Source organism: Anolis carolinensis, chromosome 2, assembly GCF_035594765.1.
Source record: "Anolis carolinensis isolate JA03-04 chromosome 2, rAnoCar3.1.pri, whole genome shotgun sequence".
NCBI classification, from domain to species: Eukaryota; Metazoa; Chordata; class Lepidosauria; order Squamata; family Dactyloidae; genus Anolis; species Anolis carolinensis.
Window position 1 is genome coordinate 162,667,672 of NC_085842.1, and position 72,089 is coordinate 162,739,760.

At 40.3% G+C, this 72,089-nt stretch overlaps 1 long non-coding RNA gene across 1 annotated transcript; it reads left to right on the forward strand.

Moving 5' to 3' along the window:
* Positions 1-25,022: 25,022 nt before the first annotated feature.
* On the forward strand, positions 25,023-54,753 carry LOC134296329 (uncharacterized). The gene is made up of 3 exons (XR_010003033.1): positions 25,023-25,524; positions 26,126-26,226; positions 54,450-54,753. It is a non-coding gene; the product is annotated as an uncharacterized LOC134296329 (long non-coding RNA).
* Positions 54,754-72,089: the final 17,336 nt, after the last annotated feature.

The following is a 72,089-nucleotide window of genomic DNA, read 5'->3' on the forward strand; positions in this document are numbered from 1 at the left end:
ATCTCGGGCAATTTTAGTTTAGAGGAAGAAGCAAAAGAAGCATGAAATCGAGTGACTGAGAGGGAAGAGATTGGCTTAGCCAGCAGAGACACTTTCCCATTTTATGTATGTATGTCTGGGGGCACAGTATATACATCTAGAGCTACTGAATATGTTATTACGTGCAGTCCATGTTTGAAAGCTGCTGAATGCTTGTCAACATGAGCAAATTCTTCTAGAATTGATACATAGTGCAAAGTATACCAAAAGTCGGTATCCAATGCCTAACAACACAATAAAATTCACCACTGCTGGAAAAGGTTGAAAATGTGACAATATCTGCAAAATGATTGAAAAACATATTTTTAGTATGTAGAGAAATCTGATGAAGTGACCTGAATCTACGCAGCTTGGGATGTATTTGGTGCAAAATTCACATGTGGTTGTTTGTGGGGTGCAAAAGAGACATTTCTGCACAAAATACAGCTTTCTCTACACTGCAAATAATCTCTCTGCATAGAAATTAAGTTTCTAAGTTTTTTATGCACAAAGCAACTACAGGTGAAATTTGCACCAAATAAGCCTTGAATTGCAAATAGGCTTTGATAAACAGGGTTTTCACAGACTCAGTGTGAAGAACTTTGCTAAAATTACTTTTTGCTGCCTTTGAGAAGAAACTTAAGGAAAAATTACAACCTAACGAGACCCTTGAAAAGGCCTTTAGAGTTATCCAGTCATAAGGCTGAACTGGTAATAGATATCAGAATTGACCATTAAGTGGTGATCTCACAACCTTCCAACTCGAGACCTTTCCTAAAGAAAGTAAGAAATATGATTGTTGATTGGACAATACTAGTCCTACCCAAAAGCTGAGTGATGTCCTTCGTTCTTGTGAAATCATAAAGGCCCCATCATGGAAGAGGGCTCTTCGAGGAGAAGACATTCCCTATATTAGCTGTATTTACAGAAAACATGAGTTAGATCTAGTTTAAGTCTACAGATTATGAAAGCCTCCCATACATGCACATACACCAATACATGTACACATCAGAGTAGATAAAATCCCTCTCTTTTTTTAATTCCAATAATATAAAACCTCATTAGATAATTTGTAAAATTAACAGTTATGTTAAATGTTGCTTCTATCCCCAATATACATCACCTAAATCTAAAAACTTGAACTCATCCACCCACTTTCCATCTAAAATCTCTATAATAAAAGAGAAAGAAAACTAGAATAAAATAACTAAAATTGACTTCTCACCTCCTTACTTAAAGACATATGATGAAAATAATGCTATCATCCCACTAGCTTCTTATCTTAAAAACATCTTTATTTCTGCCTTTCAAACTCATTATTATATAGACGTAATCTTCAAAACCCACAAGCATTTTTACATTTTCATTTCTTTTCATGAATACTACCAGTGGTTCTCATTCTTTTAGAAAAATATCTATCAATTCCTCTTTTATTAGACAAGATAATGTGAAAGCGTTCCTTATGGATGTTGTTGGACTGCAATTCCTAGCATCCCTCGCCTTTTTATATATGACTAGGCCTGTTGGGATCTATATTCCTTCACACACACACCCCTTTAAAAATATTAAAATGCAGAATCCTGGTTAATTATCTTGGAAAGGCACTTCAAATATTAGGTAAACACTACAAATGAGATGTAAATGAAGGCAATGAAACAGCTGTCAGCTTGCTCACTGATTAATTTTCTTTAGAAGTCACAACAATTATGTTCAAACATACAGCCCACTCTCTCCCCCTTCCCTCTGGTCTTTCGACAAGAGTAACAGCAGTGGTGTTCCAGTGGTATGGAATTTGTCTGTCTTCTTTCCTATTTTTATTTGTTTTTCTCCTTAATCTGATTTTGGAGTTTTGATCCTAAAATGTTGCAAGTCTGCACTCAACTGCAGCACACACCCATCTAAAGATCTTTCTTTTCCGACAGGCCTACCCAGCCAGTTTAAATCACGAATTTTAAACTCTTGTCCTGTGTTTTAATCTTTGTGGTGGGTATTTTAATATGCATTCTATAGAAATATGATTTAATATGTGTATTTATAGAATCTTCACAATGTTTCTGTTTTAACTATGTCGTAACCCACCTTGGGTGCCCCTGGTGAGCTGCTGAACTTGCTGACTGAAAGGTCGGTGGTTTGAATCCGGGGAGTGGAGTGAGCTCCTGCAGTTAGCCCCAGCTTCTGCCAAACTAGCAGTTCAAAAATATGCAAATGTGAGTATTTATTTCCAATATTTCTACCCCGCCCTTCTCCCCGAGGGGACTCAAGGCGGCTTACACAACTGGTAGGATCACTACCAGTACATCATAATACAATACAATAAGAATAAGTTAAAATAATTAAATAACATAGTAAAATACAATATTTAAAAATTTAACACAATGCAACACCAAATATATATACCAATCATCCATCAACCTTGTGCAAAAGCCTAAATCCAATTCATGTCAATGCTAACTGAGTTCATTCATTAAAAGCTTGCGTGCATAGCCAGGTCTTCAGCTTCTTCCTGAACCCCAGAAGGGATGGAGCCTGCCGGATGTCACTGGGGAGGGAGTTCCACAGCCGAGTAGATCAATAGGTACCGTTCCCATGAGAAGCTAACAGCGTTCCATTCAGTCATGCCGGCCACATGACTTTGAAACATCTATGGACAACGCCGGCTCTTTGGCTTAAAAATGGAGATGAGCACCACATCCCCAGAGTCGGACACAACTGGACTTAATGTCAGGGGAAAACCTTTACCTTTACCTAACCCACCTCAAGCCATGAGGAAAAGCAGATAAGAAACAAAATTATGATTCTTGTTATTATCAATTCCTGCTGCTTTCTCAATCCCAAGGACTCTTGGGAGAGTATTGCCATTTGATGTCAACGGGATTCTGGCCTGCATCAATAGGGGTATAGCGTCTAGATCCAGGGAAGTCATGCTCCCCCTCTATTCTGCCTTGGTCAGACCACACCTGGAATACTGTGTCCAATTCTGGGCACCACAGTTGAAGGGAGATGTTGACAAGCTGGAAAGCGTCCAGAGGAGGGCAACTAAAATGATCAAAGGTCTGGAGAACAAGCCCTATGAGGAGAGGCTTAAAGAACTGGGCATGTTTAGCCTGCAGAAGAGAAGGCTGAGAGGAGACATGATAGCCATGTACAAATATGTGAGGGGAAGTCATAGGGAGGAGGGAGCAAGCTTGTTTTCTGCTGCCCTGCAGACTAGGACGCGGAACAATGGCTTCAAACTACAGGAAAGGAGATTCCACCTGAACATCAGGAAGAACTTCCTCACTGTGAGAGCTGTTCGACAGTGGAACTCTCTCCCCCGGGTCATGGTGGAGGCTCCTTCTTTGGAGGCTTTTAAGCAGAGGCTGGATGGCCATCTGTCGGGGGTGCTTTGAATGCGATTTCCTGCTTCTTAGCAGGGGGTTGGACTGGATGGCCCATGAGGTGTCTTCCAACTCTACTATTCTATGATTCTATGAAACCCCAGAACTCCAAAGAGGACCCCAAAACCCATGGCCATGGAAAGGTCTCAATAGTCAAGTCCAAGGCAACCTTTCATCTAATTTAGGCTAACATCCACAGATGACTTTTAGCCTGTACATACAAGTTTCACTAGCACTCATACACTCACCAGGGGAAAGCATATAAAAACCCCGAATTCCCACCAAACTCAGAGACCAAACAGCTTCTCAACCAACCAGGAAATGGATCCTACCTGACCATGATCTGAAGCAATAAACAACCAGGGTGGAAAAATCCTTTGTTTGAAACTGCTATCAAAATATTATAAATATTTCTGCATATTCACACTGAGTTATGTTAGTTTTTGGAACACAGACCCTACCGACATCCACTTTGACCAAGGTGAATATATGCCTCTGTTCTTTGCCTTCAACCTGTCTGTGTCTTATTCGGTCCTTTTGAGCTTGACATGCTAGGCCCCTGAACCCACTTTTTTGCAGAGCTGAAATCACTATGGATAGATTAGTCCCACAAAAATTGTGTGCAAGGGGTTTGTTTATTTATATACATTTAATTGTCTACAGTATTTCTGTATTGCTTCAAAACCCATGAACATTCCTGAAACAATGAAGGAAACCCCCCAATTAAACAATACAAAGATAAATACAAAAAAAACCCCCACACTTCAATAATTCCTAAAAGCAATTTATAAATAAACCTAGACATTTCAAACATTGGATGCCATGCAGAATAGCACTGGAAGCTTGAAAAAGATAGAGGCATGTATTGGGTAGGGAGGTACACAGCTGAGGCGCTGCTACAGAGAAAGCCCAGTTATGTATATCAACATACCTGCTTAACTTTATGAGATGTTTGGAAATGCAATAGGGCCTCCTCTGAAGATCTCAGTTTTCTGGCAGGTTCATGTGGAAGAAAGCAGTCTTTCAGATATCTTAGCCTCAAGTTATTAAGGGCTTTATAGGTCAACACCAGCCATTTAGAATTGGATTCCAATGTTATATGGTCTCTAAATGTAACCTCATACCAGTCTGGCTATTGAAGTTTGGACTAACTGCAACCTGTAAACATATGTCAAGGACATCCCTAAATCAAGTGCTTTATGGTTGTCTAATTGAGAACTGAGATATAAAACACTGTGGTCAGATTTGCTTCTCCAAAAAAGGGTGCAGCTCCCTTCAAGTCACAGCTCAACCAGACAACCCAGAAGGATACTATCCCCAATGATATCAAATTCCACTAAAAGATCCAGAAGAACTGATAGGAACTCATTCTTCTATTTATCTCCATGTGTCCACCAAGGTGACCAAGGCTCTTCATGTCCCATAACCAGTCTTGAACCCAGATTAAAATGGGTGCAGGTAATCCATTTCACCCAAGAGAACCGTGGAGTTGTGTTGAAACCACTTGCTTTAGGACCTTACTTTGGGCTTTTCCAGACAGTGCTAAATCCTGAAAGGAACCAAATCCTGGTTCTTCTCTAGATTTGGCTGCACAGTTGGCCCAAATCCCATAATTTTATTGGGGGGGGGCTATATGCCCTCTTGGGTCAAACAGAGATCAACTCGGGAGGCTATCTACCCAGTCCCCCATTTCCTTCCTAAACTTACCGGAGAGGCCTGCCTCCATCCTCAGGCCTCTCAGACTAAGCTCCTGTCACTTCAAAATTATGTGCCAGGAGCTTAGTCCAAGAGGCCTGAGGACAGCAGCAGGCCTCTCTAGTAAGTTTAGGGTGGAAATAGGGCAGAGAAGGGTGACAGTGCCATCCCAGTTCTTTGGACTCCTGGGGCCCAAAATACCATGAATGCAGTGGGGATTGACCCTCAGGATCGCAGAAGGTGGTTCCGAGACTCAATCCCCACAGGCCCAACACCTGCAAAGATCTGGATCTTATTGAAAGGTCCGGATCTTTTGGGTGTTTTTTTAACCTAGAAATTCAGGTTTCTTCTGGGTTATTCTGGATTAGCTTGAGACATTGTCCACCTCAAGCTAATCTGGAACCCATCATGGGTTTTGGCCATGACTAGTAGGGTCCTTACAGACTGGGTGTGTGGTTTGGGAGGCTTCAGCAATCTTTGGCAGGGAAGGCTAAGACCTTGTAAAACTACAGGTCCCATGATCCCATAGCATTGAGCAATTGCAGTTAAAGTCGTGTTGAATTGTATTAATTCTACTATGTAGATGGACCCTTAGTTTGCAAATTCTGTTCTCTCAGTCTGTCATAGGTGCTACAAGACCCCTTTTCATATTGATAATCCAGACTAATATGGCTTCCCAGGTGAACTTTAGATTCACCTAAGCTTTGGCAGGAAATCCAGATAGCAAAAAAGGTCCCTCTGTGTGTGAAACCACTTTTTCTAATTCATGTGTTCCCTTCCATCACAATATACCCTATTATTTTACATTCATTGCTGTATATGGAAATCAAACTACACACTTGGGACTAACATTTCAATGAAGGCCAGTCTGTTCTCTCATCCTGCTGCTCTGTGACTTGCTGAGATGCTCCTGACAGGCATCCTGCAGGGCATCGTCTATTCCCCACCCATTGTAATGACAAGCATTTTGTTAGCTACATTGGTGCTTTTAAAAGAAAACAGTGCCAAAGCCATTACATCCCTTTTGCATGACAATCTTCATTTGACCACAGTAGGTGGGCAGAAATCTGAATTAAACATTACATTTTGGTGACATATGCAAAGCTGGTAGATGGGCACCTCCAGTTCAATCTGTCATAGCAGTGTCAGCTTGTTTCATTTTACATTGAAAGCTAACAGTAGGAGCTAGAAGAAATATATGGGATCAAGTTTTATCAACTTTGATCTTGCTTTGTGGGGATGCTGCAAGCCTGTCCAGTATTACTCTCTGAGTTATTGAGTATGCTTCAGGAATCAAATGGTCAAGGACCATTGACCTGATTTGTATTATTCAGAGATCTTTAAGCTTCCTCCTCAGTAGACCTCATTAGATGCTGTAGAATGCAAAGTGGAAGTACTGAGCCTCCTATGTATTACTTAAGTGCTAGGAGAGCTGAGCCAGAAGGTGCAAGAATGTAATTTTTAATTTTTTATACATTATTTTATTTTTGTTCTGCTTTTCTCCTTATATAGGGACTTGATGTGGCTAACAATAAATATGGCACAATACAAATTAGCCAGATAAATGCATTAAAATATAAATATAAAAACAATTAAACCCTTTGTGTCATAAAAACATTAAACATTACAATATTAAAATGCATTAAAATTACACAACACCAAATTCCAATCACCCCATTCCATTAGCATGCCTCTCTTAAGTCCATATATGCCTATCTATAAAAGGCAAGCAAATATGGAGCCCATCCTGGTCTTCGTTGGGAGGGAGTTATAGATTATGCAGGAGCAGCCATTGTAAAGGCCTTTTCCCTTGTTCCACCAGGTTGAGTCTCCCTTACAGATTGAGTCTCCCTCCCTTAGCTAAAATATTTGGGACCAAACGTTTTATCAGGTCATGTAGCTTGACTGACACAAAGCCATCATGGGAGGGAAAAGCCCAAATGCATTGAACTGCCATGAATTCAAGGAACGTTCAAAAGCTCCAGTAAATCCACAGCACATTTTCTCTTCATGCCCCATTTCTAGGGTATCCGCTAGAGGTGTGTGAAACAGCAGAAATCTGTTTAGGTTTCGGTTCGAATTTTGGATCCCCCTCCTTGTTTCATTTTTGGGAAGATTTGGAGGGAGGGAGGGTCAATTCATACAGTACAGTCTCACTTATCCAACACTCGCTTATCCAACATTCTGGATTATCCAACGCATTTTTGTAGTCAATGTTTTCAATACATTGTGATATTTTGGTGCTAAATTCATAAATACCGTAATTACTACATAGCATTACTGTTTATTGAACTACTTTTTCTTTCAAATTTGTTGTATAACATGATGTTTTGGTGCTTAATTTGTAAAATCATAACCTAATTTAATGTTTAATAGGCTTTTACTTAATATCTCCTTATTATCCAACATATTTGCTTATCCAACATTCTGCCGGCCCGTTTATGTTGGATAAGTGAGACTCTACTGTAATTCCAAATCTGAAATTCCGTTTTCATTTCAAGAAGATTCTGTCCATTGGCGCCAATAGGGAAACTTGCTAGGGTCATCTTTCTGTCATGTTTATGGCTATCGGGATGAAACTTGCCACATTTGTAAGGCACATTTATGACTGCAAGCATGCCATGTTTTAGAGCATTTCACTCCTCCACTGGATTTTTGGAAACTTTTAAAAGTTTTTACAAATAAAATGTATTAGCAGCAGACTGAGCAGCAGCAGCAGCACCAAAAAAATGTGTCCTTTTAATTTTGGTGGGTGTGGGAAGATCAGTACCTCTCTCTCTCGCTCTGGCAGTGGCTTTTGCTCCCCTCAAAGTCTGTCCACTTGACCCAGCAGCACCTCCCACACCACAACCATGCCTATATATACAGTAGAGTCTCACTTATCCAACACTTGCTTATCCAACGTTCTGGATTATCCAACGCATTTTTGTAGTCAATGTTTTCAATATAACGTGATATTTTGGTGCTAAATTTGTAAATACAGTAATTACAACATAACATTATTGCGTATTGAAATACTTTTTCTGTCAAATTTGTTGTATAACATGATGTTTTGGTGCTTAATTTGTAAAATCATAACCTATTTTGATGTTTAATAGGCTTTTTCTTAATCTCTCCTTATTATCCAACATATTCACTTATCCAACGTTCTGCCGGCCCATTTATGTTGGATAAGTGAGACTCTACTGTATATATATATATATATATATATATATATATATATATATATATATTTGGCAGCTTGTGTTTTGTTTCTTTAGGGCTTTGGAGGGATCCTTCCTGGTTTGTATTTTGGCAGTTCATATCTCCAAATCACCAAAATTACCCAAATTACAAAACAACTCCTAGAATTTCGCATGGCCCTAGCATCAGCCCCGCCATGCACCAGCATAGCATAGGTTGGCCAGCCAGCTGTTGAGGAAGGGACAAATGAGCAAACTTAATTTTGAAGAATGGGTTGAGTGTTTTCTGCTATCACTATTTTTATTATAACATTGAAAACATCATACAATTTGTCAGGACAAGGTTCTCTATCTCCATGATCTGAAAGGAATGTCAGTAAAATGCTTACCTTTCTATAGTTTCCATGTGCCTGGACTAGAATGTGTTTATGCTTGATCAAACATTTTTGCAATTAAAGAACCAGGAAGCAAGGAAAGAGTGATATTGTGGTGGCCAATCTTTTTTCTTTCAATCATGTGTGTGCAATAGGTTTGCTTTAGGTTCACGATAAATTGGAAATTACTTAAAGCCACACAACAGTAACATCAACAATTTCAGTATGGGAAGATGCACTTTCTTGTTGAGGTTAACAAAATCTCCTCATATGCTTTTTCATGGCAAGTGAACCTCTGAACTTCCACAGAGACTTCTATATGGAAATACATTTTACATTTGTGAATTGATTTACAGCTATGCTGACAAGATTCTTAATGTCATGTTTTCACCACCCCTTTGAGGAAAGATTTTACTGCAGACAACACAAAATATAGCCCTCATGTATCAAACTCTTTCTGCAGGCAGATTGCATTATTTTGAGTGTTGCACAATGCTTTGGCCAAAAAAAGGCCCTTGTGTTGATAGTTTGCTTTAGTGATGTACAGCATAATAAGATGGCTTACCAATAGCTTAGCTACTAAAGACTTTAAAATTAGAGTTCCCTGACTTGGGCTTGAGTCTCAGGGCTCGGAACATCTTCTCTGATACTCAGTGTAAAGGCTCTGTTTTGAAAAGTGTGTATATGTGTCTTCTTTTTTGTTAGTTTCTTTAAAAAAAATTGAATGGCATACTCTCAGTAATAGTGTTTGAAGTTTAAAATATAACATCTCTCCACTCCACCCTATAATGGTAGTGTCATTAAGTGCCAGTTTTGTGTATGATTATTATTTTGTCAAACTGTGTACATGTTAACCAAAATGTTCAATTGCTATATGATTCATTATTGGAGAAATGTGTTTGATTGTGCACTTGTTTGTAGCCAAAAGAAGGAGAGGGATCAGGGGTGGTTTCTCTCTGGATGACCATTCCTTCTCTCTATTGTTCTTCTTCACTCTCACCTTTCTTACCAGGAGCCCCCAATGGCACAGTGGATTAAACCCTTGTGCCAGCAGGTCTGATGACTTGAGGGTTGGGTTGCTGATTTGAAGGTTGCCAATTTGAATCCAACCCTCTATCAGCTCCAGCTCCATGTGGGGACATGAGAGGAACCTCCCACAAGGATGGTAAAAAGATCAAAATATTCGGGTGCCCCTGGGCAACGTCCTTGCAGATGGCCAATTCTTTCACACCAGAATCAACTTGCAATTTTTCAAATTGCTCCTGACATTTTAAAAAAAACTTTTCTTACCAACTTTTCTTGACTTGATAGTGAGGTGGCAAGAGAATAGGTACAGAAGATACTGCCTCTTCTACTCTTCCTCCAATGCTAAGGCAGTGGCAGTTTAGATGGATCTGCTTTTCATCTGCTTCTGGGCCTAGGAATGATAGACAAGCTTCTTCTTCTTCTTCCTCTCTCTCTCTCTCTCTCTCTCTCTCTCTCTCTCTCTCTCTGGTCAAGGCAATGGCAGTATGGAGGAAGGGCCAGGCATGAGGAGCTGTGCCTGCCCTGTATTCTCTTCCTCTGAGGTCAGAGTAGGGGCCTTTCATCTGCTTCTGGGCTTAGGCATGATAGAGCTATGGCTGCTTCTTTTTCTTCCCCTCTTAAGGCCAGGACAGAAGAGTTGGGATGGCGGGTGCACATTTCATCTGCTTTGTATCTTGTGCTCTTGTCCACTTTGAGAGACTGCTTCCCGCTTTGCTCTTGTCTACTTTGGGAGATTGCTATTAGTTGATTTTGTATGGTTTTTGTTTCTGATATGTTTGGCTTTATGAAGAAAGACTGGGGCGGGAGGTGGTGGGGAGAGAGAGAGGGAAGGAGGGAGGCTGGAATAAGTATGGTACGAAGAAAAAGATGCTTCTGCTTCTTCACTTCGCTTTGTGCTTCCTTGCCACAACTTTGTGCATCTATCATTTTAAAGTTGATATTTCTTTTTTATTTGTTCCATGTTAAAGTAATTTATACATTATTTTTATTTATAAAGTACATGCATAACAAAAATAGATGGAGCTTGGGGGACCAGAACCTGTTGTTGTTGTTGTTGTTGTTGTTTATTAATACTCCACTTTATCTCTCCTGAAGGAGACTCAAAACAGCTTACAATTAAAGTATAACCACACAGTTTAAAATATGCAATAATTAATAGCATTTCAATGGGAAATTTTGCTTTGAGATAAGAGCGATTTGAGTTAAGAGCTCAATTACAGAATGAATTAAATACTTAACTCAAGGTATCACTGTATAGGGCACTGTGAGGAAGGATGGGCGTTTCAGTGCAACAACATTTGGAAGACCACAACTTGGCTCCCCTCCCAACACTCACTTCAGTTTGAGACAAAATTTTAACAGAGAAGTAAGTTCAGATTTACTTCTATTATTATTTATAGGAAATATATGTTATAGATTATTAATAAATATATGTTATAGATAATTAATTATTAATACGACTCGCATTGATGGCTAAGGTTGCTGAGAGCTGGAATCTACCAACATCTGGTGACCAATAGGTTTTCCATTCCAGAGTTTGAGGTTAAGGCCACATTTCACAGAAACTGAACTTTCAAATAGCAGAAAGATGAATTTGAATTACTTTTCCCTCCCTCCCAAACAGCCAGTTACTACCAGAAAGCTTTATTCTGATTTCTCTCCTCTTTATGATTTTGCATTAAGTTTGGGTATCAAACTTTTAAAGCTCTCATCTGAAGGTCAGCTTTGATGGGTGCTTTTTTATAATACTGAATCCCCATGTCTTAGCAATGAATTTTTAAAACAATAATATTCTTTTGTAGAGTATATGTCTAATTCAATATTTTTACATCTTACAGGGTTTTTTAAAAATCCAGCAGGACTTTGCATAATTGGGAATACATAACTTTTCTTTAGTGTATTCTCCCTCTTAAAAGATGTATCGCTCTTCAGTACTTAAACCAGCTATTCACAATATGACCTCCTCTTCCACACCATTCCCTATAATCCATTTTTCATTTCTAGTTGTTATGATATACATGACAGTGGTCAATTCTCTTTTGGCTGGGTTTTGAGGGGGAAAAAGCTAAAGCTATATAAAAACCTGTGGTTTCCCAACAATGGTCAAGAAACCTCATTCTTATTTGTCAATGGCTCTGTTTTGCTTACAAGTCCTGTCAGTATTTGCTGAGTTTTCTGAGTTGTTTAAAAGGTTATGAGAACAAATACATGTATAGTAAACAATTCAGGATTCAGAAAATTTGTTTGGAAATCTGTTTACCTCTCCACTTTATCTGTTTTCTACATTCAAAGGAAAAAATATTTTGCAAAGAAAAGCCTTGGGGTTTTTTCCATAGAAAAATGTGCATTCTCTGTCTCCACCATCTTAGTTCTGTCTTTAAAAGAGAAATATAGAGTATAGACGAAACTTGCTGAACTGGGGAATACAATATTTCCCTAGCGTCTCAAACAAAATGTATCCAGCAAATTGGACTGCCTCAGACAGGCTGTACTCTGTTATTTTAGCAGCTGTAGCTAACTGAATTTCACCTTCATGGGTAATGGCTGTCAGAAACTATATTTAGAAGGACAAATTCTGCCTTCAGAAACACTAGTGAAGGTACGGAGAAAACCCTGTTTTGGCATTGCACGAAGTTTTTAACTCTGTAGCCAATTTACAGCTTCACCCACGCAACTGAGGTTCTTTGATTTTAATACAAGTACAGACCTGTTCAAACCAACATAATTAAATGGGTTTAAACCCAAACACTTCAGCAAAATTGCAAATTGCTCTATAATTGGATAATGAGCATTCAAGCACTCCTCTCCTTTTCTTATTCTGAAGGTGTAAGTCTGCATAAACATGTCAATTGGAAGCTAAATATGAATGCATTTATGGTAGTATAGGCTCTGCATAGAGGGAGATTGGATGTGTGAAAGGATATGAACAAAATGTCATATGGGTGCATTTTCGTTTATCATTAAAGAACCACAGGCCAAGACATAAGTGTATGTATATACATTGGTTCACACTCTTTCAGCATATCCAAGAAGGTCATTTTCTCATACACTCCACAATATAGACTACACCACCAACACAATACAGCCATCACACTCCTTCAGTGGCTAAAATTCCACATTGCTATCGATGAGAAGATTCTGTATAATGTAAATCCACATTCTGGAGTTCTGTGGTAGTTGCAGCATACCTTTATTGTATATGCTGACATTGTTGCAACTAACCACATTTTTCCAGTGTGCTTGACCACTGTTCTTATGATGCTATGGGGAAATATACAATGACAAACAAATGGGAGAAACCGGATGATCCAAGGACCCTTCCACACTGCCCCTTTATCCCAGGATCTAATCCCAGATTATCTGTTTATCCCAGGTTATTTGGCAGTGGGGACTCATATATTCCCGTTTAAACCAAATAATCTTGGACCAGATCCTGGTATAAAAGGCAATGTAGAAGGACCCCCAGTTATCTCTACAATCCTAGAATGGCCAATTGAAGGTTTTGAGAACCAATTATGCACTGGCTGAGAATGTACAACTGCAAAACACAACAGTTATGCTATCACAACTCTACTTCTGCATAATGACTAAAATACAACCATGGGCCCTTCCACACAGCCATATAACCCAGAATATCGAGGCAGAAAATCCCACAATATCTGTTTTGAGCTGGGCTATCTGAGTCCACACTGCCATATATTCCAGTTCAAAGCAGAAAATATGGGATTTTATTCAACTGTGTGGAAGGGGCTCGTGTGCAAAAGGAACTTAAGTACAGTATATGATGCCAAAAGAATTCGAGCCATAATCTGTTTTGAAGGGCTGGAAAGATATCTAAAGTAGAGATTGGGGTACCAGGAAAGGATGGGTAGCAGGGGGGGGGGGGGGGGGAAGAAGAAAAACATTTTGCTATGGAGACTGCATGAAGAGGGAAATCACCTCTTGCTAGATTTGCAAATTCAGTTTCTTACATCACCAGATGTAGCAAGCTGAATCCTGGCCTTGGTGATCAACTGTGCAATGCTATGTGTGCATAGAGAAAACTGTGTTCCATGGAATAGGGAACAATTATCAGCGTCTTGCCCTTTTTTGTCAATGATTAATGAACCCTTAAATTCTGCTTCTTGTACTATTCATTTGGAATCATGGACAAAAGGCACCATTCCAACTATCTCTTTATTTGGTGTGTGGTTTTCATCAACACAGTAATCTCTGTTGTTGTATCCAAGCTCTGAAATACCATCCCCAAGAATATACCTAAATGAAGTTGCTAGCCCTATCAATAGTAGAATGGTTTTATCAAGGACAATTTATAAATTTGATATGGTGGAATTGGATTGCAAGAAAGCTTGGGAAGTGGTCATCTCACAATTGAAAGGAATTGTTCTTTTTTATGTTTCTTTGGGGCCCCTGGTGGCACAGTATGTTAAAGCGCTGAGCTGCTGAACTTGGGGACCAAAAGATCCCAGGTTCAAATCCCAGGAAGGGAATGAGCGGCCGCTGATAGCCCCAACTCCTGCCAACCTAGCAGTTCAAAAACATGCAAATGTGAGTAGATCAATAAGTACCGCTCCGGCGGGAAGGTAACGGTGCTCCATGCAGTCATGCCAGCCACATGACCTTGGCAGTGTCTACGGACAATGCCGGCTCTTCGGCTTAGAAATGGAGATGAGCACCAACCCCCAGAGTCGGTCATGGCTGGACTTAATGTCAGGGGAAAACCTTTACCTTTACTATGTTTCTTTGTAATATTTATTTTTCTATGTTGCAGCAGGCACAAATTGAGAGTGCAGAATGCACTGTTTAGATTGTGTACTCCATTAATAGCATTAAAAGTATTTTGTACTCAATATTTAAAAAGTATTGCAACATCTTGGCATTTCCTGACCATTAGAGCTCTAGATAGATTAGACAGACAAACAGACAGATAAACAGATACATAGGAAAACAGACAGATAGAATTTTCTGAGCCTGATACAGAACAAAGGCTTATGAAAATATGTCACAATAAATCACCTAGTTTTCAAAGTATCACAAGATGCTCTAATTGCTTTATTTTTATTGCTCCAACAGATTCTTTGAAAACTGGCATTCAGTATTGCAGTTATGGCTTTGTAACATACTGTTGGAGGTCTATAACTGTTCTGAATAGGTAGCAAAACTATAAAATGTACTGCAAAGCTATAAAATGACATTCCAGGCCACCTTTAGAACCAGCAGGTAGATTTTTTAAATCATGTCATAAGTGACTTGAGAACATACTGCAAGTTGCTTCTGGTGTGAGAGAATTGGCCATTTACAGAGACATTGCCCAGTAGATGCCCAGACGTGTTAGCTGGGAGGCTTCTCTCATGTCCCCGCAACCTAGAGTTGACAGATGGGAGCTCTCGCTTTCAAACTGGCAACCTTCAGGTAGCAACCTAATCTTCAGGTAAGCAGTCCAGCCGGCTCAAGAGTTTAACCCATTGAGCCACCACGGCTCGATAACAGGCAGATGAAAAAGTCCCATCACGTTTCCAATCAAGGCACAAGGAAAAGGATGTTTCTACTCCCCTCCTGTCAGGCTGCAACTATCACTGCCAGGACAAGGTGGAAATTTCATCCTCTCTGTACCTAAATGATCTATCTGCTGGTTCTCACAATAGGCTGGATGAGGGGTCACTTCTGGAAACATTTCAGGCAAATCGGAATGGTAAAGAAAACCCAGATTCACCTATGATAGAGTGGTCAGGAAAGAGGGCACCACCCCCAGACAAGTGAAGTCAGAACCTCCTGAATGAAAGAATTTGAGGACTTAGAAATGGTTCCATTGCCCTTGGACTTATCTGCAAGGAAGAAATAATAAATCTTCTCTGAGTATCTACAAGCCTGCCAGGTTTTATTTGCTGAATATGCAAGAGAACTATCAACACTAGCTTACTTGGTGCTTATATGAAGCAGTGTTTCTTATTTTGCCATAGCTGCTGAAGAAGCAGCTGTTTATATTCTTTATTAAATTTTTCTTTGGAGAATAAGTAAGATGCAAGCCAAAGCTTTTCAAGTTCCACTTCCCATGTGAGAGAACCAATCTGTGATACACCCTGAATTGACTTCTAGTTCTCCTCACAATATGCTACTATTTTCAGTGAGTATTGTTGGTTTTCCTGGGCTAAGCAGTTTTACCTGTGTGTTAATAGTCCTGGCCATCACAAGTGCCCTATTCAGACAACAACAAGGGGGGCTGTGCAACTAAGAAGAAGGAAGGGAGATTGCCCCCCTCCATCTTCATGGTTGTGTGGATATTTCTGCAATGTCATAATACGATGTCTGTGACAGCCAGGAGTTCTCATGGAGCTCTGAACCTGGCTTGGAGAGACGATGGCAACACAGAGAATGAGGTGATAGTTGAGTGGGGTCAATGAGTCTTGGCCTGGTTAGGCCACACAAATGCCAATGCAGCACTGCAGGAGGTTTGTCAATTTACTGGCCATTGTAGACTCACCCTTTGGTACCCAGGTGTAATTAATACATGTAAAATACTGATGAACATTTAAAAAACATTTGGACCTAGATCCAAGAGACACATAAACACATTCATGGGCAGAATATGCTTTTCCGTTAAATCAAAATGCAAAAAAGAAATAACATAGAATCATTTTCTACCCAACCGTAATGATATGGGGAGGGCTTTTGATTTGGAACAAGAGATGCTTTTAGTCATTAATGCAGAAAAGAGGTATTTTTTCCTAAAGTACTAATTTTTGTTGGAGGGCTTATTTAATATTTTCACCTTAGTGAGATTATGCTTAATTATCGTAGATACAAAGAATAGGCTCAAAATATGTCTATTTCTGTACCAATTAAACGAAAGCAAATTGTCTACTGGAGTTATACATTTTGAGCCCTTTAGGGATAATATGCAGAATTTTGGTATACTTCAAAGTGTTCAATCTAAACTAAATTCACTTTGTAATTAAAATAGCAAAGATATGGCTTAGCTTGGGCATAACAGGCTGCTTTTCATAATAGTCTTCTCATATAGTGTTTTCTGGAATATAGTAGGGTAAGCATTGGCTTGGATCATCTTGATAGAGAAATCATCTGAATCAGTGGATTTTACCTGCATGTTAATGGTCCTCTATTAAATAGTTTATTCAATGAGTCTAGTACAATTAGGAATCAATAATAAAATTTGGGCTATTGCTTTTTAACAAATTCACATAAGTGATATGATAAAACACTTTGTTCACATGAACTCTAAATCCTTAGCAGCAAAATGGTTAAATAGTTGACCAGGAATGTGGAATGTCTTATCATGGTGAACAGTTCAACTCAAGAAGGGAGCATAAGGCAAAATGAAGTTCTTGATAAAGAAATTCAATTTATATGTTGCCTGAAATCCTAATTATTTTTATGGTGGCATAAAGTGCACACCAACATAGGTATGTTTGGCCCCACTATTTTGCAACCAACCATGTAAAGGCAACAAATTCTGAGAAAGCACTATCCTTGTGGAATTATTTTTATGCTAACATAATGCTTCAAAATTCAGACTTTTACCACTAAGGACCTTACCACATGGCTGAGGTTCCGCAAGCCGATTTGTCATTCTCTGTGGCAATTCTACGTGGGGCTTCCCCTGAAGACGGCCCGGAAATTACAATTGGTCCAACGCTCGGCTGCCAGATTAATAACGGGGGCAAGTTACAGTGAGAGATCCACTCCCTTGTTTAAGGAGCTCCACTGGCTGCCCTTCATCTTCCGGTCCCAATTCAAGGTGCAGACCATCACCTATAAAGCCCTAAATGGTTTGGGACCCACCTACCTTCGTGACCGTATCTCCTACCATAAACCTGCCCGATCTCTTCGATCATCTGGGGAGGCCCTCTTATCGCCACTGCCTATATCCCAGGCCCGCCTTGTGGGTACAAGGGAGAGGGCCTTTTCTGCTGTGCCCCCCCCCCCCCGACTATGGAATTCACTGCCCATTGAGATTAGGCAAGCTCCCACTCTATTAGCTTTTAACAAAGACTTAAAAACATGGCTCTTCCGCTGTGCTTTTGGAGAGTAACTGTCATATATTCCTTTGTTACTCCCCTCCAACATCTATCCTCTAGACTGTTCCACTTTCATATGTCCCTGTTCCCTGTGGTTTATTAATTTGTCTCTCTCATCCCGAGTTTTATCTTTGTGTTCATGCGGCCCGCCCTTGTTTTTACTGTTTCTTTGACTTTGTGTTGTAATGTATATTATTATCTATTGTATTGTTTTAATTGTGCTATGATATGTTGTTTTTATATTTTGTTATATTGTATTGCTCTGGGCATGGCCCCATGTAAGCCGCCCCGAGTCCCCGTTGGGGAGATGGTGGCGGGGTATAAATAAAGCATTATTATTATTATTATTATTATTATTATTATTATTATTATTCACCACTCTCTGCGACAAATCAGCAGGGCAGTGGAGCAATACCAGCATCTTGAACCCTGCCTTGCCTGCACCAAACTTTTTCCATCCCACATTGGAGTATCACTGAGCAGCTCCCCCCCCCCCCAAAAAATGGCCCTGTGGAACACAAGAAGCCTCACATGTTCTAAGAGAAGCATTCTACTGTGCTGTCAGGATGCTTTCTCCATGGAGACCTGCCAGAAGCTGCCGTACGTAGAGTGATGATGTCCGGCAGGTTCCAAGGAGGAAGCGTCCTGACAGGGTTCTAGGATGCTAAATTCACCTCGTGTGATGAGGTGGTAAAAATTCAAGCTGCTTTCTTCACTGCCTCTGTTTGGTGGTGTAGCAGAACCCAATTGTGGGGTCAGGTTTTGAAGCACAGCCATGTGACCAGACCCACAAGGCTGTGCTTCAAAATCTGCCCACAGTGGAGTTTTGCGCTTATTTTGGCTTTTGGCTTTGCTGACCTGGATAGTCTAACTGGACTTTTGAATGACTGCTTATTGTTTGGGCTTCAAATATCATTATGGGATCATTTTGCTCAGAAGGGTGAGATTTTCTGCTGCCCCACCAGGCAACACAGAATAAGAGGCAGTCCTGGGGAAGGCCTGTCACCACCCTTGGCTCCAAGATCTCCAGCTAGCTGACATCTGCCGGAACTGTTAGGTGTTCCTATCCAGGTCCCTAAATCTCAAAGATTTCTTGCTTGCTCCTTTCAGCAGCTCAACAAAGATTTTAGCCTCCGGAGGTGTAGTGGATTAAAGCCTTGTGACTTGAAGGTTGGGTTGCTGATCTGAAAGCTGCCAGGTTCAAATCCCACCCGGGGAGAGCACGGATGAGCTCCCTCTATCAGCTCCAGCTCCATGCGGGGACATGAGAGAAGCCTCCCACAAGGATGATAAAAAACATCAAAACATCCGGGTGTCCCCGGGCAACGTCCTTGCAGACGGCCAATTCTCTCACACCAGAAGTGACTTGCAGTTTCTCAAGTCGCTCCTGACATGAAAAAAAAGATTTTGTAAAGTGGCCTCTAATTGCCACACGGCCTTCAAGGCCACACAGGTTTAGTAAGCCTGAGTTAGCTTCTAAGCAACATGTGGCCTGCTCTCACTTTAAGGTCTGCAACTCAGGAACCATGGCCCCATTTAGACTGCCATATAATCCAGTTTCAGAATGCAGATTAACTGCATTGAATTTTATTTATTTATTTATTTGCTATACTTTTACCCCGTCCTTCTCACGCCGGAGGAGACTCAGGGCGGCTTTCAACATGGCAATAATTCAATGCTGTTTAAAACAATTACAAAGAATTACAGAAGTCATTTAAAATACACATTAATTTACAATAAAACACAATTAAAACCATCAGCATCACGTGATCCAAGAGCAAGATCCGGGCCGTTCCACTAGTCAAATTCCTAGTCTTTCATGTCTATTGCACCAAGTTTTCAAAAGCTTGGTCAAAGAGCCAATGTCTTCACTTTCTGGTGGAAGATCAAGGGGGGGGGGCAAATCTGATCTCCCTGGGGAGGGAGTTCCATAGCTGTGGGGCCATCACCGAGAAGGCCCTGTCTCTTGTCCCTGCCAGTCGCGCCTGCAAAGCAGGCGGGACCGAGAGGAGGGCCTCCCAAAATAATTTTAAACTCCGAGATGGTTGATAGGAGGAGATACGTTCAGACAGGTAAACTGGGCCAGAGCCGTTTAGGGTTTTATAGGCTAAAGCCAGCACTTTGAATTGTGCTTGGTAGTAAACTGGCAGCCAGTGGAGCTAGCGCAACAGGGGGGTTGTGTGCTCCCTGTACGCATCTCCGGTGAGCAATCTCGCTGCAGTCCGTTGGACCAATTGCAGCTTCCAAACGTCTTCAAAGGCAACCCCACATAAAGCGCATTGCAGTAATCTATTCAGGATGTAACCAGTGCGTGGACTACCGTGGCCAAGTCAGACTTCCCCAGGTACGGGTGCAGCAGTTCATTGTAATTCAATCGGCATTATATGAGTCTACACTGATTATTATGATGCAATTCCAACTGGATTATATGGCAGTGTAGATGGGGCCTTAATCTTCACATTGGTCTTCCAGCAGCTGGCTGGCCAAGGAGGAGGGCTAAAGGAGACTCCTTCAGTTGGTTTCACTTTATCACATACACCCCACCTGCATTTACAGATCTCAAGTAATACAATCTAAGTAGGTGGTAGTTAAATAAAGGGACCCACTCTTCAACTCAAAATTTGTTGTGTAGTCTCCTCATTTCATGAGTTGGTCGTCAACATAGATATTACACCTGCTAAAAACAAACAGGAGTTGCAAGGAAACATCATTTGTCTGGCTGAACAGGGAAAGCTAAAAAAGCAACTGGACAACTCTATCCAGATAGAGGATTATTAGGCTTGGCCAACTCAGTGCATCCCACAAAAGAGGGAATATTTGTATATTGGGTCATCATAGTAACATGAGAAGATGCTGGATTAGATTGAAGGCTATTCTGGTCGAGCACTCTATTCCCATGGTGATCAATCAAACACCTTTAGGAAAAATGCCAGAGGACAGATGTTGGTGCAACTACTCTTTCAGTACAGTTGCCTGCATAGAATGCACAAGTTTGCCTTCCATTTTACTATGGAGCCCTGCCAGAAGTACTGTAGCTATGCATCGTGTAATGGGAGCCGGTGGGCTCTGCAGCAAAAGGGAAGGCAAATCAGTGCATGTTGCTGAATTTACCCCATCTGATAAGATCATTAATGTTATCATTCCATGCTGTGGAATCCTGGTGTCTGCCGTTTATAAAGAGGGGCCCTTAGGATCCTTAGCCAGGAAGCTCCTCTGGTGCCTCTGACCAAACCATGAATCTCAGTTGCCATAGATGCAGTCACAGCCTCTATGTTCGATCATAGTGCTATAACTGAATGATATGAAAAGGCCTGAGTCTTTTCTGGTGATGGTGGTAGTGCTGCTGCTACAGATGAAAGGCCAAACATACCCTGAAGCACAAAGGTCCATCAGCTGTGCTGCTTCAACCAGCTACTGCTGTGTAGTAGAGGAACAGCATCCTAACTCGCTGCAGTGCAAGAGGAGATGCTGGATTAGTTCTGACCCGTTTCCCCATCATTTCTGCAGATAAGTCTGTATTTCACTGTGGGGTATTTTTTTGTTTATTCTTAAGCACTAGAAAAACATTATCTACAAAGTGGTTTATCTACCGTGTTTCCCCAAAAATAAGACAGTGTCTTATATTATTTTTTACTCCCAAAGATGCGCTAGGTCCTATTTTCAGGGGATGTCTTATTTTTCCATGAAGAAGAGCTCACATTTATTGTTGAACAAAAAAAATGAACATTTATTCTATACTGTACAGTAGTTGTAATCACAAACCAACCAATATAACTAAACCAGACAAACTGTGACTTCTGTCAAGAATTTCTTGTTACTACCATTATTTCCATGGCATGCTATGGTGTTTTGTTTGGTGGGCGCCGGGCATGCTTCCAAACAAAAACTTTGCTAGGTCTTTCTTTTGGGGGAGGCCTTATATTTAGCAATTCAGCAAAACCTCTGCTAGGTCTTATTTTCCAGGGATGTCTTATTTTAGGGGAAACAGGGTATCTGAGTGACAAACAAACAAGGAAATACATATAGGAATAATCTATATTGTATTGCATTTGTGACACCAAAGCCTTGGAAACTGATGTTGTTTGTATTATTGAGGAACTCAGTCTTTAACCGTCTGGTTTCAGTCTCTGGGAAAATGAAATATATTCATTGAATTGGGAATAAAACCTCATGGTGGTAGGCAGGATCACAGTGGCTCTTCCAGATATTATCGGATTCTCACTGCCCTTGGTCCCAGCTCACATGCTGATGGCAGTTGTAATCCAACCATGTCTAATGTGGGAAACCACAGGTCACTTATTGCTTACAAAGAGAAAAAAGGTAAATGATCCCGAAGCAAGGAGGCAAATAGACAAAGTTCGGAAAGTATTTAGAAAGAAGAACCTAAAGAAAAGCTGGTTGGATATTGCTAGCTTGAAGAAAAAGACTGGCATGATAAGGAACTGAAGTGGAACAGATATGAAAGGGAGTGCTGGCAAGAATACAATAAAGGAAACAGGTTCAGATTGAGAAATAGTTCATGGCATGAATGATCACTCATGGCCAAGTATGATTGTCTGTCAGAGGAAGAGTCTTGGTAGAAACAGAGTCTGTTAATGACTGTGAAGATCTATTATAGATGTGTATGGTATTTCACATTGAGGACACAGAGTCCCAAATGGAAGGTGACCATGACAAAGATATGCTTGGTGATGCCTTTCTCTTGGCACATTTCTTCCTTTTGCCCTCAATTCCTGCCTCTTCAAAATCCATCGCACCATTGGTAACAGCTAACCTCCAGTTACAATGCTCGAGTGCCAAGGCATGATCACCTTCCATCTGGAAATCTATGTCCTCAATACGAAAGACTGAGTGGATCCAGATTAGGTCTAAACAGTCATTTGAGGACCTACCACCAAGACTCTACTTTTGGAGGACAATCATACGCAGCCACGAGTGATCGTTAATGATATAATAAACTACCAAGAAAGATTGTCTGAGGTTCAGTGACATCTCCTTTCATTTAATTTCAAGGAAGCTGCCATGTCCATTAGCAATTGAGTGGATAAGAGCAAACAAATCCAGACAAGACTGAGGTGTTTCTGGTCAAATGGAAGGCAAATTAGGAAATTGGTATTAAACATGTGCTGGGCAGGGTTACACCCCTCCTGAAATCTCAAGTTTATAGCTTGAGCGTACCCATGGAATCATCCTTGAATCTTGATGCTGAGGTTCAGTGATGACCAAGAATATCTTTGCACAGTTAAAACATGTGCACCAGATGTGCTCATTTCTTGAGAAGTCACATCCAACCACAGTAACTCCTGTCTGGTTTTGCAACCCACACTGTTCCAATTCAGCTTAAAAACAAGGTGAGCTTTTTTCTCTCAAGATAAATTGTGCCCTTTATCTTCTGGCACTGGCACTGCAGCATGTGGTGGGCCAATGTAGTCCTGTCTTGATGCCCACACTTGATCTGGAACCTAGAATCTAACAAGATATTTCTGCCAGTTGTGCTGTTATTCCAGCACTGAGTATCTAACCAGAGTAAGAGAGCCTCAAAACTTGATGGAGAGCCTGAATCCTATATCAAACTAATCAGTCAAATTGTTTAGTTATGGGTGGACTAATAAAACTGAGGATATTACTTGCAGGATGGGTTGGAAGGGAGAGACAATAAAGGAGCCATTTAAATGTGCAATTTCAGGACCACTGATACAATCTTCCATGTCTTCATTTGCTACTACATGCATGCATGGCTTTAGAAGACAAAATATATTCCATTTCAAAGATGAGCTATAATATGATGATAACTAAACTTTTATTATTATTTTTCCTCCTGTAAGTAATATTTCATTAGGAAATGGAACGACAAATTGAGTTTTAATCTCTTCTCCACTATAGAATTAAATCATCGCACTTGTAAATTATGCATGTGAAATTACCAATGATTAGGGCTTGTGCTATTTCCAGTAAAATGTGCTAATCCTGAATTATATGATTTGCACAGTTTCAGATAGACTAATTTGTCACGGCTGACTGAATCCATTTAGTGCCTCCTTAAAGGTGTGGATGAATTTGATTTTGAAATAGATTTACATCCTTTGCACATCGTAGTAAAAGCGTTGGCAAATTTTGCAGATCCATCCCATAAATTTCTTCTTTTCAATACCATTAAGGTCATATAGAAGGGTAATCGTACCACATCTCAAGTAAAAATTAGATGGGAAATTAAATGCCTTTTTTTGCAATATCCACCCTGAACATTTGTTCCACGCATAAGAGTAGGACAAAGGAGAAACAGGGCTGTGAGGTTAAGGAGTTTATTCCTCCTGGAAAGAACTTGTCAGATTCTGAATAACCAGGCTGGGATTTGAGTAGAATGCAAGCAAATCGAATTAGGTTACATCTACACTGCAGAATTAATGTATTAATGTAGTTTGACACCACTTTAACTGACATGACTCAATGCTATGGAATCATATGAGTGGTAGTTTCACAAGATCTTTAGCTAAAGTATACTGGAGCTTCGGCCAATTATAAATCCAAGGATTCTATAGCATTGACCCATGGTAATTAAAGTGGTGTCAAACTGCATTAATTCTACAGCGGAAATGCTGCCTTGGATACACTAAAGGGCATGCAGGAAGGAAGGAAGGAGGGAGGGAGGGAGGGAGGGAGGATAAAAATTGCCTCCCATGTTTCATTCAGAGCTTGATTTTTTTTACTTTTAGGTTACAAATACTTTGATCCCATTAGATCACCTGGGCAAAAGCTCTGGTGGCTGGAGGATTTGGACTCTGCTTCAAAAATAATTTTCCCCATGCTCTTTTTTTGCTACCATGTTTAGGTAATGGTAGAGGTTTCCCCTGACGTAAAATCCAGTTGTGTCCGACTCTGGGGGTTGGTTCTGATTTCCATTTCTAAGCCGAAGTGCCGGCGTTGTCCATAGACACCGCCAAGGTCATGTAGCCCGCATGACTGCATAGAGCACCGTTACCTTCCCGCTAGAGCGGTACCTATTGATCTACTTACATTTGCATGTTTTTGAACTGCTAGGTTGGCAGAAGCTAGAGCTAACAGTGGGCACTTACTCTGCTCCCCGGATTTGAACCTGCAACCTTCCTGTCTGCAAGTTCAGCAGCTCAGCACTTTAACACACTGCACCACCATGGGCTACCATGTTTACAGATATGAAATTCGTGCAGGGGCATTTCAGCAACCCGGGAAGAAGCATGGCCAGCAAGGGCATTGTGGTGGCATTATTCCTGGGTGGCATTATTGAAGAGCCAGCTGTTTGTGAGTAAGGTGCTTTGAATGTGATTTCCTGTTTCTTGGCAGGGGGTTGGACTGGATGGCCCATGAGGTCTCTTCCAACTCTACTATTCTTTTTTCAGTTTTTTTATTTAAATTATTGAAAAAAATTGAATTTTACATATTCAGTACTTAAAACTTATACATTCTTTAACATATTTGCAATACAGAGTTATGTATATCATAGCTCCTATGGTATTTTCACTCTCTAACTATATTACATACTCATATTATTTACCTTTTGTTACCCTTCACCTAGTGCTATTCCAGCTCTACTATTCTATGATTCTATGATTCTACTATTTTTCACTACCTCACAATGCCACACTGCCTTACTTTGATTGTTTAACAATGATACTACACTGTCTTTATGAAGCCACATTCTAGGGAGAACCATCTTTCTCATCCCACTCTGGGATGTTGCAGTTGAAAAATAAGGCCACATGAACACACACCAGGAACCAGGATTGTGATCATTGTTGCTCTCAGGATCGTAAAACAGGCAGTGGGCTGGGGGAGAGTGGTAAGAGGGGATGAAATTTTTCCTTTCCTTCTTCACCCCTCTTGAGTCCCTGTGTTGGATTGGAAATGGTTCTGAAAATGGGGGGGGGGGGGGGGGGAGGAAAAAAAAGAAATATAAATGAAGAAATTAGTAAGTAAATAAATAAATGCAAATTTTTAAATGTCAGCAGTTGTCAAATGCTGTGTTGTGACAGAAAAAAGGTTTTTTTTCATATCAGGAGCAACTTGAGAAACGGCAAGTCACTTCTGGTGTGAGAGAATTGGCCATCTGCAAGGATATTGCCTAGGGGACGCCCGGATGTTTGGTGTTTTTGCCATCCTTGTGGGAGGCTTCTCTCATGTCCCTGCATGGGAAGCTGGAACTGACAGAGGGAGCTCACCCGCTCTGCCTGGATTCGAACCCCTGGCCTGTTGGTCAGCAATCCTGCTAGCATAAGGGTTTAACAAAATTCATGTTGTACAGTGTTCCCTCGCTACTTCAAGGTTCACTCTTCGTGCCCTCGCTGTTTCGTGGGTTTTTACTAAACACTAAAATAATAGTATAAGTCATAAAATAATATTATAAATTCCTTTTAAATCCCTCTTTCTACTTCTTTCCTAAGGAGAAGCCTAAGGAAGGAAGAGAAAAGGAGGCTGAAGCAGCTTTGTTTTCGCCTCATAAGGCAGCAGCAGCACCGGGAGCGCACATGCACGTGCTTTAAAGGTGAGGAGGTGACAGAGACTCTACTTGCAAACAACACAAATATAGCACCCCTACTTCATGGATTTTCACTTTTCACGGGTGATCCTGGAACATAACCCCCGAGATAAGTGAGGGAACACTGTACACTGCTTTGAATCTCACCCACAGGAGATAAGTGGGATATAAATGAATAATAATAATAATAATAATAATAATAATAATAATAATAATAATAATCCCATTGCACCAACGGGGGCTCCAAAGATAATTGAATGAAATTGTTCTCCATATACATTGGGAAAGATGAGAAAGGGAACGGGTTTACTACTGCAGTGGTAGTAACTTGAGAAAGAAGCCAAAGTATCAAATCAGAAGGAAAAATAATCTGGGGCACCCTGTCTGGGACTGGACCATTTTAGCAAGCAACCAGAGAAACTGGTAAGTTTCAATTTGAGACAAAGGAGCTTTTCTTCACTGAGCAGAAGCTGAGCAAAACAGTGCAAAGTGTTTTAGCTTTCCACATGCATGTGCTATTATTGGGATGTGGACTTAGGTTTTGTTTCAGGTATTGAAAAAGGTATTTAATCTTGTAAATCTACCTGAAATCACTACTGGCTGACATCCAGAAGCTATTATTCAACTGGCAGATATCCATTTAAGACTTACAATGTCTTGGTAGTTTATTACACAGAGGTTCGTTTAATAATTCATAAGGAATAATCTCTTTTTAACATCTTGGTTAAAGGCTTGGATATGATATGCTAGTGTTATTGGTCTTTAAAGCACAATTTGTGTTTTACCAACAAAACTGTCACATTGTCTTGCACCCGGCTTTCTTCTCAGTTCCTGTATTGAAAATGAAATCCCCATCTCTCTCCCTCTCTTTCTCTCTCTCTCTCTCAAGAGTATATTTCTGCAATGAGCTTTCCAGGAATTGATTCAGTTTCTAAAAGCACACTCGTTTAAATTCTGGATACATCAGACCAATATAACAAGTAATTGGGCCAACACAGCATGTATTGTGGCAAAATAAATCTAGCAGAGTAGCTGCTACATTCAGATTTACATAAAGGCCTCGACTGAATTCAAGACTGAAATAAAAATCTTACGCCACAAAAGATGGAGAGTTGTCTTTGAGGGCAAAGAGTCCCCGGTTTGATATGCAGATGTATTTTGATATTACTTTGGATGTCGACTTTCACCCCTGTTCAGATGACAAGGACCAACCATCAACTTTTTGTTTTGGCTCCCCAGGAACGTTCTAGTTATCCCAATTTGCCAGGAATGAGCCTGATTAATTTGTTATCCACTTCTTATGCTGCTTGTAAATTGTTCCAGTTTCTCTGTCCTCCTCACAAGCAGTAGAGGAAAGAAATATTTCCCTACTCATTATGTTGAGGTTTCTCCTCTTGTGCATTTTTCCTCAGTTGATCCTTCTTGAGTACACTTTGATATTGCTTGGCCTCACATGTCCCCAATTTCATGTCTGAAATATTGGAGGACATGCAGGTATTTTCATAGATGGTTCCAAAAAGTATTGATCTGGATCCCTCCCTCTATTCATGAGTTCTTCATTACTCACTCACCCATACGGATTACTTCGCCAGGAAGTTTGTCATGCCAGCTTTGAGACTTCAGAAAACTATATTCCAAAAGGGATGTTCTCTCTGCCTATGTGTCTGGTTGAAGACAGCAGTCTACAAGAATTTACTTTATGTACTTGTGCTGTCCATATAGCCAACTTCTTGCATTTATTATATAGTGTTAAATCACAGCATTGTTTGGCCCTCTTACCTTTCGTGGCAGCTAAATTGCTACAGATTTGGAATGACATGGATGCATGATTGACTGCTAATGGAAAGAGACTTCTCTCTTTTCCTTTCTAATTCAAGCATCATGTTTGTCTCATTGTTATGCAGGCAGTCCCCAAGTTGCAAACAAAATAGATTCTGTAGGTTTGTTCTTAAATTTAATATGTATGTAAATTAGAAAGGTACATTTTAAGTGTAATTCCAGCCAGATAGATAGATAGATAGATAGATAGATAGATAGATAGATACCCACACACATACACACACAAATATATATGTATGTACACACACACACAAGCTTTGGCTAGCACAGGGAAGGGTGAACACCCCTGTGGTGTTTGTTTTGCTATCTGTGCCCCTGTTCAGAAGATATCACCTCACTTTCCACTTCATCACATTGAAGCAGGGATTTTTTGGCAGAGAAGAGTTCAAGCATACTCCGTGTTGAAATGAAACGGATAATTTTATCACACTGTTAAATCTATCAGTTGTACTCAGTGTTTTTCAGTTCATTTGCCACTAGATTATAGAGATTTGGCCCTGCTCACCATCCCTCCAGAGCCCCTGGTGGCGCAGTGGATTAAACCCCTGAGCTGCTGAACTTGCTGACCGAAAGGTTGGCGGTTCGAATCCAAGGAGTGGAGTGAGCTCCCACTATTAGCCCCAGCTTCTGCCAACCTAGAAGTTCTAAAACATGCAAATGTGAGTAGATCAATAGGTACGGTTTCTGTGGGAAGGTAATGGCGCTCCATACATTCATGCTGGCCACATGACCTAGGAGGTGTCTACGGACAATGCCGGCTCTTTGGCTTAAAAATGGAGATGAGCACCATGCCCCAGAGTTGGACACGACTAGACTTAATGTCAGGGGAAACCTTTAACTACTACTATCCCTCCCCGTGTTCTTTGTTGAAAAAAAAACCTCCTCTCTGAAATGTCAGCTGTTACATGTCTTCAATTCCCTGAGCTTTCAGTCTAGCCTCTCTCTCCACTGCCCCACCAGGGAAGGGAGCAAGGAAGGCAGGAGGGAAAGTGGGGATTCACTCCCCTCTCCCTATCTTTCCTGCCCCACAGAGAAGGGTATGGACCTTGGGAAACTATTACTCCCAGGACTGCACACCATGGAGACATGGCATAATAATAATAATAATAATAATAATAATAATAATAATAATAATGATGATGATGATGATGATGATGATGATGATGATAGCATTTAAAGTGGATTTGAAGTTTCCTTAACAAGGGTATCTTGGCTCCTCGCACAATTTCCCCTCCCACAAATTAAGGAAACATCTCATTTTAATCCTGAAAGCAACGGATGCCATCACATTACAGAACTGGTCAAACATCCAGATCATTACCAAAAATCCAGCTCCCCACTACCTCCTGAAACATTTGAAAGGAATGCTGGCCCCACCCTTATAATACATAAAAAATGCTCTATCCTACACTTGAACCTAACCTAATGTGATGAACACAGTGGGATACCAGATTTTAAATGTAGGACTCTTTGGAATTTAGTAAATATGATGAAGTGGTTGCTGTCCCTGTGATTATTAGATTTTGAAAAATTTGGCTTGTTTTGGAAACAAGGATTGGCGATAAAGCTTCCCATGATAGCTCTTAGAATAATGAATTTCCCTTCTAGTGGGTAGATTTCTTTCATGTTTTTTAACTCGGGAACTGCCTGTACAGGGTAGATTTGCTGTTTATGCTGATAGGAGCCAAATAGATAGGCAAAATATCTTCTTCCTTTGTTGCTAGTGATATTGATTTTATTTCTCTGAAAGTGTTATATATATTTGTGAGTAGCTAAAGACAGATACTGACAAAAAATAAGCTTTCCCCCACTCCTCCAAAAAATCCCCTCCCTGGAAGCATTAGCCAGTGGCACTGTAGTCTAGCCAGGCTTTGCTAATTGCATCTGCTGTACATTGATTAGCAAATAAATTAAAAGTAGGACAAGATGCAGCTGGCAAGATATCGGCTCCTGAGATATTCACTGGGACAAGCCAGATAAATATCAGATTCTGTGACAATATGCTTTATTGTTCTCTTTCAAGCATCAGCCACAGGAGCAAAGGGTTTCTGGCCCATGGGCTAGCCGCTCATAAGAGCAAAACAGAGCTAGGTGGCAAGGCATGGGGTGCCCTTCCAGTTAGGTACATTGCAGGAGATTGGCAAACAAAGGGAGATGTCCTTTCCGCAATAGGGCACCATCTGAAGGCTTTGCAGACTACCAAAGAGGAAGATATAAGATAGAAAGTGGGCCTAAATCCATTTCTGGTTCTCAAAAAATGATGTTTTTATGTTAACCAGAGGGAAGGTCTTACAAGTTATTTAGAGAGTAATTACACCAAGAAACCTCTAGGAAGGCAGCTCTGCTTTTTTTATCAGAAGAAAATCAGATTGAAGATTCTGGGGGATGCTGAGGACCACAAAATCATCCCAAAGGGTGACATTAAGGCCTGTTTTTCCTACTCTTATATTACTTTGTCACTTCATCACATAGGCTTTCAGAACTGTCGTAGGATGCTGATAGCACAGTTCTGGATCGAGCCCACTAGATACCTTCACACAATGTACAGCTACTTCCAGTAGGGCTCCATCCATGAACTGTGCTCTCAGTGTCCTGTGACAGAGCAAGGAGAACATGGGAGGCTTCCCATGTTCTTGTTGCCAGCACCGGGGACAGCGCGTTGGGAAGCCGTGCAACCATTCTTTCTGCCATTTGATGGGGAAGGTGATGTGAGATGCGGGGTGATGCATTCTCCTGCTGTTCCACGAATTTGCCATCATGCCCAGAAAATCTCTCCACTGTTGCCCGCATTAGACAACTAAATGTGATGAGGAATTAGAGCAATGCCAAAATTTAGTTGACTGCAAAAGATTAGACACAATGAGTAGAAGCATAGATGGATTGTTGTTCTCAGATACTCTGGGAAATGCAACATGATGACATTTAGAGTGGGCATTATATAAAAATGATTTCATGATAGAAGATTATGGATCATTCAGTTGGAGCCGACCTAATACCTATACAGGATTGTTCATTAGAGCTGTAATATAGCATTGAAGAAAGGAAACTGCTCTAAGATTCCAGGAAAGATGTTCATAGTAAAGTGGATTTTATTAACAAGCAGCATGCCAAGGTCAAGAGGTATGTCAGGAACGTTTGACCTAACTAAAGCAAATGACTACAACACTAGAAAATATAATACACCTTTACATGGCTCTAAAAAGTGGCAAATAAGTCCATTTTTCAAAGTTACAGCTACAGTTTAATTCAGGGAGCAGTAAAAACCCTTTTTATTTTTCAAAGAAGGAGGGGGATAAGATAACAGTTAACAAGATCAACTTCACTTTTTACATTCAAAATCAAAGATGTTCACTTTGAGATAATAATAATTAGAAGGAGGAGGACTATTCCATCTTCCTCCCAGAATTGGGGCCCAAAATGGCTTACAGATTAAAAGACCAATGCAGTTTAAAAACATACAAAACAAAAAAAGTATTAAATTAAACTGATCGTGATATTATAACAATTCAAGTCACAGGTTTAAAAAAATAAAAGGTACGGTAATTTGAAAAACTAAAAAGTTTTTAAAACAATACAGTTTAAAACAGTACAGCATTCCTTAGCCAGTTCTTTAAAAAATCTGTCTTAAATCTGTCAGAATAAAAAGTTTTTGGCTTCCAATGAACACACAGTGGGGAAGGGCTCGCTGGGAAGAGAGTCTAGGGGCAACCACCAAGAAGGCCCCCTCTTGTGTCCCCAAGAATCTTGCTTGTCAAAGGGGTGGAACCTGAGACAAGGGCCTCTCCTGATGATCTTAGGCCCTAAGGTGGCTCATACAAGAAGATAACCTATAGGACTATATAGGCTATAACCAGCACTGTGAATAGTGCCTAGAAAGTAACTGGGGCCAGTGGAGCTGTTTTGACAGGGGAGCAGCACAGTTCCTGTAACCTACCTCTGTTACCATCATGGCTGCAATTCTTTGAACTAGATGAAATCTCTGAGCATTCTTCAAAGGTAGTCCCAAGTAGCATGGAATTATAGCTAAGTCATGTACCACCATGGCCAGATCTGGCACAGTTGGCACACAAACTTTAAATGTGTAAAAGCACTTCACCTGCATATCTGCACTGATCACTTAACCCAGATTAAAGGCATTTCATAAATGTGGCATCCAAATGATGCATAATGCAACTGTGCACGGGGAAACATATTAGAGACCTTAACCTGAGTTAAGCAAAATTAGGAGATCCTCTAAAATAGGCTCCATAATATGCATTAACTCACATAAATATAATCCACATCCGGGGATGAAACTCATTAAAGGATGGGGATGCCAGATCATTTGATCAGTGTAGATATGCCCTAGACACCAGAGCAACCGCGGCTTCCAGATTCAAAGCTAATTTCAGAAATACCCCCAAATCCGATCTTTGTCTAAGGAAGGAAAAACAAACCCAGACTGGATCCCTTTACCTTGGACTTCTTCACATGGGGATAAAACAGCTCTTTTTGCCACTTTTGGCCGGGTCTGGCCGGGGACTGCTGAGTGTCACCAAAAAACGCACTGCAGGCCCCGCACACATTCCTCTCAAAGTGAAAGGGAAGCACCAGAAGGCATTTCCTCCACCACCACATGGAGGAAAGTGTGTTTTGGGTAGCTCAGATGGCGATATTTTTATTTTCCACCCCTTTCCCCCATATGATGGGAGAAAGGGCAGCGAGATGCCACATGTTGCTACCCTTTCTCCCATCTGATGGGGACAGGGTGCCAGTGCACCCTTTCTCATCCCCACTGTATGATGGGGGAAGGAGGAATGGTGCATGAGGCACCTTGAGTCACCCCACACACTTTCCTGTGTGAAAAGGTACCTTGTCTGGCTTTCAACAACCTTATCTAGATTGACTTTCAGTTTCTTCACTCCCATCCAGTCCATTATTTATAACATGTATCAATTTACAATCAAGCGACTGAATATGAATGTAAAATCTTACTTCCAAATTCAAAGTTTTGGGGTTCTCATCAGTTCAAGGGGGAGCAGAGGGGCATTGCAGGTGTCAGATGTAAAGTCAAAAGCCAAGGGCCAAATATTAAATACTTTGGCAAGCTTTCTTTCGGATGCTATCAAAAGCAAAATGTCACGACATAATGAATAGATGGTATTAAAAGGGTCAAATGAATACTTTCATCAGTACTGACATTTATGAGTGTGCAGCATGCATATCAACTCAGCTTGGGCCAAAACTCCCAGTAACCTGCACCCAACATGACCTAAAAGAGCATATTGGTGGCGTGAGGGAGCGGGGTTCTAGGAACAGAGCTTTTCCAGGTCTGTGTCAGTTAGCAAATACTAAATATAGTCTCATACACACATACACCTTGATATTCTTACCACCCTCACCAGGATCAGGGTGAATTTCTGAATAAAGTTTCTACAACACCTGGAAAACATTCATAACTGGAATACCCATAGAGAAGGATAGAGTTTGGGCTTGTCTATACCTACAAACGGAGCCCCGGTGGCAAAGTGTGTTAAAGCATTGAGCTGCTGAACTTGCAGACCGAAAGGTCCCAGGTTCAAACCCCAGGAGCGGCGTGAGTGGCCGCTGTTAGCTCCAGCTTCTGCCAACCTAGCAGTTCAAAAACATGCCAATGTGAGTAGATCAATAGGTACCGCTCCGGCGGGAAGGTAACAGCGCTCCATGCAGTCATGCCGGCCACATGTCCTTGGAGGTGTCTACAGACAACGCTGGCTCTTCGGCTTAGAAATGGAGATGAGCACCAACCCCCAGAGTCAGACATGACTGGACTTAATGTCAGGGGAAAATCTTTACCTACCTTATACCTACAAACAAATGTTCTGGCCTGGCTCTAGAAACCTCAGAGCTATTCAACTGCTCCAGTGCCCAATCTGTGACAGCAACGGAGGCAGAATCCAGATGGTCTGTTTGAGGTGAAACTGGTTTGGCCCCACTGCCCCCATATCAGTGCTTTTGGTTCAATTACTGTGTCAGCTCATTGGACCCTCCCTTCTTCTCCCTGGTCGTTTGAACACCTTTCCGAATGTTAGCAAAGGCACCCAGTAATATCCAGGAGTTCTCTGCAGCTCTCCAGGCAGCTGCCATAGTGATGGAGACAGCATGGTCCCAATCCATCCCCTGCATGGCTGAATGCAAGAAAAGGGATTGGCAGTGCCTACCTTTAAACAGACTGGTTCCATTAAAACCAGCCATGTTCTCTACACTGAACCTAAAGTGTTGGGCTGCTTTAGGGGTTTGGTGAAACTCCGGAGTATAAACTGGCTCAGCCAAGTGAATCATTGGAGAATGTTTACAAAGCAATAGTTGAATATTTAATATAATATGCAAGGGAGAATTTGGAGGTTGAGGTTCCTTTCATAGAGCCTTTTCAGTCATTTAATGAACCTTATTTAAAAATATTGGACAACTGCGGTCAGCCTAGGGGCTACTTTTTGCAATAGCTGGAATTCTGTTGGAGGTGCTATATTAGCATAAATATAGTTGCACAGGCAGACACACTTTCTTGAGTATTTCCTCCTAGTTCTTTCAATCATTCCATGAGTACACATACATCCCTTGTTCGCATAGTTTAGAACTAATGGTTGGGATCTTATTGGCTCTAGCTCACAAAGGAGGAATGTCAAAAAGTCACCACAAGACCAAGATGATATAAAGCTACATTGACAAAAACAGTTGGCTCAGACCCAAAAAAAATTGCAAGTTAAGTTAGACAAGTAAAAATGTTTCTGAGCCGTGTTCCAAAACATCTTAACACATTTTGCTCTATAACAAGAACTAGAGCACTGAAATAAGATATAAATAATAAGCATGGCATATGTGTTTGGAAAATAGTGCTTGCTCCTTATTGGTGACCTTATTAGCATGTTATAGTCTTTAGTTGCTCAATTGGTGCCTCTGCATGTTCTTGTAAGAATACTGTATAAAGTTGGTTTATTTTTTTATATGGGATGGAAACATGGGCCATTAAGCCATAATGCTGGCATAATCATGGGCTGCATTAATAGGATTTTGGCCATAAAAATCGGCTCAATTTCAGACTAGCTAAAACATAATTTAGAAAATAATTCTTTATTGACTGTTAAATGCTTTAAACATCCCTGCTCACAATATTAACAAATAAAATCTCCATGCTCCTGCCTATTATTAGATTTAGATTTCTATACAAATAAATCTTAAATGGATTAAATCGACTGATATTAGCTATGAGACTGGGTATCCTATTGACTACAGTCAATATCATTCCTTCTGCTTTGCCTGCAGTACATTTAGCAGTTTGACACCAAATTTCAGTAGGAAATGTGATGCAAATGTTTTTTTTTAAAACTCTTAAAGTCTGGAAAGTACTGAGTGGCTATAAAATGGGGATTGGGGGCTGCACAGGGCCCTCATCCTCTTATGGTGCATCTATACCACTTTAGCTGCCTGGCTCAATGCTGTGGGATCATAGGAGTTGTAGTTTTGCAAAGTCTTTCACCATCTCTGCCAAAGAGATGGTGCCTCATCAAACTCACCAAACTATAACTTCCAAGATTCCATAGCATTGGTAAAAAGTGCATTATTTCTACAATGTAGATGCACCCTTAGGGAACAATAAGTAACATGATTGTGAGTTCATTTTGGCTTGTGTTTATAATATTAAGCAATCTCTCTCTCTTCCCCCTCTCTTTTTGCAGTACATAGAGTATGCCAAATGGCTATATATATGTTGTGTATTTTCTGCTAGTCTGTTAAGCCATACACTACGAAAGGCCAAGAAAGGTGAATTTTATCTTCCATGAATGAGTGGTTATTTATCTATGTGGGTCATGAATCCCTGAAAGCTGATATCAGCATAAATAGAGGCTTTGTATATTAAAATTCCTTTAGCTGGTGAATCAAAGTCAAATATTTTATACCCTTCCTCCCCCCACCCCCTCAAAAATGCATAAATTTATAGCTGCCCTGGAAGGGAGTCAGACTGGGAAATACCATTCCTATGGGAGTTTTATAGGACTATTATTTTATTTAAATGAGAATAAAGCACTTACTTCAGCAACCTCGGATCAGCAGTAGCTGGGGGGCAACACACATTTGATCAAAGGAAGCTGCACACGTAAGAAGATTTATTATTCCTGTGAACATATAGAGCCTTCAACCCAGCCTATAATTACACGTGTGAACAATGTTTACAGCGGCCTATTTTAAACTTCAGAATTTTGACTCTGCAATGGATGTACTCAAACTTTGGCCAAGCTGAAGGCTAATTTTCTCTCTATATCTAAGACCTGGTATCAATCCCTATAACCTTATTAGGCATGGATATTTGCATATTTCATTCTATTATATTAGAATTGTAATAATGTATTTCTTCGATTCCAAGATGAACTTTTTCATATTAACATCTCTAAAAATGAGCTGCGTCTTAGAATTGCAGGCACTTTTAATAAGCCCTTTTCCTGTCGATAGCACTGAAATTAGCATGTGCCTTACAACTGATAGCATCAAAGAAATACATTTTTAATTTTAAAAAATAGACACGATAAAACACACAATGATTTTAGATGTATAAAATTGCCAAAACTATACTATCCACTCAAATTAAACAACTAGTAACGACTATTTTTTTTTATAAAAAATACAAACTTTCCACTCTGTATCTAATGGCTGTTATACCTTTTTAGTCTACTGTTTTTAAATGATAATGTGGTCATACATTGCTGTTGTGAAAAAGTGATACATACCAGTCTTTCTTAAAGTTGGTCAAAGATTTCTCCGTAATCAGCATAACCAATTCATCCATTTCAGCTAGTTCACAAATCCTCATTAGCGATTTTTCTTGCATTGGTTCCTTCCATCTCTGGAATAGATTATTCTTGCAGCAGTTATCATATATTGTAGCATTCTATATTATCTCATTCTAACACATAAGTAAAACATACCTAATACATTTTTTTCACACCATATGTGAACATGAGAATTTTAAGAGACTTTTCAATGATTTTTTTTTGGACAGTGATTTTTTTCTATAAAAATTTATTACCACAAATGCTGTTGGGAATTTCACATTTTTGTACATTTTTATCTAAAACATATTTTGGCAAATCAGATTTTTGTGATAATATTTTTTCAACAAAGCCTAGAAGTGTAAAAAAAAATAATCATGCCATAATGTGATGTGTCAAAATATACTGATACGCTCTTTCTTGTTAAAAATAAAGAAAATGTATGCATGTCCTGCTTGTTTGAAATTTATTTATTTATAAATTTATTCATTTCCTTCAGTATTTTCCTCCAGAAACTTTTTTAAAAACCAACTGGAAAATGCTTTCTGCTATTAAGAAAAATGTCTCTTCCCCTAGTTATTTTCACATAAACCAGTATTTTGAAATCTCAGACATTAGTTTTCCTTTATGGCTTTCCATGGAAAAGTGAAGAAAATGAAAGCCCTCAGTTCAAATTAAGCTTTCAGCATCATTACCTGACCTTGCTTGCCATGAAGAGATAAATTTGCTACACAAAAGTGATAGAGCAAAGGTGTCTGTTGACTGTTGATGAGACACTTGGTTGCTCCTATCCATCTATTCATTCTTTTTGGTTAATTAACTTAGTATAATATCAAGGCCAAATCAAAGCATTTGGATCGCTATGTCACTTCCTGAAATTGAGATTCCTTTCTGCATGTGTGCCCTATTTTGAGAGTAGTGTCATAGAAACTGAGCAATTAACCCAAAAGTAATACCAGAGGTGGTCCAACCGCCCGGGGAGGGAGGCATTTGCCTGTGGCGCCATGGTCCCAGGGGCGCTGGCGAGTCCCCAGAAAGATGGCGCCACCCCCCGCCTCCTTCTCCTTCGGGCCTTGGCCTTCCCACCGCGGCAGGAAGGCCCATCCAGGCCCGAAGGAGAAGGCCCATGCAAGTTGGCTGGGCCTCCCAACCATGGCCCACGTGCCCTGGCCCTGCCTCCCATGCAGCGCGGGAGGCGAGGCCAGGGCACACGGCACAAGAGGCGGGGCCAGGGCGCACGGCGTGGGAGGCAGGGCCAGGACGTGCGGCACAGCCTGTCCCAGCCAGCCTGGATGGGTCTCCCTGCTATGGGCTGGCTCAGCCAGGCCGCTGCGGGAAGGTCCATCCAGGTCGCAGCAAGAATGCCCAGCCAGGCTGGCTGTACCTTCCCACCGCGGCCCATGCACCCTTGCCCCACCAGGAGGCGTTGCCTCGCGACGTGGGAGGCTTGGCCGTGCGATGCAGGAGGCAGGGCCAGGGTGCACGACACGGGAGGCAGGACCAGGTCTGGCTTTGCGTTGCGCAGCCACGCCTCCCCTGTCACGCAGCCACGCCTCCCGCAGCGCAGGGGGCGGGTGCCAAAAATATTTTGCCTACTAAGACAAAATACCTGTGGACGCCTCTGAGTAATACCGAGAACATTCAAATTTTTTGATAGACCTGCAACAGTTGGGTGTTATTTATTTCCCTATTTTTCCAAGCCTGGATCTGATTCTCCATCACATGGGACAAAGAACAACATCAGACAGAGGACTATAAACCAGGGGACAGTGGGAGAATCCATGGGGCAACACATGGCTTTGTCTCCTTCCCATCACACACATTTTCTTGCTGTCCCCTGCTTCCTGCCATGCTGTCTCCAACTTACTGAATGAGAACATGGGACCCACGCCAGAAGTTGCCCTGCATTGTGTGATGGGCTCTGGTAGGCTCCATCCTGGCTGTGTCTCAGCAGCATCCTAGGGCGAGGAAAAAGTGGTGTGTGATGAAGTTATAAAACTGAATGGCTACAGAGTGCCATAGCTACAAATCTGCAGCCCAACAGAATGGGAAAAGAGGAAAGAGACTGCACTGTGTTGATGGAGACAGGATGTTATTGGTGAAGACATTTCTCTTGTCCAACTACCCTCCCTGGGTTCAAGACAGCAACTATAAAGCATCTAGGTGCACCCTAGCAGTCCATCAGAAGCCAATTCTTTTTTTTTACCTTCCCCACTGCTGTCACATATCATCATGACAAAGGTTGTGCAAGAGAGTACATCATACCTCCTTCTGTAACATACCCCAAACTACACATACCTGGGGTTACTGAATATTCTAGACTGAGTCTACACTCTAGTAGTGGTTCTAACCACAATGCTCCATAAAAGTTGGGCTAAGAAACTGCAGATTTACACATTATGACCTCCATAAGGTTTTAAGACCTTTCTATGCAATGAAATGTGTCATCTCATGGATTTAAGCAACCAGATGCTACATAATGAGTGAAGCACATACATAATTAGGAAAGATGTATCATCTTGCTGAAAAGAAACAAGGGCAGTTTGTTGCAATGGAAGAGAGGGAACCAACATGTCTGCAGAGGTTTGTAAGAAGAGGTCAAAAACATGACCTGGGTTAGAGTAGGCCTATACACCATCTGAGGTATGCCTTGACCCTAAAACAAATATCTGGGGCAAAAGGATATATTTTTAAGTATCTACCATTTCTCTGAAGCTATTTGAGCAACCTGGAGTTGGCATATTTTCTCAATGATACATTTTGGCTTTTATTCATTTTAACAAAATCATGTATTTAACACACACACACACACACACACACACACACACACACATATATATATATATATATATATAATTGTAATAACAGCAGCAACACAACAAAAGCTTATAAAAGCCTCATTTATCCTTTTGAAAAGCTCTGCCACCATAATTGAATGTTAGCACCTGAATGAAGGGAGGATCTGCTGACTGTGAAAGCTGTGCTGGATATAAATTATAAATGTCCATTACATCCCCTTCCACTGCCCTACTAGCCATTTTCTCCATGGACTCAGCTGTCACCCAGTAGGACAAATGGGGCTTTGGAAGTGCCTCTCCTGATGTCTTGCCTAGAACTTTTTGTTTCTTCATATATACTGGGAGTTCTCATTCCCTAATTAAAACAACATTTTAAATGTTCAATTCAGATCTTAAACAGAGCGTGACTGGGGATTGGAAGGGTCTACCAGCTGCTGAGAAATAGTTCTGCAATTTAATTTTACATAGACTCTGCTCCCCCCTCTCTTTCTCTCTAAACAGGATATGAATTTATTTTTTTATTCGACCCTGGTCTGACCCTATATAATTGAACAAGAACATACACCACACCTTGCTCAGCAGTTCCCCATATGGCACAGTAAGCAAAGATACCTGTGCCAAATGGAGATCCAATTACAGCTTGGGAAGGTTGCTCCATTATTGCATTTGATGCTGTAATTAAATTTGCAGACTGCAAAGATTTGCCAGCCCAAGTATGTTTTGGAATACAAGGCATCTGTTAGTGGGAATAATACGGGATGGGAAAAGATGCATCAGAATTTGCACCATTTTATTGATGCATACTCTCGGTTCAAGTGCAGATTTATATATTGCTCCTCTGAGATGTTATTTGTATATGCAGAAAGAAGGGTGGAAGAAGGGAGGGGGAGGGGAAATTGATTTTAGTTCTTCTGGTGAGGTCTTACTGCAATGATACAAGCAGATGCAACTGTTGGAGCCATGCCTAGATGCTGTAAAGGACTGGATGAGGACCAAGAAACTGAGGTGAATCCCAGTCATATGGAGGCTCTGTACAGTGATGGTTCTGGGATCTAGGAATTAGTAAGTAACTTTTTCTGGGTGAGGTTGCCCTATGGCTGAAGAAACAGTCTCTATCACTGGAAATCCAAGTGGACTTGGTGCCTTTCAGTGCCTAGGCCAGCTCATCCACTAACTGTGACCTTTCATGGGCAGAGAAACAATGACCACATTTGCCTTAGTCAATGGTTCTCAACCTGGGATCCCCAGATGTTTTTGGCCTACAACTCCCAGAAATCCCAGCCAGTTTACCAGCTGTTAGGATTTCTGGGAGTTGAAGGCCAAAAACATCTGGGGATCCTAGGTTGAGAACCACTGGCCTAAGCACTGGTGGCTTCCATATTCATCTGCTGCAGTGTACACTGTGGTGGTGCCCATGAGGAAGCTTCAGCTACTGTAAAACATTGCAACTACTCTACATACCTTCTACCAAAGGAGTTTTGCTTTTTGAAAGATAAGGATATCACTAATTATTCATTCCCTGATCAAAAAGTAGCATAGTGCCGTCCAGAACCCCTATTGGGAAATTAAGAATGAACCAACAGTATTTGTGTTTATTTTCTCCTGGTTTTCTACAACCTGTTATTAATGCTGAAATTATTCTATGGAGACAAATGTGTGGTTTTCAACAACAGAAAACTTACTATTCAGTGCAGAAAGCTTAGTGCTCACACACAATTTTCTCTGCAGAATAATTTCTCTGCAACACTTTTGAATACAGAGAAATATTGCGAACAGATATTCATTTTCTCCCATAATTATTCAATGAAATGTTTAGTAATACAGTAGAGTCTCACTTATCCAATGTAAACGGGCCGGCAGAACGTTGGCTAAGCGAATATGTTGGATAATAAGAAGAGATTAAGGAAAAGCCTATGAAACATTAAATTAGGTTATGATTTTACAAATTAAGCACCAAAACATCATGTTATACAACAAATTTGACAGAAAAAGTAGTTCAATACACAGTAATGCTATGTAGTAATTACTGTATTTACGAATTTTGCACCAAAATATCATGATGTATTGAAAACATTGACTACAAAAATGTGTTGGATAATCCAGAACATTGGATAAGCGAGTGTTGGATAAGTGAGACTCTACTGTATTCATCCCAACCTCTGTGTCCCACAAGCAGGAGCAACATATTGTGTGAGGGTCGCTAATGGTGGAACACTCTCCCTTCAAAGGCCGATGGCTTTTTAAATCAAAATCTTTAAGGCCCAGTTATTTCATCCAAAGCTGTATTCATTTTCATTCACTTTCACTTTTCAAAACTGCTAAATTATTTAATACGTTTTTTGTAAATTTGAATTATTTTTATCATGTTAAACTGTTCATGGTCTCAAATTATTAAAGCTAGTGTTTAAAGCACTTAGAGATCTTTTTTCTACCTGGTAGGATATATAATAGAATAAATAATTAAATAAACACATTCCATGAAGGCAATGACCATTGATGGCTTATGGCCTCTCAGTTATGGCTCAACCTCCATAGCTCCTTACACAATAACAGAAGGAAGATGATCTTAACAGTAGTTAAGCAGCAGATTAGCTTCACAGCTGTCTTGCAGGCAAGCCTCTAGCCCAGGAGACCATGGGCTCCAAAAGTCAGTTCTGGGAAAGTAAAGTCTGCTCTTGAGCTATGAATTAGTGATGTTCAAAGCTGTCAGGGTTGCCATTGTCAACATATTCTCAACACAATTTTGTCTCCAGCAATTATCAGTGCAGAGGAAGAGAAGATGACAATTGAAAAAGTAAGAACAAAAGATCACTTCCACAATATCTGAAAAATCAAAGCGAAATGTAAATCCACAGTGGGGATGCTCCATGGCCAACAGGGAAACATATTACTAAGTAGAAATAAAAAGATGATGGAAACAATACACGGAAGAACTACATAAGAGAGATAAAAAGATGACAGATTTATTCAAGGAAAGCCTATTTGAAGGTAAACCACTAGTTTTTGAAAACGAAGTAAAAGCTACACTCAGAGCACTTGAGAGAAATAAGCCACCATAGAGCTGCATTAATTTATAGAGAGCACACTGAAGAATTTCAGAAGAAAAACAACCTGTGAACAGAGCTGGCCCTAGGTATTTTTCAAGTGTAGGCGAACAGAATTTTGGCGCCCCCCCCAAACCAATCACTGAAAAATAAAAGCGTTGGATAAGCGAAAATGTTGGATAATAAGGAAGTATAAAGGAAAAGCCTATAAAACATCAAATTACATTATGATTTTAAAAATTAAGCACCAAAACATCATGTTTTACAACAAATCAATAGAAAAAGCAGTTCAATACATGGTAATGTTATGTAGGAATTACTATATTTGCAAATTTAGCACTAAACATTGAACAGGGATATAGGGCAGTGTGGACTTAGATAACCCAAATAGCCCTCAGTATTAAAAAAACCCTCTAAAATCAGGACAATAAATAAAGAACAACACTCTGAAAACAGAAGAAATCCAGACAGTAAACAATCAGGGACAGCTAACTCCTCCCAAAAAAAGATTCTCCCAGGCAAGAAGAAGCCAGGCCTTGAAGCCACAGGGCCATTAAATGCTAATCAAGGTGATTAATTACAACATTCACACCTGCTTCAAAGAAAAGTTCTTTCTCCCACCCTGGACCTTCTACAGATATATAAACCCCACATACCTAGCTTCCAAGTTCCTACAGACCTCACAATCTGTGAAGGCCCCAAAGGTGGGCTTGCGTGGTGCGAAGGTGGGTCTGCGCTGGCCGGAAGGCCCAGCGCAGCCGCTGGAAGGCCCGAAAGAGAAGGAGGTGGAGAGTGGTGCCCTCCTCCCAGGACGATGGTGCCCCCGGGACGATGGCGCCACAGGCAAATGCCTATTTCGCCTTATGGTTGGACCGCCTCTGCCTGTGAATTACAGATTATAGCAAAGCACTGGATTGCTTTGATCAAGAAAAACTATGAATTGATATGTGACTGTATTTGATTGTCCTGATATATCCAAGACAAGATGCCACCATCAGGACAGAATACAAACAAATGAAATGGTTTCCTATTGCCAAGGGGGGGGGGGGGGGTCAAGCAATTCACAAGAGGCTCCATCTGATTGGGATTTACCTCAGTTTATTGGCCTTCATTTTATCACCCAATTTATTTTACCTTGTACACTTTATGTATCATACGTAAAACAGGATTAGATTCAAAGGAAGGAGGTGTGAAATTTGGACTAAGGGATATCAACAGTTTAAGATATCCAGATGACATCATTCTAATTGCTGAAAAAAGCAAAAACTTATAACTGTTACTGAAGAAAATGCCAAGGTTGGTTTACATTTCAGACAAAATAATGTCCACAGATGATTTACATAACTTTAAAGCAGGCAGAGAAGACATTTAAATAATTAAAGTTTATTCCATACCTCATTTCAGTCATTAATCAGGATGGAGACTGTAATCAAGAAATCAGAAGATGAGAACCTTAAAGGATTGTTATGAAGAAACTGTACAAGATCCTGAAATGTCAAGATATATCATTGAATACTAAAGTTTGGGTGGTCCATGATGTTCTATTTCTAATTTCTATGCATAATTGTGAAAGCTGGACAATGCAGAAAACTGATAGAAAAAAATGTGGTGAAGAAGTGTTTTGTTGATACCAAATAAATAATTTCTAGAACAAAACAAACCTGAACTCTCCCTAGAAGACCAAGTGACTAAACTAAGAATGTTGTAGTTTGGCTATATCATGATAAGTGATTACTTACTTGAAAAGGCAATAATGCTTGGTATGATAGAAGGCAGTAGCAAAAGAGGAAAACTGTATTTCAGATGGATAGACTAATTCAAGGGAACCACAGTCCCGTGTCTGCTAGATCTAAGATACAGTTGACGATTGAATAACTTAAAGGTCTCTCATTCATGGAGCCACCATTAGCAAAGTTGATAGTAGTTAACAATAGTAGAGAAATTGTACGATGAATTCTTGACTGGATTCAATGGATGCGATGCAACTAGACTCAGAATTTGTCTGGGTCAATGAAATGCTAAAAGGAACAATGCTTAACATTAAATACTATGCTGACTCTGAGCTTCATTGAAGCAATATCTTTATCTCAGATCTACAATTTTGCTTCCCTTATCAGTCAATACTCTTTTAAGCAGATAACTTGAACAGTGACTGAACACAGGAGACTGTAATATATTTTACTTAATGTAGGGGGGATAGATCACTGGGAGAACATCTCAGAGCCAAAGGCAATAAGCTTTTCTCCTCCCTCCATCTGACTGATCTATTCACAGAAAAATCTTTGCATTTGAGAATTTAACTCTTGCTAGTCCCACATTTATTTTATCCAAACAAGGGCTGTGCAAAATTTCTTTTGTGTCTCGTATCTACTTCATAAGATTCTTACATACAATACGATATTGAGAAATGTGAAGGACACCCACGCAAAAACATAAGATTAAAAACACTGACTTATGACTTTCGGAAGAGTTATGTAAGCCTCATAAAAGACTCCAGTTCTCCAATGTGGGTGCCGTTTCTCCTCCAAAAGAGCTGGGTTTGGTTCTCCCAAAGGGTCCCGAGGAGGATGGTAAGGCCGGAGTGGAGAGAGAAGTCCCACTCTTTCCCCAAAGGAGCCAGCAAGGGGGTGAGGGCAGGAGGGATACCTGGCTGGATGACAGGACCAGGAAGGAGCCCATCTGGCACATGGCCAGCCCAGAGACAGACAGGCAGAGGACACACTCACATTGAGGCTTTAATGTGAGAAATGAACAGAATTTTGGGAAATGTAGTTTAAGGCAACACCTTTTGAATTTTCTGTCACAGGGGTCCTTGCCTTCCCAAAGTAAATTTCCCAGAATTCTGCTTACTACCTTGTGTCATCTTCTCCCCCTCCTACTCCTCTCTGAAAATTTTGCTGGGGGAAAACCCATGTTCATTCTCTAAAGGGATTCTGAGATAAAGGGGGATTGTTGGGAGTTGAATCAACCCTTTAAAATAGTCTAAAGTTGAGAGGCAGTAACTCCAAACTTTGCCTAGTAGGTTTCCTGTTAATATTATTAATATTTCAAAGGCTGGATGGGCATCTGTTGGAAGCGCTTTGACTGTGCTTTTCCTGCCTGACAGAAGGGATTTGTACTGGATGGTCCCTATGGTCTTCCAGTGAAATAGTACTGTTCAGTTTATGTTGGTTAAAATTCCCTAAAAATTGGTGGATATGTGAATCTTTCTGAAACTTGGGGGGAATGATGCCCTGGTTATGTTGTATCATTGAAAACAGAAATTCAAGGAGATAGCTCTTGTAGATTTTTTTAAATGTTGTTTATAAAAACTTACAAAAATCTGTGGATATGTGAAATGTTCTGAAACTTGTGTGGGGGTTACAGTATTATTATTATTATTATTATTATTATTATTATTATTATTATTATTATTTTATTGTATGACACAGCAAACAAGATAGATATGCTGGATTTCGTATCACAAAATCACAAGTTGAACACTTCTCAAGTATCTAGGACTGTGTGATGTATTTTCGGATGATGCGTGCAGATCCCAGTAGAGTGGCTTTTTACAGTTGACAGATCGTAATTTTGTCAATGTCTATTGTTTCCAAATGCCGGCTGAGATCTTTTGGCACGGCACCCAGTGTGCCGATCACCACCGGGACCACCTACTCTGGTTTCTGCCAGAGTCTTTGAAGTTCAATCTTGAGGTCCTGATAGCGGCTGAGTTTTTCCTGTTGTTTTTCGTCAATGCGACTGTCACCTGGGATGGCAACATCAATGATCCAAACCTTTTTCTTTTCCACAACTGTGATGTCTGGTGTGTTGTGTTCCAGAACATTATTATTATTATTATTATTATTATTATTATTATTATTATTTTAAACTTAGTATGCCATATTGTGTACAATCCAACAGTAAAAGAAAAAAAATCAAACACATCTTTAAGCATATTTCTTATCAGTTTTTAACTGTCCATTACAACTTATATTACATATATCTCTACTTCACACCTTTTATCTACTTATATATGTTTTATTTCTTTGTTGTTGTTGTTGTTGTTGTAAATGTGTTCTGCCATTGTAGCAAGTTTCATCCCGATAGCTCTCAAAATGAGGGAGAAAGGAGCCCTTGAAGCTCCCCCCTTACACAATTACGTAATGAAAAAGTAATGAAGTAATGAAATTTTTGTTGTATCATTATAGTTACGATATGGTCCCTTTACGATATTTTACAAACACTTTAGAACTGATCACACACACACACACACACACACACACCAATTTAGTACTGAAATCCTTTTTTCATTGAGCACACACGCCTAATGCAAACCTTCCTTTTAATTTTCTTAGTCTGAGCTTTGTGGAGAAATAAAATTTGAAGGAGATAAAATGTGGTGTGGTTTTTTTAAAAAAAATAAGAGAGGGGGCAACTATATTGCATTGTTGTTGAAAAATACTAAAGGGATTTGGACTTGTTAAAGACTAACACATTGATTGTGGCTTAGCTTTTGTAGACTGTAGTTTGTGTGGCATCTGGTCTCCAGTCTATGAAAGGCAACACTTCTATAAATCTGTTGGTTTAAAGGTGTCGCAAGATTCTTCAAGGTTTTCTTTATGTCATATGTTTGTACCCTGATTAATGATCCTTGTTCTGCTACAACAAAATTTGGCACACAAACTGTTGCTTTACTATCTTGCTAGAAATGATTTGTTTTGTTCATCTAAAAGTCCATTTCTTTACAGGTTGCTTTGGATTCTCAGGTTCCAGATATATCATCCCTGTTGCCCTTTCTAGACAGGGAGCAAAAAAGGAATTCATTCTGAAAATAAGCATTGACAGAGGAAAAATGTTATTTTCTTTCAGTTTTTATGGAGTTGACAATATTTGCTGAACACAAGGCTTGAGCTCTATAAAACTTCCCCTAAACACATTGTGAAGTCCTACAAAAGGATTAATCATGCTAAGAGTCATGACATATTGCATAGCAAGAACTTAGAAAACTGTACAAAGCTGACATATAGTGTTCTGGGAACCATGTCGAGATAGCTGTCTTGAGTAGCTTCAACTTTGAATTCTGAGCTTTCTGGACAGCATATTCTTATAGTTAAAATGGAAATGGCAGGCAAGCAGATGTGTGGCCTGGTGCATATAACAGGTTGCATTAGACATTCTGGTGTTTTTTTCTTGATACAATTCACTCTCTACATTTGCAGATTTAACTTTAGTGAATGTAACTGAATGTAATTAAGTCCTACCAGGTGACTCTATGGTCACTTTCAACTTCAGACATCATCCTGGAGGATCTAGTTATTCCTAGAGAGAACATCCCTCTCTCTGTCTCTAAGTCCTTCAGTACAATTATGTGGTCAACTTCCAAAGAGTTGTGTTGGAGGACCTGGAGCTTCCTAAGGAGGTGTTCCCTCAGGTTAAAAAAATCATTTTTCTTCTTTTGTAGTGGTTCTGTGTCACTAACCCCTGTGAAAGTAGAGATCCTACTGTATAAATACTGGCATTCACCTGATAGTTTTTAACAAGAAGAAGCCACACTGTAAGATACAGCATTTGCCAGTTCAAGGAATTGATCCAAGTTGCGAGTGGGGTACATCAACAAGGACCTTTCCATCTTTGGAATTGCCTACAAGTAAAAACTTTTCAAAGAAGTGTTTCAGAATGGACTACATGTGCTTTCAAATAGTTCCACTAGATTTATCTTTGGTCTTTATAATGGATTTGTTTGAAATGAATTTTAAATACTTTAATTGCATTTTAACCAAAAAAAGTATGCTGTTGTTTTGCTTTGTTGTGTGTTTTCATCTGTATTTGTTTTTTATTTTTATATATATATAATTTATTAAGCACCAGCTTGAATGTCAGTTTTGGGTGAGGAAGTGAAATATATATGAAAAAGCATCACTGACACCATCAACACTAACAGCAAATTTTTATTATTTTACAATGCTATTAATTTTTTATTAAATGCAAAAAATGTCAAAGTCAAAAATGTATAAGGGAAACTACTTGATAGATTAATGAATAAAAGGGAAGATATAAACCACCTGCCCAGGCCATATAAGGCTGGAATATTATGCCCTGGCTGACTGGTAGATTGGTCTGTTTAAATCTCTCTCCAAAACAAACTGTAAAGATATTTAGCCTTTAAAAATCCATTGGTTAATCACCACTATTTCCCTTGATCTGCTTCTTTTTATTTCCTGGATGAGTTACATGTACAATCCCAACCAATCAGGCTTTGCTGCTTTGATCAAGATAAATTCATAACATTTGGTAGCCAATCAGATTTTATATCATGGCAGTACCATTGATGCCCGCTGAGAGTGGAAGCAAAGGAAATGAATAAGCTGACATTTTCAAAGCAGTGACAATCACATACGCACAGAGAGAAAGGGATAACACCGTTTGCTCGCAGTGCTGGAAAATAGCTGATGGTTAAAAGTATATTCGTTCAGCTTTATAAAGAAGATTTCACAGTCATTTCAGCATAAAAGCTGTTAAGAAAAGGCAGTTTGTTGAAATCAAATGAGTTTCAGATAACAGGTAATATTTTGTTGTGGCCCATATAAAGATGGTATGTTATAACTGCATGATTTGTTATGTGGACAGGGTTTTGGAAATACAGCATGCAACCAAAGCCACTCAACTCATTCCAGGTCACTGTTTCTGGCACTAACAAGGGAATAGCAATAGTCCAAGCATTTTCAAACAGATTTGCAGTTGAATCTTGCTATAAACGAACTTTTGAGGTGAAGGTTCATGTTCTTGCTTGAATGAAACATTGATGAAATTATGTGAGAAGAAAATTGTGATCAGAGCTAGTGAAGTTCTTTAGAAAATACTGGGGGCCTCGTTCCACAGTGGTCCATCCTGTTGGGCAACTGCAGTTTATGTTGAAAAGTTAAATGCAGAAGATAAAGCTTGCAAAATACAGAGGTGCTGTCAAATAAAAGTTGACCAGAGTAACATCTTAGGATCTACCCTGAGGCTACTCATGAACAACAAATGAGGAATTTGGAGAAGGACAGGGGTAAAGAATGTCAAAAGTTTGGGATTGGCGAGTCTGTCAAATATCCCTGTTATCAAATGAAGGCCTTATTTGTTATGTCAACACAGGATTGTTCTCTGCATAAATAATTAACTTTTGTTTCCTCAGCTTTACTTGTAAAATGGTAATTCTGCATAACTAGCAATGTTGGAGGAGTCTAAATCTTTTACGCAAGTTTTTAACACCTCATCACATTGCCAAATTGCCCTGCCATAGAACACTTTGCTGGCACAGCCAGCATGGGGCCCACCGGATCCCATCTCATGATGCACAGCTACTTCTCGCAGAGTTCCATGCTGGCTGCGCCAACAAAGTGAAAATCTGAACAGGGGAAAGTATCCAACTTCAGATTAAAAACACTGGAGACAGTGCGGGAGCAATACAGAAAGGTACGCTTTCCAGTGTATTATGGGCAAGCAGGTGATGTGAGTGATGTGGGGCACTGGATTTGCCCCACTGCCCCACAATTTGCCCCGCTGCCCTATGGATTCCTTGAATCAAGGACCTTCATGTGATGAGATCCTCAGTCTCAACAGCAAAGCTCTGAGGGAAAAGTAACAACACAGATAAAGACATTAGTGAGCAATCTGATGCATTGTTATGATTATTAGATTGGGGACCTATGGTGAGCTTGTTGCTATGAACCTTCAAGTTGATTCCAATTTTCAGCAGTCCTATCATAGTCCTATCACCTGTCCTCTGCCAGATTTATTCAGAGAAAGTTTGCCATTGCCTATCTCTAAGCCTTAGGGGGTGTCACTTGCCCAGCATTACCCAGTGGCTTACCTTGCCCAAGCAGGGATTCAGACCCTGGTCTCCCAGTGTCCCAGTTTGGCATTCAAAACACTACATCATAATGGTTCTCATTACTTGGAATACAGAACTCCTTCAGTGGCAGTATGTCTCACCCAGCAAGGTTTTTTACACCATTAAAAAAATACTAAAGAGAGGTAATGTCAGCTGATTTTCAGTAGATTTGGGGGTTGCCCACCAGTGGCGATGAGTAAATGCCCTTTACAACTTCCACAGTTGTCTAGCCCTGCTTAAATTTCAGGGAGAAATAATTGCTTGGAATATTAGATTTGAAAATTAATTTGGTGATGCTAAATATTAGAAGTAACTCACTGCCATAAGCACTACTGACTGAAAACATCTGAGAGTGAGTTATAACTAATGAAGTTATTGACTAAACTGTTAATGTTGAAGCAGGTCGTGGAATTTACAGAGAATGATGGGGGTTGTCATGTTAACATTTTTCAGTAAAGTCAGAAAACACTCAACTAACTGTTTGACAGAAAATCAATGCAATTCCTATATAAAAATTACTCCACTTCCTCAATGCTGTTATGAATTAGCTATAAGCAGATCTGGAACATTATATAATAGGCTGGAGCAGGGATTCGTGTATGCAGCAGGAGAATTGAGAGACCACCAAGCATCAAACTGGTGCAATTTGCACAACTGAAGACAAGTTTGATGTCAAAAGTATTCAACTTGGTGTGTATCTGCTATCAGTGATAACACAATTTGTGTGGAATGGCGGGTTCATGTGATAAAGTCCTCTGAGTGTAGCATGCACATAACAGAACAATTTTCTATGCAATTGTGTTAATTCCCTTTGAGTTCAATATAACTTTGTTCACAGGCAAGAAAGCACAGGATTGAAGCTTAATACATATATTGTTGGTCTGGAAAGTTAAAAATCTACAGTCTTATTATTTTCCAGCTTTTATAAGAGGTGCAGCCTGTCTAAATGTTCTTGTTAGAGCAGTGAAATAGCTTCATTTTGAACAACAGACACATAGATAATTTTATGGCTTTATTCCAGCACGTGAAACTACATTCTATATTAACTAAGTCAGTTGAGTAGGGGAGAGTTCTTATATTATCATTTCCCTAATGACTATAAAACCAGTTTTGTTGGCCTCTTTACATAGCTACAACATCTTTATGATCTTTACTGTTCTATCTACAGGCTTTATATGCCATTTTAACCTGTTATTCAATACCTTCTTTTTTTTAATAACACACTTAGGACATTTCCTCCATGTTTTAGGAATGCTCTAATCAAAGCGAATAAAATATATATGGCCAATTCATTTGTAGAAAAATAAAATAGATAAAATGGGGCTGGGGAGGAGAGAAGTATCTTATTTCCAGTTATGATCTGTTGCCTATGTGGTAAGGACATTTGTATTATCATTTGGTTTACAATTGATTAAAAGAATCTTTTATTATTGGTTGGGTTTGCAAAAACTTTTAGAGGGGGTATTTGGGAGAAGCTGTACTCAATGCAACCTGGAGTTCTGAACTCATTTCAAAAGTGAGGCACAAACTGAAATACACATACTAATGTTGTCCTTCCCCATTCTGCCTCCCCTCTATGCTCTCTGTGCCAAATACTAGGCATGTGCGATCCGTGAAAAAAATGGTTCAATACTTGCTTCAAAAGTAGGGGGCTCTGGTGCTTCATTTCTAAAGGCATTTCAGAATTTTGAAGCAAAAAAATTCAAAACTTCGAATGCATTTCGTTAATGGCGGGTGCAGATGTGCATAAAGGAAAACATTATCATCAATTGGGGAAACTGAGCGGCTTCTCTCTCCCTCATTTTTTGAGCTATCCTAATGAAATTTGCTACAGTATTAGAACACATTTACCACTGTTAGCTCACCAAATTTCAGAACATTTCCTTATCCTCTGATTTTTGGCAAATTTTCATAGCTTTTATAATAAACTATTTTTTAATAATTGTAGAAATTTGTTCCTGGTTTGAAAGTCTTATTTCCTGTTTCATTGGGTTGTCTTTACTTTGAAAGTCATTGTTCTACTTCAGAAACTTTGTTTTTGTGGCTGAAACTTTGTTAAATTGGTGGAGAGAGACTCAACAAACCATAATGTTCTATTTTTTATAGGATGATGTCCCTTGCTGTTTTTATGACAAAACCAATTAGGAAATGACATTTATCAACCAGGAACAGAAATCATAGCACACCATTAAATCACTCCTGACAGATGGCCATCAGCCTCTGAATAAGGAAATCTGTTCCTAGTTTGAAAGTGTTTGGGTTTTCTGGGGCTGAGAGTGTGCTACTTGCCCAAGATCTCCCAGTGGGTTTCCATGGCTGAGTGGGGAATGAAGCCACAATCGTAGGACAACTCTCAAACTACTACACTAGGAGTCCCCAAACTAAGGCCCGTTGGCCAGATGCGGCCCTCCAATGCCATCTACCTGGCCTCTGTCCTAAACTTTAGACCAGGAGTCCACAAACTAAGGCCCGTGGGGCAGATGTGGCCCTCCAATGCCATTTACCTGGCCCCTGTCCTAAACTTTAGACCGGAAGTCCCCAAACTACGGCCTGGCCCATGGGCCTGATGCGGGCCTCCAATGCTATTTACCTGGCCCCTGTCCTAAACTTTAGACCGGAAGTCCCCAAACTACGGTCTGGCCCATGGGCCTGATGCAGGCCTCCAATGCCATTTACCTGGCCCCTGTCCTAAACTTTAGACCAGGAGTCCCGAAACTATGGGGTTAGGGTCAGGGTCAGGTTTGTTGTTGGGGTTAGGGTTAGGGTTAAGGTTGTTGTTAGTTGCAAAATGTGCCCCTTCTCTTCTATGAACAGTTTTCCCTGCTTCCCTTCACCCTTTTTGCCTTCTTTCCTTCCTTCTCCTCCAGCAGTGAAAACGCTCCAGGCTTGCTTTCTATGGGGCTCTTAAGCCCGATGCAGGAGATTGGTTGAAAACACTTTCTCATATATCCGAAGGTATTCCAAAAGGTATTCTGAAGATGGGCTCAATGCTTATATTGGAAGGCTAATTCCGAAGGGCCAAACCACCTCGGAACCCTGTTCAATTGTATTTCGATTAACGATTTTATTACGATTAATGAGGATGCTGATATTTTTTCTCATGACTACTGAGTAAAATTATGTAATTCTGGATATTTTACATTGATAATGACTGAGTGGGCTCAACTACATGGAGAACTCAGTGATCCCAATTTGTCTGATCCTTAAGGGAATTGAGTTGTTCATCTCCCCACTCCAGAGTCAATGTCTGCATGCACTCAATATGCAACATTCTAAGTTAAAATATCTTATGGCAAGGACACTGGGCCATCACAATATATTGTTCAAAATGGGTCTTGATATTGTGCCTTTATCAAAAGATTTCAAAATCACTATACACAATTGTACTAATAAGACGTATGCACTTACATAAAGCCCATATTGCCTAATTAGTACAAAATTATTTGATGCAAGAATGGAAAAAGTACATTTCTAAACAATCGTGATGGGCCTCAAGGATTTATGCCACTCAATTATTTGGTGATAGCAAACTCTGGTCATTACATCTACCATTTAAACTCTAGGGATGCAAAGAAAAAAACTTGGGGGGAGGGGATAGTAACCAGAAGTGGTATTTGTATGGAAGGACTATGAACAACTTTAATATCCAGACAGTGAATAGATTAGGCTCACCTATGTTTTCATTGTCAATATGAGCTTATTGTATCCAGCTGATTAGTTCTATACCTTGAAATCTGTCTAGCACTAGTTTACTGTCACAATGATTTTTAGCAAAATTTCAATTTGTCTTCTGGGAACACCCAACACACATAATTTGCCTACCCAAGGCTGCCTAGACTAATGTGACATTGGCTCAGTTATGCAAAATGTCTATAAACTGGGCTGAAATACTTCTATTGTATTGTTACAGGTCGAAGTGAACACACAGAACAAACAAAGCTGAAAAAAAATCACAATTTAAGAGTTCTACATACTCCCCCTCCTGTCTTATTGGAAACAGAATACTGCCATCACCTCTTGAGAAAGAAATTACTACATCAACAAGCTGATACAGTTCAGACATTACCCATGTCTTGCCTCAAGATTCGTTCTGTCCATATACTTCCACAATGTTTATTGCTGCACATAAATGATCCAGGAGAAACTGAACAACACCTGAATACTGAAGCAATCATACATATGAATGAGCCAATAAAAATCTTCACTGTTTTTTACTTGCTTGTTGAGATTGATGGTTGTGCTAAAGAGATGATTCCACACCCCCAGCTGAGAATTATCCCAGAATATAGTTTCAAGACCTTACGGACTGAAAACAAAACTAATAAAATTATTGGGAGAAGTTTAATGAAGTAGTCCCAGTAATAGAATTGCTTCCATTTGAGAAACCAGGATGGTTGGAAGAGCGGTGATTCCTCACCAGATTTTCAATGGGCATTGGGCTGAGGGAGGGGGGAAGAAGCCCTGATGTACAAGTTTGCCAACTTCTGGTCAAAATCAGTTCATGATTATGAAAACAATAATATTAATCACCACCCTTGTTGTTTTTATTACTAACAAATGTACTATTCAGCATGATAGACACGCAATTGTCTTGATCTAACGTCCACTCAGCATTGTGTAAATACCCACATGCAATATGTTACTCAAACACTACACAATTTTCATGCAGAATAGCAACATTGAGTAATATGTGTCAAATCACTAGCTGCTGTTGAACATTCACATGATGCAACACCAATGTATATGCTACTGTCAGATGAATCTATCCATTGCATTATTGCAAATGGAGCCCTCGGTGGTGCAGTGGGTTAAGCCCTTGTGCCAGCAGGACTGATGATTTGAAGGTTGGGTTGCTGACCTGAAGGTTGGTGTTCAAATCCAACCTGGGGAGAAGGAGAATGAGCTCCCTCTATCAGCTCCAGCTCCATGCGGGGACATGAGAGAAGCTTCCCACAAGGATGGTAAAAACATCGAAAACATCTGGGTGTCCCCTGGGCAACGTCCTTATAGACGGCCAATTCTCTCACACCAGAAGCAACTTGCAGTTTCTCAAGTTGCTCCTGACATGAAAAAGAAAGATTATACCAAATACTTCACCCTACATGTATACTGCAACTTACATATGCATATATTGGGGTATTTGCCAAAATTGTTCCTTCTTCTCCTTCCTGCACCAATCAGATGAATAATAATACCCAGGGATCACATAATGAGTGAGGAGGCCTTAGCACAACATCTGGCTAAACAATATATATGATCAAAATAAATCACAGCAAGAACAAATTCATTTATGGAATCATGTAACTGAGCATGTACCTGCAACGAACAGATGGAACAAGTGATGGCAATGAACATTTTTCACAAAAAGTGGCAAAAAGAAGAGGAAAACATTTCTGTTTGCAATGCTCATAAGAAACAATGAATGATTTCAGCTCAGCATCAGTCCTCTGCTCAGAAAATTGTCTAGGAATGTTCAGTTTATCATTGGAAAAATGCAACCAAGATTTCCAACAGTGCAATTTCCTCCTTGACCTTTGAGCTTTTTTCCTCACTTCCCTTTCTGATTCTTACAGTTTGCTCTCCGGTGCATTACAAGACATAGAAAGCTGGCCTTTTGTTTTGTAAACTGTTATGAAACATCACAAATAGACCACACTGGAACCAGCTGTGAAATATAATAAATAATAAAATTTTATTTATCTACCGCTCCATCTTCCCTAGAGGACTCAGGGTGGTTTCCAACAAGGCAAAACATTCAATTGCTAAACAGAAACCATACAACAAAGTCAAACATCATGTAATAAGAAACATGCAATCCATCTAAAAACAACCACAAAAATTAAAATCCAGTTTCAGTCTGCTCCATCAGATGGGTTTAGAATACCAATTGCCAGAGTTTCAGAATAGACATGGGCATCTAAGAAGGGCTATGCAAAGGTCATAGGACTGGGGAAGTGGATAAAGTGCAGAGGAGGGTCCTAGCTGACAACATTGGGGGGGGGGGGGGGCACCTAGGGACTAATCATGTTTGAAAACCTGTAGGAACCACCAGATTTTCAGGTCCCTCGGGAAGGTGGATAGTGTAGGGGCTTGCCTGATCTCTCTGGAGAGGTTGGGGGGGCACCAAGGAGAAGGCCTTCTCCCTCGTCCCCACCAACAGTGCTTGTTATGATGGCAGAAGCAAGAGGAGGGCCCCCCAGCAGATCTTAGATCCCATGCCGGTTCGTAAGAGAAGATGCAGTCACGAAAATAGGCAGGGCCTGAATTGTATAGGTCTTTATAGGTCGTCACCTGCACCCTGAATTTGGACCGGCAGCTTATTGGTAGCCAGTGGAGTTGCTTTAATAGGGGTGTTGTATACTCTCTATAGTTAGCTCCAGTTAGAAGCCTAGCTGCCGACCTTTGAACCAGCTGAAGTTTCTGGGCCATCTTCAAGGGCAGCCCCATGTAGAGAGCATTGCAATAATCCAATCTAGATGTAACCGAGACGTGGACCTCCATGGCCATGTCTGACTTCTCGAGGTATGGTCACAGCTGGTGCACAAGTTTTAACTGTGTGAAGGCCCTCCCAGCCACCACCGACACCTAAGCAACAAGCATCAGCACTGAATCCAGGAGGATGCCCAAGCTGCGGACCTGTGCCCTCAAGAGGAGTGCAGTCCCGTTGAGCACAGGTTGCCACCCAATACCCCAATCAGCCCCACGACTGACCTGGAGGACCTCTGTCTTGTCGAGATTAAGCCTCAGCTTATTCACCCTCATCCAGCCCATCACAGTGGTCAAGCACTGGTCCAGTATCCGAGGGGCTTCCTTGGATTTCGGTGGAAAAGAGTAGTAGAGTTGAGTGTCATCTGCGTAGAGATGGCACCGAACTCCAAAACTCCGATGACCTCACCCAGCAGTTTCATGTAGATATTAAAAAGCATGAGGTTTAGAATGGAACCTTGTGGGACGCCACAGGTCAATGGCCAGGGGTCCAAGTAGGTATCCCCCAGCTTCACCAACTGGATGGTGTGGAGCCACTACAAATCAATGCCCCCAAGACCCATTCCCAAAAGCCACCCCAGAAGGACACCATGGTCGATGGTATTGAAATACCTTGCAAAGTTTTGGTTCTATTTCACAAAAACACTCTCAATCAATTTACTAGGATCCTGCCAGGTCCTCACCTTAATCTCATTTATTTATTTGTCACTGAAGACATAAATGTTGCTTTGACTGGCATCTGATATTTTATATAACATGTTCTAAGGAAAGGAGACCTGAAAAAAATCAGCAGCATCCTCATTTTCCCCCAAAAGGTTGTCACATACAAATAATCAGTTGTTTCCCTCAACAGCTATTCTCTGTAGGAACAAGAACTAGTTTTGAACAGGCTGTCCACCATCAACATTTTCTCAAAGAATTGGTAATGAGCTATCTGGGGAATATATGACATGACAAAATAGGTTTTGAAGCAGGACTGGCTGTCTCTTTGAAGGTTCAGAAGCAAGCACAAAAAACTCCATCCTTCTTTTGCTGGATGGCAGGTTTAACAGTAGATCCTGTTGTATGTGGTTTTTATCTATATTGCAATAACTACTAAGGTGTTTTGACATCTCTCTAGCAATAGTGCACTGAACAATATCATAGCAGAGAGACTCTCCTCCTATAATCCAGCAAGGACTGGTAAACTGTATCTCACCCAGAGAAGCCCCACTCCCCTCCATGAGTAACCTGAAGATCCCTCATCTTTCTTCTGATTTTCTGCTTCTGAGCACAAACTGGCTACTTGGTTGACTGATACTCTACACATCCTCAGAGGAGACCAAGGTGACTGACAACCAATTTCAAAACAACCTCTGAGGATGCCTGCCATAGATGTGGGAGAAACGTCAGGAGCAAATACTTCTAGAACATGGCCATACAGCCCGTAAAACATACAACTCAAAAAAGGTCTTATATTCCAAATGTCCAAAATTACAAACTTCAGATGTCAAAGTACACTAATTATAAATATCTGATAAAATGCAACAAAAGCAATAATGCCAATGAATAGGCAAATCAAAATATCCAGAGAAAACTCTTGCTTATTCAGATAAGTATGTTTTTAACTGACCCACAACTGTATTCCTATCAGAAAGGAATTCTACAGCTGGAGTGCCACCACCAAAATCTCCCTGCCGCATAGAGTCACCCCATGAGCCACACAACCTCCATAAATGGTGAGCATCCCAAGTCTCCATTTACATCAGGCAGAAGCAACTTGTTTCCACATTTTCTCAACAAAAGCAGCACACAAAGGACAGGTAGAGAGAGCCTTAAGCTATAGCTGCAAAATTAAAATTTCCCTGAAGTGTTCTGAATTGCCACCATCTGGGTCATTCCATGTGCTTTGAGCTTGCAAATTGACACGAGGGAGTCCTGGCACATTGCTCAAGGAAAAGGTTTCCTTCTTGTGCTCTAAGTTATTTTAAAAGTTCAGGGTGAGAGAAAGAGATGTCTTCACCTTGGGAAGGATGATGTAAGGCAAGACCCAAGAACAGAAAGTTCTATGTCTGGCACATTCTTTGGTAACCCCAAGAGGTTTTTGCTCCAGGTGAACAGCTGTCGAGAAAGCCAGCAAATTTTTCAGCTTCAGGAATGAACCTGCTTGCAATCATCCCATTATGAAGCGATTGCCTTGAAGTGGAAGCAAAGCTGTCTGTTGGAATGCCTCATTGCATACCTAGGGCAGAGGAAGGGAAAGTGGAGAGAGAAAAGGCTGTAATAGGCATATTTGTCTGAACAGCAACAATACAGAAGGGCACCTGAGTTCGTGGTGCTTTATCAGTCACATAAGCTTCGGCCCTACTGCTGTTCATCATGGTCGTTTCTAAGCAGCTAATCTTTATCTAGCTGTGAGAGCAGACAGCTGCCCTGCTTCTTTTATTATTAAGGGCTTATTTCTTGTCTGCACTGCTGGCTTTGCTGGTTCAATTTCAAGTAGATTTCAAGTACAGTTGCTGGACGAAAACTCCCCTCTACCCAGATAAGTGCAGTACAAAATCAGATACAGCAGGGGTTGGAGAACAAATAGCCTCTTTTTTGGAACCCATTGCTTGTGTGGTGCATGGTGTCCCTGCATGATATTGCACCAAATCTGCTACAGAAGAATATATATGACTATTAGAGAGGTCTTTGTTGCACTGAAATATGGAACAAAAGTCTGTGCTGATTTAAAGTGCATTGCCTGACATGTTTCACTCAAAGATGTATTGCTTTTTACTAAAGGCCTTTGAAGATAGAGACAAATATGAAAAGACATAGAAGAGGCAGAGATTAGAAAGATAAGTCATGATTCTGTATCATCAGGCAGAGCTTTGACAATGGAATTTTATCATTTTGGCTACTTCTGCCGATACCATGATCCAAAAAACTACCTTAAACCAGATAGCACCCCCAACTGGAGTATTTCTATGGCACTATGGGTTAGGCCTCCGGTGGCTCAGGGTGTTAAAGCACTGAGCTGCTGAACTTACAGACCGAAAGGTCTCAGGTTCAAACCCGGGGAGAGGAGTGAGCGCCTGCTGTTAGCTCCAGCTTCTGCCAACCAGCAGTTTGAAAACATGCAAATGTGAGTAGATCAATAGGTACTGCTCCGGCAGGAAGGTAACGGCATTCCATGCAGTCATGCCAGCCACATGACCTTAGATGTGTCTACAGGCAACGCCGGCTCTTTGGCTTAGAAATGGAGATGAGCACCAACCCCCAGAGTCAGACATGACTGGACTTAACGTCAGGGGAAACCTTTACCTTTTTATGGGTTAGGGCTTTGGGAAATGATAACTAATGTGCTTTCTTGGTTGTGGAGTATGCTGGATCATAGAGTTTCAAGAGACCCCAATGGCCATCCAGTCCATTCTGCCATACATGGATACACAATCAAAGCATTCCTGACAGATGACAATCATGTCTGTTTCAAAAACCCAAAGGATACTCCAAGGCAGTGTAGTCCACTGTCAAACAGTTCTTGCCATCAGAAATGTCTTCCTACTGTTTAAATTGAATGTCTTCCTATAGGTTCTTTTGCAGTGAAAAGCCTACTGCTCTTGTACGGATTTGGAATCCTCATCTTACTTAATTTGGTATGCTCATCTTACTATTGTTTATTCATTATTTCATTTATTTATATGACTCCCTATCCCCCAACCCTGGTACTGTTTAAATACATACAATTTAAAAATCCTGTGAAAATGTATTAAAATATAACCCTCAAAGGTTCTTCAAAGGACCTGAAAAATGTATTGTACTACAATTTCTAGAATCCTCAACCAATTTGACTCTGCTGGTTATGGGATTCTATGGGTTATAGTCCAATACAATAATTTTTTTCAAGCTCTGTTCTGAGTCATGATCAGTATCTACCTCAATGCTTCTCACTGCACTCATTCATTGCATTGAAGGCAACAAGGATAGCAATGATAATGACAGAGTTTGTGCATTCATTTCTCTCTCACACACATCCAAGCTTCTGCATAGGGCATGAAAATAGCCTAGAAAATATGAAAAGATGTCACAGATTCATGGCATTCAATTATAGGGGGTTGTTTGTTTGTTTTCGGGGTTTTTTCTTGAAAAAGAGTAAAAAAATTAAGCTTATCCAGACAAACATGAATTTCGAACTCCCACGATGACTCCCATTCTATCACATGGCAGCTCTCAGCTGCAGGTGGGGCAATCAGCAGTGTTCTTTGATAGATCTAGGGCAGTGGTTCTCAACCTGTGGGTCCCCAGGTGTTTTGGCCTACAACTTCCAGAAATCCCAGCCAGTTTACCAGTTGTTAGGTTTCCGGGAGTTGAAGGCCAAAACATCTGGGGACCCACCGGTTGAGAACCACTGATCTAGGGCCCATTCATTATCCAGAAATATAGCTCTTCAAGGTATTATTCCAATTTAAGTACCATGATTCCTCCCCAAGCAATCCTGGCATTTGTAATTTAGTGAGAATGGAGATCCCAGGCTGAGAATCCCAGATGTTCCTCCCTAAACTTCCCTAAACTTGGGCCCGGGCTGTGGCGCAGGCAGGAGAGCAAGCCAGCTGCAATTAACTGCAATGAATCACTCTGACCAGGAGGTCATGAGTTCGAGGCCCGCTCGGAGCCTATGTTTGTTTGTCTTTGTTCTATGTTAAAAGGCATTGAATGTTTGCCTATATGTGTAATGTGATCCGCCCTGAGTCCCCTTCGGGGTGAGAAGGGCGGAATATAAATGCTGTAAATAAATAAATAAATAAATTTCAGGATCTCCCAAAATGGAGATTAAAATTATGACTTTGTGGTGCAGGCCACGGCTGTGGAATCTAGTGGTTCCAATTTCAAATGCAATCGTGAATGAACTCAAGTTTTTAGTCCAAACTTTAAAGGAACGATCACTGCTCTACTGACACTGGATCCAGCAATTCCCACTGTGCAGAGTACTCTGTGGTTTTCTTTTAATTGCTCAAACAAAAGCCAGCTTTGTTCATCAGACTTGAAAACTCATCATAAAAAGCTTGCAATGCAACAAGAATGAATGACACAAATTTTACAGCCTTGACCTAAACTGTGCATTTGCATTGTGTAGTTGTTGTCATACAACAAAGAGAACTTTTCATTCAATATGCACCTCAGTAGTGTTGTTGAAAGGACTTTATCAGCAGTTCAGTCCACCCTGTCATTATCAGAGTGGTGCATGTTTTTATTTACAAGTGACTCATAAAGCAAGGGAGGAGATATTTCCCAACATCACCATTTCGGTGTGAGATGTACTCCACTAGGCTTGATTCACCAGCTATCACTGATTTTACTTAACAGAAAAGCAATAACAAAAACTGGATGACATTGGACACTCAAAACTCGGTGTTTTCTCCAGTTGTGACCAAACTATGAAACCTTGTTTTTTAAAAAAAAAAATAGCTTCAGACCTACACTCTGAGATAGTTTGGCATTTCTTTCTTTTCTGTTTCTTTTCTTTTCAAAATCTAACTTCACTGGTAGTTCAGATTCTTTCTTTGAAATAAAAATACCAAACAAAATCTCAGAAGTGAGAGGATGTGGGTTATGAAAAACATGTTACATCTGGTTGAAGTCTTACAGAGTAACATGGTGTGAAAGGCAGCAGCTAGTAAACAAGACATAGCACACCCATGGATCTTTGTCTCTTTTCTCCATGCTCTTGTGAACTTCCACCACCTTGCATTGTTTGTTGATTTACACCAGATGGTATTCGGGAATTACAGGGCAATAACAGCAACCAACAACAACATCTCTGAATGAAGTCTAGTTTGACCTTCAGTGCAAAGAGAGGTAATGTTATGTGCCAGTAAAACAGAATGAGTTGCTAGTTATAATTAATTGTTTTTATATTTTTAGCTGAAATAAGCCTCAGGTACTGTGTATTGTTGACTTGCCAGATGTTTAGCATTTGCTGCTTCTATCTCAGGCAGCAAAACATCCACCTGTATCTGGACCAGAAAGAAGAATTAGAGTTCAGGGCACTATTTGAAGAGCTAGTCCTCATTCAGATATAGCTCAAACTATAGCTGAACGCATGTACCTGGACCACACAATCTTGAGCACCCAGATCTGTTAGATAGGAATTTTGTGATTTATAGTCTATAAACATCTGGGCACAATATTTGAAAACCGTTGGTCAAGACAAACATAGTAAGTCTGTCTTTTGAAAAATCCCCCCCAGAAAGCACTTTTACATATTGTACATATGGTGGGCTACATGTGAACCGTTCAAAAGGAAGACAAAATAAATACAAATATGTGCAAATTTAGGCAAGGTTAAAGACACTTTAATTGAAATAGAAACATCATACATGTTGCCCTAGTGAAGGGAATCATGTATTCCTGTTTAGTCTGCTGTCCAGCTGCTTACTGTCAATGGTAAATAGAAGTAGTAGGAGATCTACTGTATATCTAAATTAAATGAAAGGACAGCTGACCTCCTCCTCTTCCTCCTTTACAACACCTATCCAGATTTGCTCCAAAGAATTCTCAGAGTGAGGCATTGTGATTAAGAAATTTAACAGGACTACCTGTGTCCCACATGCACACACAGATGGCCTCCATGGCCATCTTGACCATAACACCTTCTTCTGATGACCCTTCACAATGAGCCATTCAATGATTTTCTAGTAACCCCAAAAAGACCCCTCAGAGAAAGACACCCTGCCTGCTGGTAGCAACTGACAAATGATGTTACCGCTTTCCTGCTGTGAAAAACTAGAATCTCTTGACTGGCAGCCTGTGGCTTACTCTAGAACAAAGTACAGTGGTGGTCAGGCTGTAACAGTTGCTCCCTTCTGACTTTTAAAAGAGGCTGGTAGTTATTTCTTGAAGGAAAGGATTTATCATCTGCATCCCCATCTGATTCTTTGTTTGAGGCAAGGGTCTTACTTTGCTCTATAGAAGGGTGTAGTAACAAACTTGCTCCACATCTGATAAATACATGTCACCTCTTCTGGACCACCCCATTAATTTTGTCAATTCTTAAACTGGGTATAGATATTATATTCCCTCTTCCCAGTCCTCCACTGACTGATAGGGCTTCGTGAGATCATTATAGCATTTACAGATGTTGCTGGTATTCTTTTTTCCAGTGCACAGAAGGCCACAGAAACCTGGAAGCTAAATACTGGAAATCCTTAATCAGATGTGCCAATATTACAAAATAGTCTACATTTTGTACAGGTAGAGCAAATTTGACACTAGGAAAAGCTGAATTCTGCAGTCCAGTACACAAAGCAGAGTCATGTTTCCATATTGTGTACTATTTTAGTTGTAAGCTTACCTAAGGGTAAGCCTACACCAAATTCAGTGTAATTCAATTCCATATAAACTGATACCATCCTACAACTCATTCTGCATGACTTTTTTCAGACACATTGAATGCTTTGAAGACCTGACTCCAGATCCTAGAAATCTCCTTCTTGGCTACCTCTTCAGTTTATTAGATTTCCACTTACATTTCAAATAGAAGTTGGATCAAGCTACTTTTGAATACATTTTTTACAATCATGAGGACTAGAAAGTTGTTCTTCATTTCAAATGAAAGTACATGGTACTTTGGAAACTAATTTTGAGGCCTGACACCATTACATTTGCACTAACATGGAACTATACATACAGCCCTGGGCATCGCATCCAAGTTCAAATACCACTTACCTCACAACTCAATCTATTATTCCCCTTTCATTTCTTTTAGTTTTGCTTCCCACACCCCTGGTAGAAGTTAACAGTGTCTGTGTCACTCAGAGCAAACTTTTACTTCACACAGCAAGTGACCTACTTTAGTATTTGTTATCTCTCCGATTTGGGTAGAAGTGCAAAATAATGAGTTGGCTCAATGTACTGGCCTTTCTACCTTTGGAATGGACTTCTAAATCAAGGCTGGAGAGCACTGACTGAAAATCATTTGGGGGCTGTCTGCTCTAAAGGTCATGGCATGAAATAGTGTAAGATAATTTTGTCTTGGTTTATAGCAGAGCAATCGCCATCACAAGGGAACCCACAAGAAGAAGTGCCACTTAATTCAGTTTCACCAGCACCCTTAGAGTCTGGGAAGGCAGACAGAACAAGGGAAGCCAAGGAGATCTGTCTCTAAGATGAATGAGTTCGGAAAAATATAGACAGTGCCAACATATAAATATACTGGGACAAGGCCTTCTTTGTTTGCAGCCCTTCTTAAAACAGGCAGATTTCCTCCTTGAAGCTCTGGTGGGAATGTCTTAATTTTCTCTTAGCTGGAATACCTGAAAATCAGGGCTCATCTACACCAGCAAGTATAGTCCAGTGTCAGTATGCCCCAGATCTGGCACATTCATGCCGAATTCGTAGCTATCGTGTACAGCAGTGTGGTCCAACCTTTAGTTACCCGAGAGCCAATCAAACTTTAGTATAGGAATGTAAGGCATCAATATGGCAGTTATATGGCAGTTTCTTAAAAACTTAAAGCAGCAAGAAGGGTAAACAATTTTTTCCAAATGTTAAATTAAAATATTTTTCCAGTAAGAAGGGCAAGGGCCAACAAAATTGAACTGGTATGATAAAATGGGCAAAAAACATTGGCAGACCAATCAAATTATCAGAATGGGAACAAATTTGGAATAAAAAATTAAAATACACCTATGCATCAGACCTAAAGGAAAACTGGCTAAAAATGTTTTATCGCTGGTATATAACGCCTAAAAACTAGGTATAATGTACAAAAACACCCAAAACAAATGTTGGAAATGCAAAATTCAAGAAGGAACATACTATCACACATGGTAGACCTGTAACAATGCAGGGAATTATTGGAAAATGATACATGAAGAAGCCCAAAAAATATTAAATAAGAAAATTCCACTTAAATCAGAATATTACTTATTAGGAATAACAGATATGGAAGCAGAATTTAATCTAAATAATGACATTTTATTTACGTATACAGTGTTCCCTCAATACTTTGCAGTTCACTTTTCGCGGATTCGCTGTTTCGCGGTTTTTCAATAAACTCTAAGACTATTATAAATCATAAAAAATTACAATTTACAGCCTAAGGAAGGAAGGAAGGTGAAGCCAAAGGGAGAGAAAAGGAGCCCAAGCAGCAACAAGAGGAGAAGGAGGCGATTTATCAACACATGATTGATAAAGACTTAAAATAGTGTAGAACTACTAAAATAATGTATAAATATTAAAATAAATATAGTATCCCTACTTTATGGATTTTCACTTATTGCGGGTGGTCCTGAAACCTAACCCCAGCGATAAGTGAGGGAACACTGTATAAGCACAGCAGCAAGAATAGTCTTTGCAAAGACATGGAAATTAGAGGAAATACCTACAAAAGAACAGTGGTTAGAAAAAATGGAAGAAATACGCTATATAGACAGATTAACTTTTTTACTGAAGGAAAACCGATTAGATCTACTGACTGGAAACAATTCAAGGCATTCAGGAAAATTTGTTAAGGAATAAGAGAAAAAAGATAGTGTCCTGGAGGAAGAATTGGTGAAGAGACCAGGAAACATACAAATGAGACTCTAAAAGCAATTTAACCACAAGGAAGAAGAATGGAAGACCAAATAACGCCCCCCCCCCCTAGATTTCAACCTTCCTCCTTTACTTTTCCCTAGCTCCTCACACCCCTTTCCATTCCCAAACCTTGTATTGCCCTATTATCCTCCCTTGGTTTACCCATTAACTTCCTCACTATATATATAATTGTGTGATTTCCCTCTCTCCTTGCAATGTAGGCATCAAAATATGAGCTGTTTACAAAAAAAAATCAGTCTGCACTGGGAGATTTTTTTTTTCGTGTCAGGAGTAACTTGAGTCGCTTCTGGAGTGAGAGAATTGGCCGTCTGCAAGGACGTTGCCCAGGGGACGCCCGGATGTGTTGATGTTTTTACCATCTTTGTGGGAGGCTTCTCTCATGTCCCCGCATGGAGCTGGAGCTGACAGAGGGACCTCATCCGCACTCTCCCCGGTTGGGATTCGAACCTGGCAGCTTTCGGTCAGCAACCTAACCTTCAAGTCACAAGGCTTTAGTCCACTACGCCATCGGGGGCTCCTGCACTGGGAGATCATCCAGATGGATAGACAGCAGAAGGAGGTGGCAGATATCAAGAGAGCAAGAAGAGAAGGCAGCAGCCATGCAAATGTTTTTTATTTGATGTGGTGGGCTGGGAAGTAATTGTGCCGTCGCGCCTGGGGCTGTAAACTCTTAGTGAAAGAGGCATGGACGTGACATCTTTCCCCAGGGGATTGCTTCTTGCCCTCCTTTAGGGAAACTGGAACTCCCAAGGACCAAAACACTGTAGATAACTCAAAAACTGGGTTTATTCTTCACAAAGGGGGTAAAAGAAAATATACATTACAGTCTTTAGTTGTTTAAGTCCATGAAGCTTGTCCAGATCCCTCTTTCTCTGGCTGTGAATGCCGGAGCAAACTCAGCCTCAGTCCAATGACCTATATCTGAAGACAAGAGTCTTCCTCTGTTGCCAAAGGACTGATGTGAAGGCGCTTGAGACTCCTCAACGTTGTTCAGGTTGGCCCTGAACATGAAGTGTGAGTCCCAAGGGTAAGAACCTCAGAATTGGTGCTGAGAGGTAACTTTTGAAGGGCTTTTAGTGCCAAGTCTCTCTCTCACGTCCATCCGATAGAGAACTTGCTGATGGAATGAAAAGGAGGAAACACAGTCCTACTCCAGGAAGAGGTGGAGCCAAACAGTTTTGCTGAGTGAGCAATATAACAGGTACAAACAACATTGATTGACAGATATAAATAACCAATCCAACTACATTTACAGGGTAAGGGCAAAATCAGGCATGATACAACAATTCAAATCTTGCAACTTATAGTTCCAACACATAGATGGCGCCACTCGCGCCGTCACAGTAATGTATAAGTTAAATAGGCAAACAAACAAACCATTCAGACGCACAAAGAGAGGGGGCAGCAAGGTAGTAATCAAGCTAAGAGCATATCACAGATTGATCTACTTCCATGGAAAGTGGAACCTAGAAAGCCTCAACTTGCATCTTTTCCCAGCAAAGTCTTAGAAAAACAAACAGCTATTTAGTTCTCAGCAGTTCTAACCAAAATAGGAACTCAACTTCAGATAAACACTAGTACTTACTTACTTAGGCGATCCCTCGTAGTTCGAGGATGACGGTCCTCCATCTGTGGGGTCTTGGGGATGTGTCCATAGGTGGCTGAAGAGACCTACCTATTCTTCATCTGTATGTTCTCCTGCAGTGAGGACATCGGTTTCCAGGTGGAAGGTGGTCCCGGTCAGGGTTGGCTTGACGGGCCTTCCTCTTGGCACGCTTCTCCCTTAAGCCCTCCATTCATGCCTCTTCGAACTCCGCAGCACTGCTGGTCACAGCTGACCTCCAATTAGAGTGCTCAAATAAACACTAGATGAAGCTAATGATAACAGTTCTCTGGCACATACATAAACACCACCCAGCAGGCTTATATACACTCAGAGCATTTTATTGCTTCTTCCTTGTAGATAAATCAAATAGCATTCCAAACATCTCTAATTCCTCAATCCCTTCAGTCCTATCATTCCCTCCTTTTCAGTGGTTTTTCTCCAGCCTCGCTCCCTCTTCACACGTTCCTTCCAGTTTCCCATCTGTTTCTTATCAAATTGTTCTGTGCCTCAGCATTTTTGCAGGTTCCAACAGCTCTCCTTGACTTCAAGAATTCCTGGCTTTGTGTGTAGGCAGTGCCCTCTTTCTCCACTCTGTTACAGAGCAGTAACTGCCTCAGTAGAGAAACAACGTCCACGAGACATCATCATGCAAGACAGAAAGATATTTTCATGAAGGGTTCTGTAATTCCTTCTTCTTTTTTGTTGGTATTTTTAAACAGTAAAATGTTTTTAGTTGTTCTAAAGTGTTATTAATTGCATCAGAGGTTTTTAGCTATATAGTAGGCCCTCTATTTCAGTGGTGCTGAAACCCTGCAAAAGTTGAAAAACTTCATTTTTTAAAAAAAAATCTATTTTTTTACCTGAGAAAACACGTCTCTAAGAATCTAGATTCTTCAGGGAAAGTATATGATCAACTTCTACTACAGTCACCCTGAAAGACCTAGAGATTCCTAGAGAGAGCATATTAATTTAACACGCAACCCCACAAATGTGGAGTACTTTGTTTTAATCTCAACTGTAAGCACTTTGGCTCCCAAACTAGATCAATAGCCACCCGACATGTGATAGGAGTACCAAATACTGCTACAAATCTATTTGTGGGAATAAAATTCAGCATGATGGCTAACTCTTCAAAGTTTGGACTAAAACTTAGGTCAGATTCACCTACCCAACCCACAAATGATTCCACTTTTTGTTGTTTATTTGTTCAGTCACTTCCAACTCTTTGTGACCTCATGGACCAGCCCACGCCAGAGCTCCCTGTTGGCTGTGGCCACCCCCAGTTCCTTCAAGGTCAAGCCAGTCCCTTCAAGGATACCATCCATCCATCTTGCCCTAGGTCAGCCCCTTTTCCTTTTTTCTTCCATTTTCCCCAGCATCATTATCTTCTCCAAGCTTCCACTAGCCATTTCTAAATTCCAATCCAAACTTTGAAGCACTGTCCATATTTCAAAATATACTATTTTTGCAGATATTTATTTGTGTTGTCGAAGGCTTTCATGGCCGGGATCACAGGGTTGTTGTATGTTTACACAGCCTGAAAGAGATATTTATTTATTTATTCTCCAGGCTTTATCCCAGTTTGAGACCCCAGGCAGTTCAGAATTTGTGTCAAAGCACAAAAGTTTTAAAAATTGATCATATTTAAAATTATTTATTTATTTTCTACTCTGCCTTTAAAGCTAAAAAAAACTTGTAAAGGCCTGGTTTTAAAACTTTGGTTGAAACTATATAAAGCACAATTTTTATATGGCCTAACTTTATTCAATGCTTTATTGCTGGCAGAAAAAACAATGACGAAACCAATCTAACTAGTCCATGATAGATTACAGATTACTCACTTCTCCAAAGTCCGCAGAAAAAAAGAATGGAGTTCCATTTCAATTTTGCTTGCTTTGTATTGAAACCCATCTCACCAGATGGGTTAGGAAACACCAGAATTTGTCCAAATGGGATTCAGCATAATGTGTTCCTAACTCAGTGTTGTTCTATCACCCATCTTGATTGTATTTTTTTTGTTATGACCAATCTGTCCAAAATTTTTTGGAGAAACAAGTTCATGCAAACCACAATTTGCTTCTCATGCTGTTTTTTCTCACTTCTAATCTCTGGACAAGAAACATTAAGTGAAATGTTTCCTCTTGAATCCCCGACAAGTCATGCGCTAATAGAAATTTATGCAGTTGGATGGATGCTAACTTAAGCCAAAGAGAGTTGAGGGATCTTACCGTCAACCAGGCGTAAGATTTATTCTATATTATGATATTAAGCACAGGATCTAAATCTGGCTTTCATTCCAGTGGAAGCCTTAAGGGATTGTGGCTAATTTCCAGCATATTTAGGAGAGTACACTGAGCCCTCCCTAAAGAGCAATTCCATTAATTGCTTGGGAGTGTTACTGGACACATAATCCTGTCCTTAACTTACAGAGTGCTGAAACTGAGCCATTTCCCTCCCACCCATCCTCTCAGATTGGCAATGAAAATACCCTCGGCGGGTCTGCCAGTGTTATTGACATAATGTTCCTCTGCAAAGTTCACAGTATTTCCAGAGAGGGATTTATTTATTATAATTTGAACATGCACATGATCCCTGCCAGGCTTCACCTTAATCTCAGTTAAATAGCAGCCTTATTTCATAAGTAATTCCAAACATTGATGGAGTACTTCCCAGGGGGGGAGACCAGGTTTGGGCATTGTCAAAGGCATTACGGAGCTAATATAGGAAGGATTTGCCACAATTAGAAGATGAGATTAGGAGAGAGACATGTAAAGTGTTTGACTAATAAAGAAACCACCTTCTTTTCTCTCTTGTTCTCTCTCTCTCTTTTTTTTAAATTGCAGCTTTCAGTCATGCAAAGTAGCCATTTTATCCCTCCTGTAAAAAAACATTTGAAAGCACTTTCAAATATTTTTCAAATATTCAGAATTTTACTAAATTAATTTCAGTTTTGACATTAACGTTTTAAATCCACGGCTCACCTTTAAATGTACATTTTCTGAATTTAAACTCAAAATTGAACACTATGCAGTCCAAATGTCTATTCAGAAGATTAATAATCCTACTGACCCAACAGGACTTATTCCTGTGTAACTTCTTATTGGATTATAGCTTAAAATGATCTTTTTTTCTAGGGGGGTGGAGATATGATTTTGGCTGGAAATATGTAACCTGATAAAATGTCATCTGTTCAATATTATCAAGTTTTAAATTCCATTGCAAATCATCTAATCAACATTGGCATGCTATTGGGTACCAATCACCAAGTACCATTAAATGGTGATAAATCCCAACCCCATTTCACAAGGATGTTGTAAAGCAAAACTGTGCTCTTGGATTTCTTTGAGGATACAGTTGCCTTCTTCATCACCTATTTTGATTGATTGTTCTCGTCTGCCTTGAAAAACAACAGGACTGTCAGAAATGTGTCCTTTCTTTATTGATAAACACTCTCCCCTGCAGCTTTTTCATTCTTGCCTGCTGCACCTGTACTGGAGATCTACCAGAAATATATGGTGACAAAGAGAAATGGTGGAATACAATATAAACAGAGAGAGAAGGAAAAATGGCAGAAAGAAAAATATTCTCACTTTAATGGTGAGACAAGAATGTGTGTATTATGTCAGTCCTCCACTTTCTAATACTCAACCTAGATGGCATCTATGTCATTTTTCCCCCTCAGAAGTAATTTGTCAAGTGATAAAAGACATATGCTTGCCATCACACCTGATTTCCCTCACCTACATAGCGTGCATTTAGCATGCTGTATTTTGTAACTGCTCATTGGAAGTTATTGTAACAGGTAGAAATTTTCCCGACTAGTCGTGTCTTACTCTGGGGGTTGGTGCTCATCTCCATTTCTAAGCCAAAGAGCTAGCGTTGTCCATAGTCACCTCC